General features: G+C 44.0%; 3 protein-coding genes across 5 annotated transcripts; 1 reads left to right on the top strand and 2 right to left on the bottom strand.

Moving 5' to 3' along the window:
* Window positions 1–20,307: 20,307 nt before the first annotated feature.
* LOC125524007 (putative cellulose synthase A catalytic subunit 11 [UDP-forming]) lies at window positions 20,308–23,779 on the bottom strand. 2 transcript variants are annotated; one of them, XM_087537980.1, is made up of 6 exons: window positions 22,932–23,777; window positions 22,718–22,855; window positions 22,497–22,625; window positions 22,179–22,406; window positions 21,636–22,082; window positions 20,310–21,553 (listed from the first exon to the last, which is right to left on the bottom strand). In XM_087537980.1, the coding sequence occupies exons 1-6, from the start codon at window positions 23,622–23,624 to the stop codon at window positions 20,591–20,593; spliced, it is 2,598 nt and encodes an 865-aa protein (XP_087394106.1). In that variant the 5' UTR covers window positions 23,625–23,777; the 3' UTR covers window positions 20,310–20,590. The 2 variants fall into 2 exon arrangements, with proteins under 2 accessions (XP_048545044.1, XP_087394106.1); XM_048689087.2 differs by having other exon boundaries at window positions 20,308–21,553; window positions 21,636–22,406; window positions 22,932–23,779.
* A 1,332-nt stretch (window positions 23,780–25,111) lies between these two features.
* Window positions 25,112–30,190, bottom strand: LOC125524008 (transcription factor HY5-like). Of its 2 annotated transcripts, XM_048689088.2 has the most exons (4): window positions 30,115–30,190; window positions 29,750–29,942; window positions 25,805–25,961; window positions 25,112–25,498 (listed from the first exon to the last, which is right to left on the bottom strand). In XM_048689088.2, exons 1-4 carry the CDS (start codon window positions 30,188–30,190, stop codon window positions 25,430–25,432), a joined length of 495 nt encoding a protein of 164 aa, XP_048545045.1. In that variant the 3' UTR covers window positions 25,112–25,429. The 2 variants fall into 2 exon arrangements, with proteins under 2 accessions (XP_048545045.1, XP_087394107.1); XM_087537981.1 differs by lacking the exon at window positions 30,115–30,190 and having other exon boundaries at window positions 29,750–29,958.
* Window positions 30,191–34,066: 3,876 nt separating this feature from the next.
* LOC147960432 (protein FAR1-RELATED SEQUENCE 5-like) lies at window positions 34,067–35,784 on the top strand. The gene is made up of 4 exons (XM_087533349.1): window positions 34,067–34,210; window positions 34,285–34,350; window positions 34,654–34,826; window positions 34,881–35,784. Exons 1-4 carry the CDS (start codon window positions 34,067–34,069, stop codon window positions 35,782–35,784), a joined length of 1,287 nt encoding a protein of 428 aa, XP_087389475.1.
* The last annotated feature ends 36,305 nt before the right edge of the window (window positions 35,785–72,089 follow it).

The following is a 72,089-nucleotide window of genomic DNA, read 5'->3' as shown; positions in this document are numbered from 1 at the left end:
TAAACGTTTTGATAGTGTGATCAAAGCATTTGGTTTTATACAGACTTTTGGAGAAGCCTGTATTTACAAGAAAGTGAGTGGGAGCTCTGTAGCATTTATGATATTATATGTGGATGACATATTACTAATTGGAAATGATGTAGAATTTCTGGATAGCATAAAGGGATACTTGAATAAGAGTTTTTCAATGAAAGACCTCGGTGAAGCTGCTTACATATTAGGCATTAAGATCTATAGAGATAGATCAAGACGCTTAATTGGACTTTCACAAACCACGTACCTTGACAAAGTTTTGAAAAAGTTCAAAATGGATCAAGCAAAGAAAGGATTCTTGCCTGTGTTACAAGGTGTGAAGTTGAGTAAGACTCAATGCCCGACCACTGCAGAAGATAGAGAGAATATGAAAGATGTTCCCTATGCATCAGCCATAGGATCTATCATGTATGCAATGCTGTGCACCAGACCTGATGTGTGCCTTGCTATAAGTCTAGCAGGGAGGTACCAAAGTAATCCAGGAGTGGATCACTGGACAGCGGTCAAGAACATCCTGAAATACCTGAAAAGGACTAAGGATATGTTTCTCATATATGGAGGTGAAAAAGAACTCATCGTAAAAGGTTACGTTGATGCAAGCTTTGACACTGATCCGGACGATTCTAAATCGCAAACCGGATACGTGTTTACATTAAACGGTGGAGCTGTCAGTTGGTGCAGTTCTAAACAAAGCGTTGTAGCGGGATCTACATGTGAAGCGGAGTACATAGCTGCTTCAGAAGCAGCAAATGAAGGAGTCTGGATGAAGGAGTTCATATCCGATCTAGGTGTCATACCTAGTGCATCGGGTCCAATGAAAATCTTTTGTGACAATACTAGTGCAATTACCTTGGCAAAGGAATCCAGATTTCACAAGAGAACCAAGCACATCAAGAGACGCTTCAATTCCATCCGGGATCTAGTCCAGGTGGGAGACATAGAGATTTTCAAGATACATACGGATCTGAATATTGCAGACCCGTTGACTAAGCCTCTTCCACGAGCAAAACATGATCAGCACCAAGGCTCCATGGGTGTTAGAATCATTACTGTGTAATCTAGATTATTGACTCTAGTGCAAGTGGGAGACTGAAGGAAATATGCCCTAGAGGCAATAATAAAGTTATTATTTATTTCCTTATATCATGATAAATGTTTATTATTCATGCTAGAATTGTATTAACCGGAAACATAATACATGTGTGAATACATAGACAAACAAAGTGTCACTAGTATGCCTCTACTTGACTAGCTCGTTAATCAAAGATGGTTATGTTTCCAAACCATGAACAATGAGTTGTTATTTGATTAACGGGATCACATCATTAAGTGAATGATCTGATTGACATGACCCATTCCATTAGCTTAGCACCCGATCGTTTAGTATATTGCTATTGCTTTCTTCATGACTTATACATGTTCCCATGACTATGAGATTATGCAACTCCCGTTTGCCGGAGGAACACTTTGTGTGCTACCAAACGTCACAACGTAACTGGGTGATTATAAAGGAGCTCTACAGGTGTCTCCAAAGGTAAATGTTGGGTTGGCGTATTTCGAGATTAGGATTTGTCACTCCGATTGTCGGAGAGGTATCTCTGGGCCCTCTCGGTAATGCACATCACTTAAAGCCTTGCAAGCATTGCAACTAATGAGTTAGTTGCGGGATGATGTATTACAGAACGAGTAAAGAGACTTGCCGGTAACGAGATTGAACTAGGTATTGGAATACCGACGATCTAATCTAGGGCAAGTAACATACCGATGACAAAGGGAACAACGTATGTTGTTATGCAGTCTGACCGATAAAGATCTTCGTAGAATATGTAGGAGCCAATATGGGCATCCAGGTACCGCTATTGGTTATTGACCGGAGACGTGTCTCGGTCATGTCTACATTGTTCTCGAACCCGTAGGGTCCGCACGCTTAAGGTTACGATGACAGTTATATTATGAGTTTATGCATTTTGATGTACCGAAGGTTGTTCGGAGTCCTGGATGTGATCACGGACATGACGAGGAGTCTCGAAATGGTCGAGACATAAAGATTGATATATTGGAAGCCTATGTTTGGATATCGGAAGTGTTCCGGGTGAAATCGGGATTTTACCGGAGTACCGGGAGGTTACCGGAAACCCCCGGGGAGCTAGATGGGCCTTAATGGGCCTTGGTGGAAAAGAGAAGAGGCAGCCCATAGTGGGCCGCGCGCCCCTCCCCTCCCTTGGTCCGAATTGGACAAGGAGAGGGGGCCGGCCCCTCTCTCTCTTTTCCCCCCTCCGCGAGTCCTATTCCAACTAGGATTGGGGGGGATCCTACTCCCAGAGGGAGTAGGACTCTCCTGGCGCGCCCTATGTGGCCGGCCGGCCTCCCCCCCTTTGGTCCTTTATATACTGAGGTAGAGGCACCCTAGAGACACACAAGTTGATCCACGTGATCTATTCCTTAGCCGTGTGCGGCGCCCCCAGCCACCATAGTCCTCGATAATACTGTAGCAGTGCTTAGGCGAAGCCCTGCAGAAGTAGTACATCAAGATCGTCATCACGCCGTCGTGCTGACGGAACTCTTCCCCGACACTTTGCTGGATCGGAGTCCGGGGATCGTCATCGAGCTGAACATGTGCTAAAACTCGGAGGTGCCGTAGTTTCGGTGCTTGATCGGTCGGGCCGTGAAGACGTACGACTACATCAACCAAACGCTTCCGTTGTCGATCTACAAGGTATGTAGATCACACTCTCCCCTCTCGTTGCTATGCATCACCATGATCTTGCGTGTGCGTAGGAAATTTTTTGAAATTACTACGTTCCCCAACAGGTTGTGCATTATGCCATGTTTATGTGTTGGTTGTTTAGTATGTTGTTTGTTTCTTTCCGGTGTTGCTTCTTCGAGTTAGTTCCGATAACGTCGCGTTTGTGAGGATCTGTTCGACTACGTCCGTTTGTCTTCTTCGTGGACTCGTTCTTCTTCCTTGCGGGATTTTAGGCAAGATGACCATACCCTCGAAATCACTTCTATCTTTGCTTGCTAGTTGCTCGCTCTTTTAATATGCCTATGCTGCGATACCTACCACTTGCTTTATCATGCCTCCCATATTGCCATGTCAAACCTCTAACCCACCTTGTCCTAGCAAACCGTTTTTTGGCTGTGTTACCGCTTTGCTCAGCCCCTCTTATAGCGTTGTTAGTTGCAGGTGAAGATTGGAGCTTGTTCCATGTTTGGAACATGGATATTTGTTGGGATATCACAATATCTCTTATTTAATTAATGCACCTATATACTTGGTAAAGGGTGGAAGGCTCAGCCTTATGCCTGGTGTTTTGTTCCACTCTTGCCACCCTAGTTTCCGTCATACTGGTGTTATGTTCCTTGATTTTGCGTTCCTTACACAGTTGGGTTATAATGGGAACCCCTTGACAGTTCGCCTTGAATAAAACTCCTCCAGCAAGGCCCAACATTGGTTTTACCATTTGCCACCTAGCCTTTTCTTTCCCTTGGGTTCTGCAGACTCAAGGGTCATCTTTATTTAAACCCCCGGGGCCAGTGCTCCTCTGAGTGTTGGTCCAACCTGTCAGCTGCCAGTGGCCACCAGAGGCAACTCTGGGCTGGCCTACCGGAACCTTGGACAATCCGGTGTGCCCTGAGAACGAGATATGTGCAGCTCCTATCGGGATTTGTCGGCACATTCGGGTGGCTTTGCTGGTCTTGTTTTACCATTATCGAAATGTCTTGTAACCGGGATTCTAAGCCTGATCGGGTCTTCCTGGGAGAAGGAATATCCTTCGTTGACCGTGAGAGCTTGTGATGGGCTAAGTTGGGGCACCCCTGCAGGGATTTGAACTTTCGAAAGTCGTGCCCGCGGTTATGGGCAGATGGAAATTTGTTAATGTCCGGTTGTAGAAAACCTGAAGCTTAACCTAAATTAAAATGCATCAACCGTGTATGTAGCCGTGATGGTCTCTTCTCGGCGGAGTCCGGGAAGTGAACACGGTGTTGGAATTATGCTTGAACGTAGGTTGTTCTAGGATCACTTCTTGATCATAGTTTATCGACCGTGCCTTGCCTTCTCTTCTCGCTCTCATTTGCGTATGTTAGCCACCATATATGCTAGTGCTTGTTGCAGCTCCACCTCATACCTTTTACCCTTCCTATAAGCTTAAATAGTCTTGATCGCGAGGGTGTGAGATTGCTGAGTCCCCGTGACTCACAGTTTCCTTCCAAAACCAGTTTGCAGGTGCCGATGAAACCGTGCAGGTGACGCAACTAAGCTCAAGGAGGAGCTCGATGAAGATCGTGTTCATTATGTTGTTTCCGTTTCCAGTTGATCAGTAGTGAGCCCAGTTGGGACGGTCGGGGATCTGTGTAGCATTTGGGGTAGTCTTCTCTTATTTTGGTTCCGTAGTCGGACCTTGATTGTATCTGGATGATGTAATGCTTTATTCATGTATTGTGTGAAGTGGCGATTGTAAGCCAACTATGTACCTCTTATTCCCTTATTCATTACATGGATTGTTGTGAAGATTACCTCACTTGCGACATTGCTTTCAATGCGGTTATGCCTCTAAGTCGTGCTTCGACACGTGGGAGATATAGCCGCATCGAGGGCGTTACACACTGAGTTTGTGTAATCAGTCTCACCGAGATTACGTTATGCTCTAACCCTAACCATATCGGTCCTACCGAGTTGCATGTCGGTCCCACCGAAAATCCTAATGGTCACTAGATTTGCTGAATCGGCCCGACCGAGTTTATCAATTCGATCCCACCGAGATTGGCAAGTTGTGTGTAACGGTTAGATTTTGTGTGGAGGCTATATATACCCCTCCACCTCCTCTTCATTCGTGGAGAGAGCCATCAGAACGAACCTACACTTCCAACTTACCTTTTCTGAGAGAGAACCACCTACACTTGTGTTGAGGCCAAGATATTTCATTCTTACCATATGAATATTGATCTCTAGCCTTCCCAAGTTGCTTTCCACTCAAATCTTCTTTCCACCAAATCCATATCCTGTGAGAGAGAGTTGAGTGTTGGGGAGACTATCATTTGAAGCACAAGAGCAAGGAGTTCATCATCAACACACCATTTGTTACTTCTTGGAGAGTGGTGTCTCCTAGATTAGCTAGGTGTCACTTGGGAGCCTCCGACAAGATTGCGGAGTTGAACCAAGGAGTTTGTAAGGGCATGGAGATCACCTACTTCGTGAAGATCTACCCTAGTGAGGCAAGTCCTTCGTGGGCGACAGCCATGGTGGGATAGACAAGGTTGCTTCTTTGTGGACCCTTTGTGGGTGGAGCCCTCCGTGGACTCGCGCAGCCGTTACCCTTCGTGGGTTAAAGTCTCCATCAACATGGATGTACGATAGCACCACCTATCGGAACCACGACAAAAACATCGGTGTCTCCTATTGCGTTTGAATCTTCCAAACCCTTCCCTTTACATTCTTGCAAGTTGCATGCTTTACTTTCCGCTGCTCATATACTCTTTGCATGCTTGCTTGAATTGTGTTAAGATTGCTTGACTTGTCCAAAGTTGCTAAAATCTGCCAAGAACTAAAATTGGGAAAAGGATAAGTTTTATTTGGTCAAGTAGTCTAATCACCCCCCTCTAGACATACTTTCGATCCTATAGAGAGGGAAAGAGGGGCCGCGCGCCCCTCCCCTAGTCCTATTCGGACTCCCCTTGGGGGGGCCCCACCTCCTGGCTGCTACCCTCTCTCTTCCCTAAGGCCCATTACTTCCCTGGGGGGTTTCGGTAACCCCTCCGGCACTCCGGTTTTATCCGAAACCATCCGGAACACTTCCCGTGTCCGAATAACATGGTTCAATATATCAATCTTTATGTCTCGACCATTTCGAGACTCCTCGTCATGTCTGTGATCTCATCCGAGACTCCAAACAACCTTCAGTACATCAAATCACATAACTCATAATACAAATCGTCATCGAACGTTAAGCGTGCGGACCCTACGGGTTCGAGAACTATGTAGACATGACCGAGACACATCTCCGGTCAATAACCAATAGCGGAACCTGGATTCTCATATCGGTTCCTACATATTCTACGAAGATCTTTGTCGGTCAAACCGCATAATAACATACGTTGTTCCCTTTGTCATCGGTATGTTACTTGCCCGAGATTCGGTTGTCGGTATCATCATACTAGTTCAATCTCGTCACCGGCAAGTCTCTTTACTCGTTCCGTAATGCATCATCCCGCAACTAACTCATTAGTCACATTGCTTGCAAGGCTTATGGTGATGTGCATTACCGAGAGGGCCCAGAGATACCTCTCCGATAATCGGAGTGACAAATCATAATCTCGATCCATGCCAACTCAACAAACACCATCGGAGACACCTGTAGAGCATCTTTATAATCACCCAATTACGTTGTGACGTTTGATAGCACACTAAGTGTTCCTCTGGTATTCGGGAGTTGCATAATATCATAATCATAGGAACATGTATAAGTCATGAAGAAAGCAATAGCAATAAACTAAACGATCATAGTGCTAAGCTAACGGATGGGTCTAGTCCATCACATCATTCTCTAATGATGTGATCCTGTTCATCAAATGTGTAGGATCGAAAGTATGTCTAGAGGGGGGTGATTAGACTACTTGACCAAATAAAAACTTAACCTTTTCCCAATTTTAGTTCTTGGCAGATTTTAGCTAATTTAGGACAAGTCAAGCAATCATCACATAATTCAAGCAAGCATGCAAAGAGTATATAGGCAGCGGAAAGTAAAGCATGCAACTTGCAAGAATGTAAAGGGAAGGGTTTGGAGATTTCAAACGCAATTGGAGACACGGATGTTTTTCCCGTGGTTCGGATAGGTGGTGCTATCCTACATCCACGTTGATGGAGACTTCAACCCACGAAGGGTAACGGTTGCGCGAGTCCACACAGGGCTCCACCCAAGGGTAATGGTTGCGCGAGTCCACACAGGGCTCCACCCACGAAGGGTCCACAAAGAAGCAACCACCCACAAAGGGTCCACGAAGAAGCAACCTTGTCTATCCCACCATGGACATCGCCCACGAAGGACTTGCCTCACTAGCGGTAGATCTTCACGAAGTAGGCGATCTCCTTGCCCTTACAAACTCCTTGGTTTAACTCCACAATCTTGTTAGAGGCTCCCAAGTGACACCTAGCCAATCTAGGAGACACCACTCTCCAAGAAGTAACAAATGGTGTGTAGGTAATGAACTCCTTGCTCTTGTGCTTCAAATGATAGTCTCCTCAACACTCAACTCTCTCTCATAGGATTTGGATTTGGTGGAAAGAAGATTTGAGTGGAAAGCAACTTGGGAAGGCTAGAGATCAAGATTCATATGATAGGAATGGAATGTCTTGGTCTCAACACATGAGTAGGTGGTTCTCTCTCAGAAGATATGAGTTGGAATGGTGTGTGTGTTCTGATGGCTCTCTCATCGAATGAGAAGGAGGTGGAGGGGTATATATAGCCTCCACACAAAATCCAACCGTTACACAGTTTTCCAATCTCGATGGGACCGAATAAATAAACTCGGTCTGACCGAAGTAGTAAACCTAGTGACCGTTAGGAATTTCGGTGGGACTGACATGCAACTCGGTAGGACCGATTCGGTTAGGGTTTGGGCATAACGTAATCTCGGTGAGACCGATTACACAAACTCGGTGAGACCGAATTTGGTAATTAGCTAACCAGAGAGTTGGTCAGGCAAACTCGGTGGGACCGATTTGCTCTTTCGGTGAGACCGAGTGGAACTCGGTGAGACCGAAAAGTTACAAAGGGGAAACACTGAGTTTACATTGCAATCTCGGTGGGACCGATTCGCTCTTTCGGTGGGACCGAAAAGTTACGAAAGGGAAACAGATAGTTTGCAACCCCATCTCGGTGAGACCGAGATCCTTATCGGTAGGACCGAATTGCTAGGGTTTGGCAGTGGCTAATGACAAGTGAAACTCGGTGGCGCCGGATAGGAAGAATCGGTAGGACCGAGTTTGGCTTAGGGTTTAGGTCATATGTGGATATGGGAAAGTAGTTGAGGATTTTGGAGCATATCATTAAGCACATGAAGCAAGAGGCTCATTAAGCAACACCTCATCCCTCCTTGATAGTATTGGCTTTTCCTATGGACTCAATGTGATCTTGGATCACTAAAATATAAAATGAAGAGTCTTGAGCTTTTGAGCTTGAGCCAATCCTTTGTCCTTAGCATTTTGAGGGTTCCACTTTCACATCCATGCCATGCCAATCATTGAGCTTTCCTGAAATAATCATCTTGGAATAGCATTAGCTCAATGAGCTATATGTTGTTATGAATTACCAAAACCACCTAGGGATAGTTGCACTTTCAATCTCCCCCTTTTTGGTAATTGATGACAACATATAGATCAAAGCTTCGACAAATGATAATAAGCATGAAATATATCGTCGCTTTGAGAAGTATGTGATAAGTAAGAGCTCCCCCTAAATTTGTGCATATTTAAAATTTGCTTTGGACTGCAAATGCACAAAGAGTTAGAGTCATGGGTTACTCTTCCATGTCACATACATCTTGGTGGAGCGCTCAAAATGATAAGAATGAAATACATGCACTCATCACCAAGAATAATGAATGATCACATAAGATAAGATAATAGCATTAAGCAAGCATTAAGTGTAGCTTATGATCAAACACATGATCATCAATGTCTCACAAATAATGACGTAGTATCAAGCACTCAAAAGCAAACAAGTTCGAAAAACCACCAAATAAAGAAAGAGAGAAAAGCAACACTCTCTCTCTCTCTCGAAGCCTATGATCTATACATCTTCTCCCCCTTTGGCAACAAGTTACCAAAAAGTTCCTAGAAAATGCATAGCACTAGATCGACGCCCAGGCTTGATCTTCTGGTGGTGGTGGAGTCCGGATCACTCCAAGGACGAAGGCTTCTGTAGATGTTGAAGTAGTCGCTAGAGTTGGAGCTGAAGTAGATGCTGGAGCTGAGGCTGTAGCTGGTGCTGAAGTGGTGGCTCTTGAGTCAGCAACTGGCAGTGCAGACGACCTCGGACCTCGTGGCACTCTAGAAAAGGCATGAGTCGTGGTCCTGCCTCTCCTCTCATTCATGTCCTCCTGGAGCTGCTCCACTGCAGACTGAACTTCCGTTACCTTGACATCCAAGTCATAGAACTTCTGTTCCATGATCCTCTCTAGGCTCTGCTGATTCTTAGTGAGGGTGGCCAGACTTTGCTCAATCCTCAGCGTGGATGCAATCAAGTAACCAAGCTGCTCTTGTCTGGTCTTCAAGAAGTACTCAGATGCCTCCTCTTGAGTAGGCATCTTGGCAGCTTTCTCCTTCCTCGCCTTCTCCTTCTTTGCAAATGCTTGGGCAGATGATGGCTCGTTCTCAGTCATCACAACTTCATTGTCCTCGAAATCTGGACGGATGGGCAGGTGTTCCTTATCCAACAAATATACGCCCGTGCCCATCTTGGAGTTGATGAGCTCCTGAATCTGAGGGGCATATCCACAGCTCCTCTTTTGATCTGCTGCAGTCCTCTTTATTGTTTCCACTATGAGACTCATCACCTTAAACTTCTGAGGCACATCAAACACATGTAGCAAGTTGATAGCATGGCCTCTGATCATCTTGTGATCTCCAGACTTAGGCAATAAGGTGTGCCTTAGTATCCAATTGATCGTCGGAAGCCCTGACAGAAGGTAATGCACAGAGCCAAACTTGAAGGTGTCAAGAGCTTCATTGGGAATCTCCTTGTACATGTTGGACATGGAGTTATGGTCCATCTTCTTCTTGGCATAGATATCCAAGTCCTCATCTTGCTCCTCTGGGGCATTAATGATCTGTGCCCACTCAGCCACTGTAGATTGGTACCTTGTACCCTCAGACATCCATGTGATCCTCCCATCTGGATAAAAGTGAGCTGTGGAGTAGAACTGCATGATAAGCTCCTCGTTCCACTTTGTGAGCTTCTGCCCAACAAAGTCAGCTACTCCACAAGCTATGAAGCTGTCTTGCACTCCAGGATAGTGCTCCTCATTGTCCTTGATGTATGTCCAATCAACCCATCGCATATCACATACAATTGGCTTCTTGTCAAGTAGCACTGTCTCATAGAAATCATGCTGCTCCTTGGTATGAAACCTGTAGTCCACTGCAGTCCTTCTCCTAGAAGCATATGGGTCTGCTTCTCTCCACTTCCTGAGCCCTGAGTCTCTCCTGAGCTTCATATCCTCAGCCACAGGATGAGCATCGTTGTGGTCTGGGATCTTGGGCTTTAGCTTCCTTAGGACATTTTCTTCCTCATCCTCAGCAACAGTCTCATGCACTGGGGCCTTGTTCTTCTCAGCTGCAGGAATGCTCCGTGTGTTCCTCTTGGGCTTTGGCTTTGGAGCTGGCTTGGCCTTGGAAGCAGCTCCCCCTGATTTTATGGCATCTCCCATTAGCTTGGGTGCCTTGGGCGCTGGTGCAGCTGCCTCTTCTTCTTCTTCCTCTTCCATGATGGAAGATTTGCCAAGCACTCTAGCCACAGTCTTCTTCACCCTTTCCTTTCTCTTCTTGCCTTCTGCAGCAACTGGCTCTTGGGGAGTGGGCTTCTCAGTTGAGGCTCTTGCCTTTGACATGGGCTGCCTGCCTGCTGGCCTTTTGATTTTCAGCCCTGGCTTTGTGCCTTGAGCAGGCTCAACTCTCTTGGAAGTGGCCTCTTCCTCTGACACATAGTCCTCATCTTCAGAGTCTGAAGTTTTCTTCTTCCTTTGTCTCGTGGCAGCCTTTGAAAAATTGCTAGGAGTGCTCCTGCTGCCTTCATCAGATGAACTGGAGGGACTAGTGCCCTCACTCATCACCACTTGCTGCTCTGACAGATTCTGGCTATCACTCTGGTCTGACATGCTGCAAACTGACTGCTGACCCTATGAATAGATTATAGAGGAGATAGAGTGGATGAGCATCACAAAATGCAGAGATTTTTGCAAAAAGAATGATCCAAAAACTTAGTTTTAGTTTCCCACTGAAATCATCTCGGATCCGATTTTCAAACTCGGTGATACCGAAGCAGTTTTGGAACCTAAACTAGTGAACTCGGTAGGACCGAGTCACAGTTCGGTGGCACAGAGACTGCTAGGGTTTCACTGAGTTCAAAAATCGGTCACACCGATAAGTAATTCTCGGTCAGACCGAGTCTCACTTGTGCAATGGCATAAGCCAAATCGGTGGGACCGAGTTTTTCAACTCGGTGGGTCCGAGATGGTTTCGGCGGAAACCTAAACCTAGAATTTTCGAATCAAACCTAATCTATGAGCGTTTTGACTGGATAGAAGTTTATCAAACGTGGCTAGAAACAATATGATCACAATGTGCTAGGAATCAGATTGAGGAATAGCACAAAGATCAAGTCCATACCCTAGTTCGGCGGGGACTTGCTACGGCGGCAACGGCGGGGCAGAATTCCCGTTGACGGCGATGGAGACCAGCGACTGGAGGCTGCTGGCGGCGAGAAGATGATCCGGAGACCTCAAGGGCAGAGCAGGCTATCGCGCGGGCGAAGGGGTTCAGAGAAATTTCCAAATTTTGCCCGTGACTATATATAGCCCGACCCTGTCGGTGTGACCGAGTGGAACAACTCGGTGGCACCGAGATTCATAACTGTGTGCAGTTACTGAAACTCGGTGTGACCGAAAGGTTCAAATCGGTTGCACCGAGATCGAAAACCTAGATCAACTTAATGATCTCGGTAGGACCGAAAGTGGAGTATCGGTCAGACCGAGAATCATAAAGAGGTTTTGGAAGTTTAAGTCTTTGACGAATCGGGGACTCCGAGCGCTCCTCACACAGAGTGGTTCGAATCTGACTTGATCAAATTTTGTGATGCAGCATGAATAGAGTTTGAGACGAGAAAAGCATAGATAGCTAGAGGAGGTTCTTAGGCATTCTTGTCCATCCACTTGGCAAAAGATAAAACCAAACAATCAAAACAACAAGTGGATGTCCTCGAATGAGTAAATTATGCAACCAGCATGCTCACACAATAAGATGGCAAATGAAATATGTGGCAAGGCATGCACAACCAATTCTAGCATCTATCAAGCAATTTGCGATGACTAGGTCATCTATATATGAGTATATTGACTTAGGAGTCAAGTGAGAACACTTGATCATAGGTCGTACTCATCGTTTAAGCTCAAGTGGGGTTACCACTTTTACATAAAGCATTGATTTGTTCACATCTTCAGAGTTGCTTTAGCTCAAGTCTTAGAGTAAAGCTCCCCCTAGATGTGATATCCCCCCTAAGAGGGATGAACTAACCTTGGGTTTTGTCGATGATGACTTCATGTAGATATTGAAGATGTGGATGCTCAATGTTGATGTAGATCTCTTGGAGCTATCCATATGAGTGAATTGCACTTTCAATACCTACATGGGTTAGTCCCACAAGGAACAAACAAAGATATCCATAGACATAGAGTGATGCACACGAAATATGATGTCCATGAAAACTTTTAGGTTACCTTGTCCCTTGTCTTACCAACAAGAGGGTTTGTGACTCCTTGAACTAGTGCAAGATGTGGAAGTTGATTGCACTTGTTCTTGCCAAAATGATAAGAGTGAAGTATGTTGGCGGAGTCACCCTCAAGAACTTTCTAGTTCTTCTTCTTTTGGATCCACATCATCTTGATGGGAATCCTTGGAGTTGTAGTCGTACTTGATGAAGTGGAACTTGAAGTAGTCTTGGGAATCCACTTGACTAAGGTCTTAGGAGCTTCTTCAAATGCATCAATTTCCTCTTGAAGCTTGTCCTTGCCTTTTTGCTCGTAGTCTTGTGGTGGAAGATCATCTTGAGCTTGTGTCCCCTTGAAAGAAGTATACTTCTCTTGTTGAGGGACAAACTTTGTCTTGGGGTATTGATCTTCTTCCCATTCAACTCCATTGGCATTGAACTTTTGTTCAAAACCAACACCTTGATTCTTCCGGTGCATTCCTTGCTTGCGCACAATTTCCTCAAATTGCTTACTCCCGGCAAGGCTTTTGTACACTCCTTTCTCTATAATTCCCTTCAATAAGCTATTTTCTTGCTCAAGTGTAACTTGGCTAAGAGAATCATTAGTGGAATCAAGAGAACTACTAGAAGCAACAATATTGGATTTAGCATGATCATTGTTACTACTAGAGGAAGAATCTTTCTTGTTACTAGACTTGACTTGAGGCATGTAAGTGGATAAGAGTAAACGCTTGGCAATGTAAGAAGAACTTTTCTTGCGGAGATCATCATTGATTGCCTTTAAGAACTCATGCTCTTGCTCAAGATTGAGCTTTTCAAAGCGTAGTTTCTCATGAGCTCTTAAAAGTTCTCGATGATCTTCGAAGATAGTGTCATGAGCTAACTTAAGAGTTTTTAGTTCTTTAGTTAGAGCCTCAATCTTCTCCTTATCATTGTCATTCGTTTTATCTTGATTAGCATGATTAATTTGTCTTTCATCATAGTATTCATCGCTAGAGTTGTCACCAAGCAAATCATCACCTAACAAGTCATCTTCATCACTATTGAAATCAACATACTCGGGGTGTGTTACCTTAGGACCTTTGGCCATGAAGCATCTTCCAATTCCTTCATTTGGTGAGTCAAATATGTCGTAGGAGTTGGTTGACACAAGTGCTAGACCGGCAACACCTTCATCTTGAGTATCTTCGGAGTCGGAGTGATAACTTCTCTCGGAGTGGCTGTCGGAGTCGGAGCCGGATACCCATTCACCAACATGAGCTTGATGTCTTCGTCTTGTGTAGCTCTTTGATGATTTTTCCTTCCTTTCCGAATCCTTGCTTCTCCGTGAGTATCTTCGTTCATAACGATCATCTCTACTCCTTCTCTCTCTTCTTGCTTCTTCTTTTTGGAGAATCTTCTCTTCTCTTGTAGGGAGCCGTACACTCATTGGAATAGTGTCCGGGTCTTCCACAATTGTAACAGTTTCGCTCTCGACTAGAAGATCTTTTGTCATTGTAGGACCTTGACTTGGAGCTTCTATCTTTGCTTCTACTCTTGTAGAACTTGTTGAAGTTCTTCACCATTAAGCTCAATTCTTCATTGAAGTCTTGTTTCTCACTTGATGATGTAGGGGCTTCACATGAGGCTTTATAGGCACCACTTGATTTGTTGTGAAGTTCCTCTTTATCCTTAAGTGACATCTCATGAGCAACAATTCTTCCAATCACCTCCGTTGGCTTGAGATCTTTGTAATTTGGCATCATTTGGATCAATGTGCACACGGTATCATATTTTCCATCCAAGGCTCTTAGGATCTTCTTGATGATGAATCTATCGGTCATCTCTTCACTTCCTAAGCCGGCAATCTCATTTGTGATGAGAGCAAGCCTAGAGTACATTTCAGCGACACCTTCACCATCCTTCATCTTGAACTTGTCAAGTTGGCTTTGAAGCACATCCAACTTGGATTCCTTGACGGAGTCGGTACCTTCGTGCATATCAATCAAAGTGTCCCAAATTTCCTTTGCATTCTCAAGGCGGCTGATTTTGTTGAATTCTTCGGGGCACAATCCGTTGAAGAGAATATCACAAGCTTGAGCATTGTATTGCAACATCTTCAACTCATCCGCGGTAGCTTCACGGTTTGGTTCTCTCCCGTCAAAGAAGTCACCTTGCAAACCAACACACACAATAGCCCAAACGGCGGGGTTATGTCCAAGAATATGCATTTTCATTTTATGCTTCCAACTAGCAAAATTAGTACCATCAAAGTAAGGACCTCTACGGTGATAATTTCCCTCGCTAGACGCCATACTCTCCTAGGTTGTGAAACCAAGGCTATGACCACCAAAAGCTATGGAGATCAAGCAAATGGAGACCAAAGCTCTGATACCACTTGTAGGATCGAAAGTATGTCTAGGGGGGGTGATTAGACTACTTGACCAAATAAAAACTTAACCTTTTCCCAATTTTAGTTCTTGGCAGATTTTAGCTAATTTAGGACAAGTCAAGCAATCATCACATAATTCAAGCAAGCATGCAAAGAGTATATAGGCAGCGGAAAGTAAAGCATGCAACTTGCAAGAATGTAAAGGGAAGGGTTTGGAGATTTCAAACGCAATTGGAGACACGGATGTTTTTCCCGTGGTTCGGATAGGTGGTGCTATCCTACATCCACGTTGATGGAGACTTCAACCCACGAAGGGTAACGGTTGCGCGAGTCCACACAGGGCTCCACCCAAGGGTAACGGTTGCGCAAGTCCACACAGGGCTCCACCCACGAAGGGTCCACAAAGAAGCAACCACCCACAAAGGGTCCACGAAGAAGCAACCTTGTCTATCCCACCATGGCCATCGCCCATGAAGGACTTGCCTCACTAGCGGTAGATCTTCACGAAGTAGGCGATCTCCTTGCCCTTACAAACTCCTTGGTTCAACTCCACAATCTTGTTAGAGGCTCCCAAGTGACACCTAGCCAATCTAGGAGACACCACTCTCCAAGAAGTAACAAATGGTGTGTAGGTAATGAACTCCTTGCTCTTGTGCTTCAAATGATAGTCTCCTCAACACTCAACTCTCTCTCATAGGATTTGGATTTGGTGGAAAGAAGATTTGAGTGGAAAGCAACTTGGGAAGGCTAGAGATCAAGATTCATATGATAGGAATGGAATGTCTTGGTCTCAACACATGAGTAGGTGGTTCTCTCTCAGAACATATGAGTTGGAATGGTGTGTGTGTTCTGATGGCTCTCTCATCGAATGAGAAGGAGGTGGAGGGGTATATATAGCCTCCACACAAAATCCAACCGTTACACAGTTTTCCAATCTCGATGGGACCAAATAAATAAACTCGGTCTGACCGAAGTAGTAAACCTAGTGACCGTTAGGAATTTCGGTGGGACTGACATGCAACTCAGTAGGACCGATTCGGTTAGGGTTTGGGCATAACGTAATCTCGGTGAGACCGATTACACAAACTCGGTGAGACCGAATTTGGTAATTAGCTAACCAGAGAGTTGGTCAGGCAAACTCGGTGGGACCGATTTGCTCTTTCGGTGAGACCGAGTGGAACTCGGTGAGACCGAAAAGTTACAAAGGGGAAACACTGAGTTTACATTGCAATCTCGGTGGGACCGATTCGCTCTTTCGGTGGGACCGAAAAGTTACGAAAGGGAAACAGATAGTTTGCAACCCCATCTCGGTGAGACCGAGATCCTTATCGGTAGGACCGAATTGCTAGGGTTTGGCAGTGGCTAATGACAAGTGAAACTCGGTGGCGCCGGATAGGAAGAATCGGTAGGACCGAGTTTGGCTTAGGGTTTAGGTCATATGTGGATATGGGAAAGTAGTTGAGGATTTTGGAGCATATCATTAAGCACATAAAGCAAGAGGCTCATTAAGCAACACCTCATCCCTCCTTGATAGTATTGGCTTTTCCTATGGACTCAATGTGATCTTGGATCACTAAAATATAAAATGAAGAGTCTTGAGCTTTTGAGCTTGAGCCAATCCTTTGTCCTTAGCATTTTGAGGGTTCCACTTTCACATCCATGCCATGCCAATCATTGAGCTTTCCTGAAATAATCATCTTGGAATAGCATTAGCTCAATGAGCTATATGTTGTTATGAATTACCAAAACCACCTAGGGATAGTTGCACTTTCAAAATGACAACAAATGTCCATGGCTAGGAAACTTAACCATCTTTGATTAACGAGCTAGTCAAGTAGAGGCATACTAGGGACACTCTATTTGTCTATGTATTCACACATGTACTAAGTTTCTGGTTAATACAATTCTAGCATGAATAATAAACATTTATCATGATATAAAATATAAATAACAACTTTATTATTGCCTCTAGGGTATATTTCCTTCAAATATAATAGCATGGAACAATAACAAATTATAGATACGTTGGAGACGTATCATCGACTGATAAAGATCTTCGTAGAATATGTAGGAACCAATATGGGCATCCAGGTCCCGCTATTGGTCATTGACCGGAGAAGCATCTCGGTCATGTCTACAACATTCTCGGACCCATAGGGTTCGCACGCTTAACGTTCATTGATGATATAGTATTATATGAGTTATGTATGTTGGTGACCGAATGTTGTTCGGAGTCCCGGATGAGATCACAGACATGACGAGGAGCTCCGAAATGGTTTGGAGGTAAAGATTGATATATAGGATAATGTCCGGATGGGTTCCGGAATTCACTCGAAGGGTTTCGGATGTTTCTAGAAATGTTCTGGTGCAAGGACACTTTGGTTGGGCCAAGGGGTAAGGCCCACGGGGCTTTAGGTCGCTGCAAAAGGAAGTTTTGGGGAGGTTAGGGAGCAGACAGCAGGGACCCTGGTGTCTGGCCCTGGGCCAAACGCCGAGAATGATCAATAAATGAATATCCGGTGTGGTTGAATTGACAACTCAACTGCTAATACTTGCGAATATCTAGCCCCATCTTGTTAAATGATGCAACTCTTCACAAATCAATAAGAAAAAGGGAGTTCCTTATATGATTATTTTTTAAACCCTTTGAGGAAACAACAATTTTTAGGGAACACACAATAGGGAGCTCCTTCGGCGCTTCAGGCCCCAGGGAAGCTCCATGAGGCCCACACGCCAACGCTGGTGGGCCAGTCCATGTAGATTTCACAGTTTATTTCCCCTGGTTCGCTAGATCATATTTTGAAAAAGAAGAAGAAAAAACCTGATAAAATTTGGAGAAAAAAATCATGAAATTTTAAAAGCCCATAGATTTTGAAAAAATTGTGAATTTTCAAAAAAGTTCATCAAATTTAATAGAAAATTCATGGATTTTGAAAAGGTTCATCAAATTTGGAAAAACAATGGGTGAACTAAAAAAATCATCATTTTGAAAAAAAAAGAAATAGCATAGAATTTGGAAAAAAGTTCATCGATTTTGGAAAAGTTCATTAATTGTTTTTAAAAGCACATGAGAATTAAAAAAATCATCAAACTTAATTGTGCACTTTGGAAAAAAATAAAAGAAAATATTTGAAAGAAAATAAACATAAAAAAGAAAGAAATAAAAACAAAAACCTGTCCATAAAAATTGACAATGAAGAAAGAATAAAAACTCAATTGGAGAAAGTATAAAAGGTGAAAAGGAAATTTTCATTACAATGTGTCATTTGCTTGGTTGGTTAGTTCGAGTTAAACATAAGGAGGAGGTCGTCGGTTCGAATTTCAACCGCAGACCCTTTTTTGCGTATTAAACCACAAAAAAAGTGGAATTATCTGGTTCAGCGCGTACCCAGAAAACAACCCTCTCTTCATGTACAATTTTTATTTGGGATCAACTGGATCTCAGCCGACTGAGATATAACGAAGTCAGTCAAGTGACAAAACTTATAAAAAAGAAGAAACAAAAAATTTACACGGATATTCGTGGAAGATCTTATGAATATAGCATCGTCTAAAAATTCATTAAGTTCGTCGACTGAGATTTGGCAATCTTATTTTTATTTCTGAGCTGCCTCAAAAGATGGGCTGCTGCATGGGCGATGGTGCTGACGGCCCATAGTACGTCTGCGTGTTCACCCACATCAGCGACAAAATGGAGACGAAGAGCACCGACCAGAGCACGGCGATGGTCGGCGCCCGTTCCCGCCGCGATAGGAGCCCCCTAAGGAATCCCTGCAGATGCGCCACCACCCACACGGCGAACACCAGCTTCCAGCCCAGCGGGGCCCACGACTCATGCCCGTGGTCCATCCCGTACGACACTGCCACCACTACGCCGGTGAGGTTGCCCAGCAGCACGCTAATCGGTGGCACTAGTAGGTTCGTCCACACCACCGACCAAATGTAATAATTCTCCATGAAATTTCAGCTCATCTGGAGTTGTGCAGAATAGGTATCTCTTATGTAGATTTTTCAGGTCCAGAATTCTAGCTGCCGGCAATCTCACTCTTCATGTAAATCTTGCAAATTAAGAGAGAAAATGCATTAGAATTGCACCACAAGGTACTATATTGATAAAAATGTTATAAATAATAATAGGAAAACATGATGCAAAATGAACGTATCAGACGACGATCTTCTCCAAGGCTTAGTGGGTGCTATCCTACGATGGGACAATGGTGAGATAATTGTTGTAGGCAACAGGAAGAATGATCAATTGGTGCTTGGACGCTCTTACGACAGAGGTGACTCTTTGCTTCGAACTCTTATTTGTTCCAACCGCCAAAGGAAGGGGGAGATGGTATAAGTTGCAACACTAATTTTCGATAATTTCTATCATATGGCATGTGAAATTACTCAAACTCATTTTAAGCATTGGCCCAAAGAATCTATGTTGTTTCCCATGAGTTGGCTAGGGCTCGTTTTGCTTGTCGTTTCCTATGAGGTGGCTAGGATGGCTAGGGGTTCGTTTTGCTTGTTGTTTCCTTTGAGTTGGCTAGGTGTCCATTTTGGTCTGAGCAGATCTAAGATGTACCCACATATCTAGCCCCATCTTGTTAAATGATATAACTCTTCACAAATCAATAAGAAAAAGGGAGTTCTTTATATAAAAAACTTTAAAAAAATCCTTTGAGAGAACAACATTTTTTAGGGAACAGAAAATAGTGAGCTCCTATTCCGCGCTTCAGGTGCTAGGAAAGCTCCCTAGGGCCCACACGCCAACGCTGGTGGGCCGGTCCATGTAGATTTCACATTTTATTTCCCTTGGTTCACTAGATCACATTTTCAAAAAGAAGAAGAAAAAAGGGATAATATTTGAAAAAACGGTAAAATCATGAATTTTAGAAAGTTCATGGATTTTGAAAAAAAATATGAATTTAGAAAAAAGTACATCAAATTTAAAGAAAACTCGTGGTTTTTGAAAAAGTTCATCAAATTTTAAATAAAGATTGCGAATTAAAAAATTTCATCATTTAAAAAAATACCATTGAATCTGGAAAAAAGTTCATCCATTTTGAAAATGTTCATCAATTTTTTTTAAAATGGCATGAGAATTGAAAAAAAATCATCAACTTTAAAAAAATCATCGAACTTAATTGTACATTTTTGAAAACATTAAAATAAAAATTGAAATAAAATAAAAAGAAGAAATCAAAAAATAAATAAAACCGGTCCAGAAAAACCGAAAATGAAAAATGAAAAAACAACTCAACTGAAGAAAGTATAAAAGGAAATATTTCATTACAATGTGTCATTTGCTTGGTTGGTTAGTTCGAGTTAAACATAAGGAGGAGGTCGTCGGTTCGAATTTCAGCGGCAGACCCCTTTTTGCGTATTAAACCAGAAAAAAAGTGGAATGGTCTGGTTCAGCGCACAATGGAAAGGGCGTGCGCCGGTTTGCCAAATGGTCTATAATCTGGGCGTGGAGCGCTAGATAGGAAACACCCATAAAACAACCCTTTCTACATGTACAATTTTTATTTGGGTGCAACTGGATCTCAGTTGACTGGGACGTAACAAAATTCGTCAAGTGACAAAACTTATAAAAAAGAAATAAATAATTACACAAACATTTGTGTAAGATCTCATGAATATAACATCAGTTAAGAATTCATTAAGTCCGTCGACTGAGATTCAGCAATCCCGTTTTTATTTCTGATCTCCCTCAAAAGATGGGCTGGTGCGTGGCCGATGGTGCCGACGGCCCATAGTACGTCTGCGTGTTCACCCACATCAGCGACAGAATGGAGACGAAGAGCACCGACCAGAGCACGGCGATGGTCGGCGCCCGTTCCCGCCGCGAGAGGAGCCCCCTGAGGAACCCCTGCAGATGCGCCACCACCCACGCGGCGAACACCAGCTTCCAGCCTAGCGGGCCCCAGGACTCGTGCCCGTGGTCCATCCCGTACGACACTGCCACCACCACGCCGGCGAGGTTGCCCAGCAGCACGCTGATCGGCGGCACCAGCAGGTTCGTCCACAGCACCGACCGCATCGAGTCCGGCATCATCTCCTCCTCGTCATCGTCCTCGGACGGCTGACCGGACACCGCCGGCGCCGCCGCCGTGTCCGTCGAGAAGCCGACGTCGATGCCAGTGCACGCCCTGAGGATGCCCTGGAAGACAGCGGCGAGGCCCGCCGATGTGCCGATCACCACCCAGAGCTTCTCGGCTCGCCACCACGCCCGCAGCGACACGCCGCTCCACTTCAGCTCGAGTGCCACGGACGCGATCACCGAGGACAGCAGCAGGACGAGCAGGAACCCGTCGTAGTCGTCCACGTCGTCGGGGAATATGAACTTGCCGGTGAGGAGGCAGACGGCCGAGAGCGCGCAGTAGACGGTGAGCGGGATGGAGGTGAGCGGGTAGGCGACGCAGTTCACGTAGGCCAGCCGCTGCAGGGGCCTCATGCTGCCGCCGCCGGCCCAGACGGGGCAGTGCCGGCTCAGCAGGATCCCCATGGCCGCCGACGCCCGCCGCGACGCGCCGGCGAGCATGTCCGAGGGGCTGGCCCCCGCGTAGCTCCTGAACGCGGGTCGCGCCGGCACGCAGTACGCCGACGCCCACCCGCGCGCGTGCATCCTGAATCCCGTCGCCAGGCCGGCGCCGGCGCCGTAAATCCATCCGACCTGCACGAGGACATCAACGTCAGATCTCAGATCTCGACGGCACGCGTGTCTGCACGCCAAAGAAACTAGCCATTGTCACTACCTCTTTGCCCCATCTCGTCCGCTCCTCGTACGCGCAGCTGACGACGTGGATGGCCTCCTTGAGGAGAGGAGTGGGTGCAACTGCCATGGCCGCCGCCGCCGGCCCTTTCTCTTTGAACGCCGAGGCGATGAACAATGTGGAATGGCCGAAGTGGCGCTGCAGCGCGGCGTGGTACGAGAGCAGCCTCCGCCTCCTCGCGCCCACTGTTTCCTCATCGTCGTCTGCAGAGTCCAGCAAGGGCACGACGGACCTGTTCCTCCTCAGCCTCAGCTTTCGCCTCTCGCTGCCCCCGAAACAGCACCACCTCCGACGGCCGGTCTCCAGGTCGTCGGCGTCGTCGGCCTCAGCCGCCGCCGGCTCGAACCCGTACAGCGCCTTCCGGTTGAAGCAGCACCCGGAGCCGACGTAGACCGGGCCCTGAATGCCGTCCAAGCATTTCATGTCGATCTGACGAACCGAATGAACGTTAGCGTGATCGGTCGAGCAGATGAACCGAATCGGCGGCACAGATGGCGGGCAAGTGAAGTGAACTCGATCCTTTACATCGAAGAAGACGGAGTCGCGCTCGCGGCTCCCCCACCGACCTCCCTGGTCGTCGGCCGCCGAGACGGCGGGCCGCAGAGGGAACTGGACGAAGCACGTCCTGTTGCCAGCCTCCGGGTCCATGAGGAAGCACATGGCCTCCCTCAGGGCTCCGCTGTTGTTGACGTAGTGGTCGTAGTCCAGGTTGAGCACGTAGGCGCCATTTGTCAGCACGGCAGACACCCGGAGCTGTCACTCAGAAAAACCAGGTCAGAGAAGAGAGAAGCACTGCAACTCACGGAACAAATCGTTAGAAAATTGAAGTACGGCCGCACGGACCAATGCGTTCATGGCGCCGGCTTTCTTGTGGTGCTGGAAGCCCGGCTTCTTCTCCCGCGACACGTAGAAGAGCCGGGGGAGCTCCACCCCCTCGGCGTCGCGATCATCGGCGGAGTGCCCCAGGAGGACCTGTCGGACGATCAGCTCAAAACGTAAGTTCTAAAGAATGAGCCAAAAACGTCGTTGGATTATTCGAGACACGGCGGTGCAGCAAGTAGGACCTGTATCATGGCGGGGTGGTCTCTCGAGTTGTTCCCGGGCCACGGCGTGCCGTCGGACATGAGCCATCCTTCCTCCGGCACCTTGCTCGTCTTGGCAGCGAGGTAGTTCATCCTCACCTTGAACTCCTCGTACTCCCTCTGCATGCACGCGCGCCACCTTGAACTTCAGATCACACCTCCGATCGATCAATCTGTTACACGATTATATATATACCTTCATGGCGCGGCGCTCCTTGACGAAGGACGGCGCGACCTTGTCCCGGAGGTAGTCGACGTTCCGCGCGAAGTAGGGCTCGGGCGCCCGCGGCTCCACCCCGTGGCGGCGGCAGAAGGGGACCCACCTCCGCGCGAGCCGCGCCGTCTCGAAGAGCGCCTCGAAGAGCAGCATGTCGGCGCCGTCGTCTGACACGTAGCACGCGAGCCTGCCGGCGGGGTAGTCGGCCGCGAGCACGGACAGCACCGTGTTGGCCGTGGCCAGGGGCGGCTCCCTGCTCGCGTCCGCCGCGCTCACGAACACGTCCACGCCCGCCATCCGCCTCCCGCCGCCAGAGCAGTCGTCCTTGTCGAGCCTGTGGAGGTGCGTGGCGCGGGTGGCCGGGGAGAGCTTGGGCAGCTGCGCGGCCAGCCACGAGAGCGCGAGCCAGGCCTCGCAGGCGACGGCCGTGAGCCACAGCCCGTAGGCGTCGGGCACCGGGTGGGTGACGCGGTACCGGAGGAAGAGCGCCAGGAGGGCGGCGCGGAGCGCGACGGCCGCGCGGTACAGGCTGAGCTGCGCGGACGGGACGGGCGCCTTGCTGCTGAGCGGCTCCGGCGGCGGCCGGCCGTCGCCGCCGCCGCGGGCTGCGCTCGCGCGGAGGCCACGCTCCGGGGTGTTCGGAGGCGCCTCGTGGAGGCTCCACTCGTCCATCTCAGAGGGAGCCGGGTGACCTCGGACGTGCGGGAAACCGTCGTCTCACGCTGACAAACATAATAGCCTTGGATGCTACGACCAAGAGAGCTATTTATACGTAGTATACTACTATGAAAGATCGAGTGGATTCCTTTTGTCCCCGTCGACGAGTCCAGTCGTGCGCATTCCGTCCCACCTCCCACGTATGTGGGTGCGAGGAGATGCCGTGCGTAATTCACACGGTGATCGCGAGGCGGTCTGGGCGAAAGAAACAACGGCATGGTGCGGGGCGGATCGACGCTTGTGGCAACAACGGACAAGTGGCTGTCTAGGAAGGATGAGCTTATCCTGAGCTGAGGGATCAGGAGAAGCAGTCAAGCGCCCGCCGCCTGCTTGTTGCACTAAACTACTGTATTAACTGAACACTAAGCTAACACGTGGATCGAGTGACAATGAAGTAAGATATACACATAGATCCATAATTCCACAGATTATAGTGCAGACGTACACAGCTTCAAGAGCACAATTGCCTCGCTCTTGAAGGGAACGTCGCCTCCCCGCAAATGAAATAATAACCAATCTTCCCGCACAAAAAGAATAATCCATATTAATGAGACACCTAAGCATCGTATATGTGCTTTCATTCCTTTTCCAAAAAAAAAAAATGTGGTTTCATCTATGGTGAACCAGGGATACCACCACTGATCCCCCCCCTCCCCCGCGCCCCCCTAACATCCCACGTGAACCATCGGCGCTGCCATAGACAACGTCATCATGACGAGATGGATCGAGGAAAGCTATTCCCTTTATGTACATCGCCGCTATGATCAAGACGTGTGCCACCGGAGACAAATCTATTTTACACTATGCCACCATCGCCGAGCGTTGAAACTATATCTATATTTGGTAAACCGAAGCCTCCCTCCGTCTCAAAATAAGTGTCTTAACTTTGTACTAAGGTTGAGACACTTATTTTGAGACAGAGGGAGTATTTGATTATTTAATTGGTTGAACATCAATTTTTCCAAGACCATATTTAATTACATAATTTAAACACTAAATTTGCACCATTTTTTCTGGTTTTGTGCAAGTTGAATTGATGCCACATTCATTTTTCTTCTTCTTAATATTGAATTATTTAAGTTCTATTTGTGCAGGTTTTAGACTTGTATCCAGACGCACATGTCAAGCACCAAAGTTGCACCTTTCCATTTTGCCATTTTTGTTTGGCCAGCAGATCAGGATCATACGCCTTCTTTTTAAAATTGCTACCTACTCATTTCAGTTTTAAATTTAGCAATTCTCAGTCAACCAAACCGTACGGCCACAGACCATGTTTTGTTATTGGTTTTTGTGCCCGTGTCAACGATTCATAGCTACTACGTACGTGTGCTCTGATAGTACAAGAAACTTAAATCAGTTGCATTTGCACCTTGAACAATTCGCATCCCTACTAGTGGGAGCATGGTACACAGTTTACATACATGTGTGCATACATCAGTACATACAATACTCAACCTTCATCAATACATACAAGTCTGACGTGTGTACATGCGGCAGGGACCGGTCCTTCACAGTACATTATATGGTGCCGGCCGGCTCCCCTCGCTCATTTAAGACTAAGCAATTTCAGTCTAAAATGCATAGTATATTGCATAGGCGTAGTATATCTTTTAGGCGCTTTAATTATGTCCATCTAATTAAACAACACACTAAGCTAATCACAGGAACTGTCACCATTTCAGCAACTTCCTTATTACATTTCACAATTAAGTACGTACGTAGCACTCAGACGTCACACGGGCACGGCGGTACTATTGGCTCTAGCTATCCCCGCCGGCACCGCCACTGCCACCCGGTCCTCTCCTGTTACCGGTGGTGTTTTTCAGTATCTGCAAACGGGAGATTGGTCAGACTATGAAGGCATCTCCCGCTTAACAAGCTATATATAGCTCTACACGATCATGTTATTAACTAGTAACTGATATAGTTAATGAGAGGTGGCGTAATATCGACTAATCTCAAGTACGTATGCCTCGAACATACTCCTCCTGTTTCTAATACGGACTACATACAGATGTATATAGATTTAATTTAAAGTGTAGATTCATTCATTTTGCTACGTATGTAGTTCTATTGAAATTTCTAAAAGGTTTATATTTAGGAACGGAGGGAGTATATGATTCTCGGTTACATACCTGTCTAAGCATTTGGTTCTCGTTCTGCAGCGTGGAGAGCCTCTCCTCGAGCTCTGAGTTTCTTGTCTCCAAGTCCTTCACCTTCGCCTCCAGCTCGCCCATGTACGCCTTCTTCCTCTCCCGTGCCTGTTGCGCCGACACCCGGTTCCTCAACAATCTAGATTGATTAGATTGTAGCGAGACCACATAGTTGTTAAGGGTAAATAAGAGTTAGCACACCTTTATTTCTTACGGTTAAGCTAGATAATAAAATACTCTTGCTCAGTCTATATGGATACTCCATGCTAAGATGTGATGAACGTTCGGTAGCTATTGCGACAGAGAACACATTTTCTAACAAACAAACAAACAAACAAGAGCAATGGTTGTCTGTTTTGTTTATCAAAAGCTCTAGTACTTCCTTTTTGCAGGTTATATATCTTTTGAGCTACGCGCTGAATGTATCTTGGGGAGATCTTCTTGCACATTGAAAATTATGTGGAAGACACCATAATTACTTCAAGCATAAGAGGAATACAATAGGAAAATCTTGGCTCGAGGGCTTTGCAGAAGATAGCGTCAGCAACATGTGCAATTGCATACGGTGTCCCAGCTGATGCTAGATATGGGTGCTTTGGGGAAGAAGGAACCATCAAGAATGTGAGGAATTTTGCAAAGTTGTGATTGAGGTCTTTGGAGATGAGTGTTTGAGAGCACCCAATGCAGATGGCATTGTAAGGCTCGTGGAGATTGGTACATCAACATGGTTCCCGGGGATGTTTGGGTGCGTCGATTGCATGCACTGGAGATGAAAGAATTGTATGGTAGCATGGCATTGGCATGATCCAACGATCATACTTGAACTGTTGCATCACATGATTTATGAATTTGGCTTTGCTATTTAGGATTCTTGGCTCTCACAATGAACTCAGTGCCCCGCAAAGATCTCTTCCATTTGCATGGCTTTCTACTAGAAATGCTCTACCTTGCAATTGTGTAGTCAATGGTTAATTACCAGTATGATATGGGCTACTAACTTATAGATGTCATCTATCCTTCATCGTCTACATTTGTGGACACAATTGCATACCCTCAAGGAAACACGAGAGTTCACTTTTCCAAGGCTCAAAAACCTTTGAGTAAGGAGGTTGTGAGAGCCTTTAGGGTGATTTTTCATGGATGTGATATTTTGGGACCAATAGACAATGTGATCATGCATTACACGATAATAGAGAATGAGATGGTCCAAGAGAACTTTGAGTATGATTACATGGGAACACATGGGAACATATGTGATCATGCATTACACTATAATAGAGACATATATGTGATCATGCATTACACGATAATAGAGACATATATTTTCATGGATGTGATCGTTTTAGGCTACCTCAAGAAAATCCGACAAAGCTAGGTTGCATGGCCAAACTAAAGTCAATAAGTATGTCAACTACAAGGATTGTCACATGCAAGACAAGCCATTAACACAATTTCTGAGATCTGTCTGTGCCTTCTAGATCTTATTTGTGGGGAACTTTGGATGTCTTCTACTAATTTAATTGCATGCGTAGACTTTGCCTAGTACTGGTACATTAGTGCACCAATAACATCTGATCGAGTCACTGCTTGATGGCACCAGGTTGACTAATATTATGAGGATCCACTGGATGGACTACATGAATTGGTTTGTGTTGGTTAATATTCAATCTATCTAACTAGACAGAGCAATGTTACAAGCTATTATGATTTACCATTCACCAACTTCTTTTGTAATGTTACATTCTCACAGCCTAGTGGAAATCTCGAAGAGCTTTAGAGCATGTCCTCAGAATGCCCCGTTCCTCGCCTCTTTTCCATGGCCAACACCACCATTTTCCCCATGATCCTCAAGTGTATCTCGATCAAAGAGAAAAAATAGAGATGTATGTATCACCGGAAGGTAACTGCGATCCCGATTAGTACCTTGCAGGTCCTTCCATGAGTGTGAAAACTGATCAATGTCCATTATGCTGGGACAACCAACTCCCTAGATCTTGAGATGATAGACCCATCATGTCATTGTCATCCACTTACATATGCACCAATAGGATAGGCAATCGAGCTTGAATGAGATCCATTTTTGTAGTAAAATGACATACGGCAAGTCATGGTTATCGAAAGAACTAACTAATTGGCAAATGAGATGGTCAATGTGATAATATGATAATCATCCTTTTGGAACCTCCTATAGTGGACAGGAAACCTTTGGTGACAAGGATATCGGGGAGATCCAAACCATGACATCCAGCTAGAACATCTTTGACTTAATCATATTGGTGTGCAAGCCCATTGGCCTATCTGTAGCAATCTTGAAGTTCATGGCTTCCGACTTTGGCTCATCAGGGTGGCACAATGCTTGTGCCATTTACATATAAAGAATTTGGTGGACATGGCAAGGAAATATGGGCCTAAGAATCCCCCTCCCAGCGGGCAGCTAGAGAATTCTTTGCAGGGTTGCTCTACTTGGATTAAACTTAGGTCCTGTTTGGTTCATAAGTCCTAGGACTTTTTTTAGTCCCAACTTATAAGTCCCAAGTCGCTAAAAAGTCCCTACATGTTTGGTTCCTGGGACTTATAAGTCTCTATAAGACCATATTACAACTATAAGTCCCTATAAGTCCCTCCTTGAGAGTCTTATTTCATAAGTCTCAAATGCCCACTTTAAGTCCCTATAAGTCCCTCCTGTTTGGTTTAGATGGGACTTATAGGGACTTATTTAAGTCCCTAGACCAATAAGTCCCTGTAAACAAACACCCTCTTACTTCCTACTAAAATGTGAGCTAAAAAGTTTGAAGTTACTATCAACATGTTGACTTAAACTTCTAACCTTCAAATTCTAGTTGTACTCTTATCAGTAATTTGAATTATTTAGTTCTCTTTTAATTGGTATTTCCGATGATACGTCCATTGTATAGAGTGGGTATTTTTATGTCACTGCTAAAAACCGTTTGATTTGAAAATTTCATGCAAGTGCAAGAGAATAAGAATGTATTGATTGGACAGTTGAGAGTAGATTAACGAGAAGTACTCCCTATGTCTCTCAAAGAAGGCTTAAAACTTTTGTCTCAACTCAAATGCTGCAAAGATTGACCAAGTTTATAGGAGAAAATAGCAACAATATGATTCTAAATCAACTGACTTGTAGTCACCCCTTCTTAAACGTGAGGTGTGTAATGGTGTACACGCGTACCATCTATTCATGTTCAATAAAACAATGAATAATCTCAAATTCTAAGCAAGGTTGCCAAGATGGTGATCAGATCTGAGGTAAGCTTTCACTCGATAACCCTGGGCTGCAAAGTGCAGGATGTAGCTAGAAAGATGTACTTAATTCTATTGAAGGCGTAGCTACTTTTGAAAATGTATGGTGATTTCTAGAACTTAGATTTTGTAGAGTCTAGTGTGATGGAAAAATCGTTCATCATCTATGCAAACTATTATAGACATGAAAATTAAATAAAACTAATGGTTTATCTACAAGTAATTGTCTAAAATAAATCACCGCATATATGTCTTCGGACAAAGGTTGATCATAATCAATCCATATTATGATCAACTTTTCTCCCATTTCGGGCGTGCAAAAAAAATAAATCAACTTTTCCCCCAGGTCATATGGATCAGCTAATCTCAGGATTGCGTCCAGCATCCGTAAGCCTTGACCAACTTGTTACAAACGGCCGAAATGTTAAGAAACTACATGAAGAACTTCAGAACTTAACCTTTTTAATTAAATTATCGTCAATTCAGTTACTACGTTACACCGTGAAAGGCCGAGCCAGCTGCCCTGCACCGGCCGTCTATTGCTCGGCTACACTAGTGTACAGTATCGTTTTGAAAGGAAACACTAGCGTACGAATACGATCAATACTAGGGCGAGCTACGAACACGACACTGTAATCGTGGCACGTAGGAGTACCATATATATACCTTTTGAGTCGCCGGTGCTCCTTGTCGGCCGGGCTACGGCCGCGGCGGCGGGAAATGGCCTGCGCAGCGGCCGCCGACTGCGCGAGCTCCGACGAAGCCCCGGCCGCCGCCTGCCCCCTTCCCGAGGTCGACGGGCCTCCCTGGTACAGCCCGAACTCCGGCACCCTCCCTATGTCGTCGTCGCTGTCCATCCCTGCAAGCGCGCGCAAGTTCAGCTGGTCTCCGAAGTTCTCCAAACCGATTAGCATCTACAGCTAACTAGTCTCTCGCATGATATGTCTTCGCGGATCATGCATGCATGTACGAAATCTGTAGCCAGGGGTTTAATCGCGTGGATGCGTGCATGAGAGTGTGCAGGTACGTGCCTTCCTTGGAGCTGCTGGACGACCTGTCGCTGCTGGAAGGCGGCGAGCTCGTCGTTGTGGCCGTCTGATCTTGCATTTCTTCCCTCTCCTGCGCTCGTCCCGGGGAGGATCTTATCAGTGGTTGTGTGCACGTTTCTCTGTCTCCCCTCTGATTTGAGCTCTGATTGGCTGTTCCTTTGTTAGCTTGCTTGGAAGTACTTCTAGGCATGGCCAACCTGTTTGTTCCCGACGCCACTATGTGTTGTTGCAGGTTAACCCCTATCATTTTCCGTATTTATTGCCCATGCCCTTCTTGTGTTGCATATAAGCCATCTGCCTTCATGTTATATTGTACCCCTCCGTCCCAAAATAAGTGTCTTAACTTTAGTACAACTTTCAAATTAAATGTCTTAATTTTAGTACAACTTCCAAAATAAGTGTCTTAACTTTAATAAAATTGTACTAAAGTTAAGACACTTATTTTGGGGCGGAAGAAGTATTTGCTTAGGCTACTTTGGTGTTGTAGTGGATCATGGCAATTTGAATTTGAAGAGCCAAGCCAACATTTGTCTATACCCCCTCCCCCCCCCCCCCCCCCCCACCACACACACACATTTGTGTTCTTTTACAACATATCACGAAAAAAGTGCACCAAAGCACAATTCAAGAACCGCAAAACCGAATCAACTAGCGGAAGAGCTATCATCCGAAAAAAAAGAGTGGGCACCCGCCAAGCTAGTTGTTTTCTTTTCCAGAAAAGGAGATTGTGTTCCCAATTTTGTTTCAACATGAAATTGGTACTCCCTCCGGCCGAGTCCATAGGGTGTGTCTGTGTTTCCAGGTCATCGATTTGACTAACCAAATATGTGTTATATATCACCAAAATCATATCATTTGATTCATATACGGATGAAGTATCTAGGCATATACTTTTCATCACATGTAATACATATTTTGGTTTAGTCAAATTCCTAACCTAAAAGCAAACTCGCGCCCTATATAATTGACCGAAGGAAGTAATAAAATGTTAATGCATAACCCACCTTTCTCTATCAGTTTGAGCTTTGGGTGAACTAGCTGGTGCATGCAGTTCTACATGGTGTCAGATCCAAGAGGTCTGGAGTTCAAGACACGACTGACACAATTTAAAAATAAAAATGGCAACCCACTTTCGGTCCACGTTTAGATGCACTTCTACACAAACAACTAATTGGTTATAACAACAATGGGTAATCTTTTCGTTTAAGACAAATGATTTCAAAGAAAATGGCCCTTGATTAAGCCTAGAGTTTCTTTGATACAGTGAGTAGTGCATGCTTGCTTGCTTGTTTAAATGAAAGACATAAAAGGCAAGGAGTAAGAAACTACTATAACTGAAAGTAGTGTCATGTGTGTTGAATAAAAAAAATGAGAATTGTACTACATAGCAACATGTATGCTCTAGCCAAATTAAGCATAATTTCCACCGAATTATGAAAGTAGAAACAAACATGAGGTTTCGAAAAATATTATGAATCATCTAAAATCACAAGAGAAGAGGAATTCCTGGATAAATAACTTGAACCCCTAGAGTAAATTGGCTCACGTGAATACCCCTTCGCCTCCTGACACGAGTGCAAAAATGATTAGGGTTTCTTAACCTCCACTGGCGTCGACGCTAGTCTGCCTCGTCTCAGGTGGCCTTAGGTCATGGAGACGTGGTGGACCCTGATCATTGCCGGCAGGAGGGTTCCTGCTACGTGTTTATGTGTTTTTAAAGTCGATTATGGTTTGTGTCCTGCTCAGAAAGGTGTGGTGACAACGGCCCTTCAAGATGGAATAAGATCCTCCCCACCTAGTCACGGTCCCAGTGGTGCATCTAGCGTTGTCAGAGAGCGTGCGCAGGTGTGTCTCTAGTGGATCTTGTACGATTCAGTCGGTATTGGTCGTCGATGGATCTTCGTGGATCTAGTCTTCGTTGTGTGTTTACAAGTTGGATCGTTCCGATCTAAGCTTATCTTCATCGGTGGGGGTTGTTGTTCTGGCGGACTGGTCCTCTAGGGTATTAACATTATGACTTGGCATCTGTCTACTACAACAAGTTTTGCCCGGCTCCGGTGAAAGAGGGGCGATGATGGCGGCACGCCTTCGGTTCGCTTTAGTGCTTGTAGTCGTCGCTAGGTGGTCTACGGACCTGAATATTATTTTTGGCGTTCTTTGTACTGTCATGACATATTATGAATAATTTGAAAAATTTTGCCACGAGAAACAAAGGTTTGAAGGCAGCCGTATATTTCAAAAGGTTCCACAACCAAATTTGAAAGACCTGCCAGGGCGCCGTTCAACATTTCACAAGACAAGCTAGACCTTTACGCAAAAGCAGAGCACTTTTTCCCTGTCGACGTCCAGCTCGCCGTTTTGAGGCCGAGAGGGACTCCCGTCCAGGCGTGTCGGGACTCGGGCTTCACCCGCGGCCGTCCACCCCGCCCACTCCCGGCCCGATCGCACGGCCGCGCGTCCTCCACGTCTCGGCGCCCCGCGCCAGGCGCTGGCCGCAGGTATCCACCGGTGGCGAGGCCCGCCGCGTGGCCGCGCTCCCGGCCTCGCACCCCCGGCTCGCCTCGCCGACGCTGGGACCCGGGGCTCCAGCGGCACGGGTGGGCGTCAGATCGCGGAGCAGCGGGGTAGGCGAGCGTAGCGGCGTAGGCGACTGTGCGCGTGTCTCGTCCGGTTTTTATTGCGGGCCTTTCCGGGGAGCGGCGGCGTGGCTCGCCGTCCGCCTCGTGAGGCGGAAGGGAGGGAGGCGACGGTGGATGGTGCATGGTGAATGAATCGTGGATCTCAACTCTCGCGCGTTGTCGGTGGTTGCGAGATAGAGAGTGATGCGTAGTACAGTAAGAACTCTACGAGATTCATCGTATTTCGGCTATAATCGGCCGCACAGTCCCGTTCAATTTCCCCGGTGCGTACAGCAAGAACTCCACGAGATTCATTGTATCGACCCGGTCATCACGATAATTTTAGCCAAAAACACTATAGCCCGCTTCAAATCGAGCACGCAAACCTTTATGGCAATTTTAGCCAAAACATCGCACTAGCAAAATCGTCATTCCTCACTCGATTGATACAATTTTTGCGGTTTGCTTCAAAATCAAGTGCATGAGCCTTCATACTTGGAGCCCTGCTTCGGTGCTCCCCCCTAACCTAATTTCGGAGGAGTATTTTTATCCTCACGAGTTTGTTTTTTTCCTGGCTCGCCGTAGCCCAGATCCAAGCCTTGTCTAACCCTGTATAACCCAGACCGTATACGTACAGTACCTTAATTCGAAAAAAAACATCACACGACCCCACGTCCACGTAAGACCTGCCGAATCCAATCATTCATGCAGCTCCATCAATCTCGCGAGCATTGACGCAGGTTCATAAGTCACGTAGTAGATCTCCAGCAGCGGCTACCTCGTCGCCGGCGATCTCGTCGGACAGCGGGCGCGACAACGTCGTGAATCTCCAACAAGCGCGCACAGGTACCGCATCTCGCGTCCCCCCTATAGTCTCACTCGCGGCAATATCGAACGAACTGCCGTCGCCAGTGGTAGTGGTTAACCTAGCGGGGCGGGTAACCTAGCTACCCGGCAGCGCATGCGATCGTGGATCTTTGTTCCGGTAGTGCAGCCCCTCGTGATCTGGGTTCACGTGGCGTCGGTTGCCGTCGGCTGTGCGCACCACCGGTATCGTTATTTGATGTGGTGGCTAACCTAGGTATCCGGCGGCAGAGGTAATCACAGATCAAGCTAGGTTTTGAGATCGTGCAGTTCCTCGCGATTGAAAGTGATCACGACGGGTGCCGTGGCCATCTTCCTTACTAAGTTTGGTAGATCTGAACGGCCTCGGTTGCGGTTGTTTACATAACATCCGCGATCGTGTGCTATGTCTTGTATATTTCATCATTGATAATGTTTGCACATGTGATGATACATATTATTGGTTGTAGGAAATGGCGGACGAGGAGTTAACTGATATCATGGTAGACATGGAGTTTGGAGAACTGATGAAAGACTGGATAGAAGATTGGTCAGATGATGAAAATCCAGATCTTGAAGATCGGTCGGAGAATGGGAACCAATGGGACGATCTTAATGTGAGTGGCATTGTCATGTTGTAATTTTTTGATGGCATCCGACAACATTAAATCTTCGTGTTGAAAATTTATAGATTGATGAGCTTGATGATGATCAGGATAACAACTCGGAGCTCTCGAATGAAGATTACATTAGTCAGGTACGTAAGTGAAAAAATTTGTTGGCATGCAAATTGAATTTGTTCTGGAATATTATATGATAAGTAATTGTATATTTGTGTTGTATTTTTCAGTTCATTTCCGAATGTCATAATGCGTACGACTATTATGGTGAATCCGACGCGGAGACAGGCCTTAACGACGAATCATTAGATGCACCTGATTCTGGGGAGTCCTAGTCGTCGGTCATCATGAGTGAGATATGTGTGTAATCAATGTTCTATGGAAGTAAGTAATGTTAAACCATAGAAAACTATTTTCATGGCTGTGGTTTGATTGTGTAGGTGACACAAGATGATGGGGCAAAGAATGTCCAAAATACTGCCAGTGCAGATGATAAGAGGGATATGTTTATGCAGATAATAGAAATGACCTTTACATCTCACGATGCTGCGTATGATTTCTACAACAGCTATGCTAGAGATAATGGTTTCAGCATTAGAAAGAATAAGGTCAGGTATAGCAAAACGGAGTCACGTCATATGCGTTATAGGCGGTTTGTTTGTTCCAGAAAAAGGAAACGTGACCGCAAGTTGCTAACTGAGGAAGGACACAGCCGTAGGCTCAGAGCCGAGACACACTGCTTTTGCGAAGCGCACCTGACCGTCAAGCTTGACCAAATGCGTGGGGTTTGGTATGTTGAAAGTTTTGAGGACAGGCATAGCCATATGTTGGCAGGACCGGACGAGGTACCTTTTCTTTGGTCCCACAGAAAAATCAAAGAGTACCAGAAGCATGAGATAATGTCCATGGGAGCTGCAGGGATTAGAATTCACGACATGATGGATTGCTTCATCAGCAAACATGTATGGTACGGCGGTGTTGGTTTTACCAGGCGTGAAATATACAACCTTTGCGTCAAGGAGAAGAGGAAGCTGCTTTCAAAAGGTGATGTTGCCACAGCCATAGGCATCATGGCCAGTAGGAAACAGAGGGATCCTAACTTCTTTTTCGAGTACAAACTAGATAAGGAAGGACATTTGAATAGGATGTTCTGGTGCGACTCCCAGTCTCGTCATGACTATGAGGACTTCGGCGACGTGCTTGTATTTGACAGCACGTACAAGATGAACCGCTATGGTATGCCATTCATACCTTTTGTTTGTCTTAACAATCACCGAAAGACCACTGTTTTTGGTTGTGCCATATTTTCGGACGAGACCGAGGAGACATACGTGTGGCTTCTGCAGACTTTTTTGAGGTCCATGTGTCAAAAGATGCCTAAGAGTGTTATCACAGACGCCGACGCTGCGATGATCAAGGCAATTCGTGAAGTCTTGCCAGACGTGTGGCACCGTATATGTACGTGGCACATAGAGAAAAATATGAAGATTCACCCCAGTCACAAGTCCTTGAAGGAGTTCCGAACTCTTCTGTACTACAGCACGTTCACGGCCACGTTTGAGGAGAGATGACATGCATTTTCCAAAAGATGGCAGTCAGAAAAAACTGTAACATGGTTGAGACAGATGTATAAGAAGAGGAGACTGTGGGTCGCGGCTTATCTGACAGAGGGGTTTTGGCTTGGCATGAAAAGCAACCAGCGGAGTGAAAGCCTGAACTCATTCCTTCACCTCCACCTAGACGGTGAAATGACCCTGGTGGATATGATTTTGCACTATGAGTACGCCGTTGTGCGTATCCGTGAAAACGAGGCGCGATATGACTGCACGGCCTCACAGAGTTTACCGGTGCCAGTTACTAGCTCGAGGGAACTTGAGATAGCTGCTTCTCACGTCTTCACTCCAGCAAACTTATATATGTTGCAACATGATCTTGGAAAAATTGGTGGCATGGAGATTGTAGAAATTAAGCTAGGAGACGGATCACAGCAATACATCGTGGCCTGGAAGAATAACCGGAAGCGCCGTTTTGGGTGGAGTATACACCAGAAAATTCCACAGAAACTATAAGGTGCAGTTGCAGAAGAATGATTCGAAAGGGTCTACCTTGCAAGCACATATTCCATGTACTGAAGCACTTGAACATATCTGAAATACCAAAGTGTTTAGTTCTTGTTCGATTCACAAAAGAAGCAAGGTTGGGACTGCCCGCAAGGCACACACGCCATCTGTTGGGATTTGGTTGGACTGGGGCCGGGGAAAGAATGAAATATAGCCAGGTCAGTGTGCTAGCGTCAGAAGCTATGCATGCGGCATGCAAACACCCTGCTTTGTGGGATCAGTTACAGGAGAGTTTGAAGGCTATGATAGCTAAGAGTCATGAGTATGATCTGCTACAGAAAAATTTGATCAAGCAAACAAATGACATCAATAAGTGTGCAGTTGAATATGTGGACGATGGTGAAGGCAACATGATTGCGGTTAAAGATCCTATGAAAGTGTCAAGTAAAGGTGCAACAAAGGTAGATGAGAGTCGCCCTGTCTCGAAAAATAGTAGACCACTCTCTTTTTGATGAGTTGAAAACCCGGTGCGGCGCTTGCAAATTGCTAGGACACACTAGACGTAGCAAGAAATGCAAACTAAATCAGAAGTAAGTGTTTGTATGCATTGCGGAATATTAAAAAATTTATCATTCATTAACTTACCTTGTCTTTTATGATGTGCAGAAAAGTGGAGAAGGAAGAAGAGTAGAACAATTGCTTCAATTATTTACTGTGTTAATTGGGCGGCTCATGCTAAGGTAGCTGTAGGGGATTCTATTTCTTTGGTTTGGAGGCTTTAGCCCCCTGATTGTATCCTTAGTGTATTAGCAGACGAGATCCCAGACTTTGTTTAAATAAAGTAAGATGTTTCCCTCAAAACAAAAATCAAAAAAAAATTCTTTACTGTGTTATGACCGGGGCGGGAGGTAGAAAGAATATTGTACATTTCCCCTCCCCATGTCCTAAATACCATTAAATAAGTAACTGTACCACTCTCCTCCCTGTCACGCACTCATCCACCTCCCACGGGCGCCGGTTCGAACTCCCCTCTTATCCCCACCTACAGTAGATCTAGAAAACCCTCGCCGGCGACCGCTGCAGCCGCCTCCATGGAGAGAAGCCTCAGCTGGCAGAGAGCGATGGTGGAGCTCGCCGGCGATGACGAGGGGTGGCGCACGCAGTTGACTGAGGTGTGCGGCTGGTTCCCCAACACGGAGATGTTGGTCAACCACGCGCGTGGCCTCGTCAAAGTTCTCACCGATGCCGAGAAGAAGCGCGCCTTCCCCTACGGCCGTGGCGTCCCGACGGCTTTCCTCCTCGTGTGGGCAATGCGAGAGGCCACGCTCAGTGACTCCCTTGTTCAGCGCGCAAGGTGGTGGATGTACCGCTCCACCACCATGACGCTGCGGCCAGATCCAGCATGCGTCGCGTCGAGGGCGGAGCGCGTCGATGTCGAGCTCGCTCTCCCTGCGCCCATCAGCCCGGACTACCAGGTCCGCCACGTGTCGAAGCCAGTCCTGCCGTTGGGCTCTGACGTCGTGGAGGACAACGTGGAGGAGGTACTAGTCATCCCTGATTACCATGAGGAGGGCAAGGAGGACGCTGTGCAGATGGTAGCGCCGGTCGCCGTCGAGGGTGGCAAGACAATGCCCATCGACGTCGAGCTCCTACCCCTCCTCCCTGACATAGTGAAGGTGGAAGAAGAGGAGGTGGCTTAGGATCAGGTGGCGCAACTGTCGAACAGGACGGCGGTCAAGAAGAAGGCTTCTCCGTGTGTGGTGCACCGCTCACCCCGCCTCAAATTTCTAAAGAAGTGAAGATGGGCACAGTTGCTGAAAGTGGAGGAAGCTGCTGGTTATCTTAAGTTAGTTATGTTGTTATATGTTTCAGCATATAAGTTAACATTATTTTGGGTTTGCTGTTGGTTAGGTATGCTTTTATATGTAAGCATATAAGTTATGCAATCGGTACAGTTTGGTCGGATTCTTTATGGCTGAAGAACTGAATATCTACTGCTCACCCTAAGTGTCAAGTTCAGTTAAATTACAGAATTTTAAATATGTATTGTTGCTTTGCTTCAGTGTTGCATCTAAGGTGTAGGTGTTGCTACAGGTTGCTCCTATGTTTCAACAACACAATGAACTGGGCTGCTGCATAAATCAGTAGTATTGCTAGGGGATGTGCCCATGTGCATCACTTACCAAATATAGAACATGCCAAAAGTGCATTGTCTGCCAAATATAGAACATGCCAAAAGTGCATTGTCTACCAATCATGATGGCCCCGTGTTATTTATGCTGCAAACACTTTGCCCATAAACTGAATAGCAAATAATTCACCAGCATTTCATCATGTCAATTACAATGATGTTAATAACTTTATGAACAATCTACTTGCTAACTATGACATCAATCATAATGGCAAGCATGCCAAGATACAGAAGACCTCCAAATCCTAAAATGCTATCCCTATGGAGCAATATTTCCTTGTGCATCTTAACCATTGTCCTCTTTTCTTTCTCATTCCTTTTAATTTCAGCTTCATATTCTATAATCTTAGTCTCCAGTTTCTTGTTCTTCATGGCAAGATACTTAATGACTGACTTTGCTTTGCTATCCCACTCCCCATCAACCCATTCAACATACTCAGAAGTGATATCATCCTAAATAAATCATGAGCAATTCAAGTCATTTTATAACTGAACTTGTCACTGCAACCGTTAAACACTGAACTTTTTTGCAGCTTGACCGCAATAGCAGTACTAGTTTGAAGATCATGCTCAGTAGACTAACCTCAAACACACATCCCCCGAGTGCGCTGCCAAAATTGTCTGCATCTATGCAGACACGGCCACCAGGAGTTTCCTGATGACCACATAGATGGAGCTTGTCATGGCCACAGGTGATGAATTGTGGGCGATAATGCTAGGATGTAAAGAACAACGGTAAAGATCTTACCTTTTTGCCACCAAAGTGTAGCACTGAAGAAACCCTGGCCATGGGTTCTCCCGGCCCGCTGCCGCCCACGAAACCCCCGTCCCCTGTTCCACTCGATCCGCCGCCGCTGCCTCCTGTGCCACTGAATCCACCCCACCTGCTTGCAGGACCTAGGGTTATACCTAACTTGCGGTCGCCACCACTCTTCTCGCCGCAGCCGCCGCCGATCGACGCCCAGCTCGCTGTCATGCTTTCGCCGTCGAGATTTGGAGGCACAAATGGAGAGAGAGGGCTATGGATTTGGAAAGGGAAACAAGAAAAAGGGGAAAGATAGATGTGAACCTGGCAAAATGGGCTGGTGTAGCGCTGCCGGCACGATAGCCCGCCTGTGGGGCCCCTCACGTGGTTAGATGGGCCGTGCCTGGCATCATGGTGAGTACAGAAAAAGTTAATTATACATATAATAAAAAAACTACGGGTTTGTAAAACAAAATAGAAAAACATGATGCCTGATAACACGCGATAGAGCCGACGAGCTGACATGATTAATTTTGATCAGTGTAATATTACATTTTGGCTCGATATATTTACTTATCTACCATGACTACTTTTCATAATCATGTGATGAGGGGGATGATAACCCACAAGTATAGGGGATCGCAATAGCTTTCGAGGGTAGAGTATTCAACCCAAATTTATTGATTCGACACAAGGGGAGCCAAAGAATATTCTCAAGTATTAGCAGCTGAGTTGTCAATTCAACCACACCTGGAAACTTAGTATCTGCAGCAAAGTGTTTAGTAGCACAGTAATATGATAGTGGTGGTAGCGGCAACAAAAGTAAAGACAGCAAAAGTAATTTTTTTGGTATTTTGTAGTGATTGTAACAGTACCAGCGGGAAAGTAAATAAGCGAGAACCGGTATATGGAAAACTCGTAGGCACCGGATCAGTGATGGATAATTATGCCGGATGCGGTTCATCATGTAACAGTCATAACATAGGGTGACACAGAACTAGCTCCAATTCATTAATGTAATGTAGGCATGTATTCCGTATATAGTCATACGTGCTTATGGAAAAGAACTTGCATGACATCTTTTGTCCTACCCTCCCGTGGCAGCGGGGTCCTATGGAAACTAAGGGATATTAAGGCCTCCTTTTAATAGAGAACCGGAACAAAGCATTAGCACATAGTGAATACATGAACTCCTCAAACTATGGTCATCACCGGGAGTGGTCCCGATTATTGTCACTTCGGGGTTGCCGGATCATAGCACATAGTAGGTGACTATAGACTTGCAAGATAAGATCAAGAACTCACATATATTCATGAAAACATAATAGGTTCAGATCTGAAATCATGGCACTCGGGCCCTAGTGACAAGCATTAAGCATAGCAAAGTCATAGCAACATCAATCTCAGAACATATTGGATACTAGGGATCAAACCCTAACAAAACTAACTCGATTACATGATAAATTTCATCCAACCCATCACCGTCCAGCAAGCCTACGATGGAATTACTCATGCACGGCGGTGAGCATCATGAAATTGGTGATGGAGGATGGTTGATGATGACGACGGCGACGAATCCCCCTCTCCGGAGCCCCAAACGGACTCCAGATCAGCCCTCCCGAGAGGTTTCAGGGCTTGGCGGCGGCCCCGTATCGTAAAACGCGATGATTTCTTCTCTCTGATTTTTTTCTCTCCGAAAGCAAATATATAGAGTTAAAGTTGGCGTCGGAGGGCATCCAAGGGGCCCACGAGGTAGGGGGGCGCGCCCCCACCCTCGTGAGAAGGGTGTGGGCCCCCTGGTCTTCATCTTTGGCGAGGATTTTTTTTCTAAGATGTTCCGTGGAGTTTCAGGTCATTCCGAGAATATTTGTTTTCTGCACATAAAACAACACCATGGCAATTCTTCTGAAAACAGCGTCAGTCCGGGTTAGTTCCATTCAAATCATACAAGTTAGAGTCCAAAACAAGGGCAAAAGTGTTTGGAAAAGTCGATACGACGGAGACGTATCAACTCCCCCAAGCTTAAACCCTTGCTTGTCCTCAAGCAATTCAGTTGACAAACTAAAAGAAAGAAAGAAAAACTTTTACAAACTCTGTTTGCTCTTGTTGTTGTAACTGTGTCAAGCCAGTATTCAAGTTTTCAGCATAGATCATAACTAACCACATTTGCAATAATTCTCAGGTCTCACAATTACTCATATCAATAGCATAATCAACTAGCAAGCCATAATAATAAATCTCGGATGACAACACTTTCTCAAACACAATCATAATATGATATAACAAGATGGTATCTCGCTAGCCCTTTCCAAGACCGCAAAACATAAATGCAGAGCACCTTTAAAGATCAAGGACTGACTAGACATTGTAATTCATGGTAAAAGAGATCCAATCATAGTCATACCCAACATAGATTAATAGTGATGAATGCAAATGACAGGTGTGCTCTCCAGCTAGTGCTTTTTAATAAGAGGGTGATGACTCAACATAAAAGTAAATGGATAGGCCCTTCGCAGATGGAAGCAGGGATTTGTAGAGGTGCCAGAGCTCAGTTTTGAAATAGAGATAAATTGTATTTTGAGCGGTATACTTTCATTGTCAATGTAACAACTAAGAGATGACGATATCTTCCATGCTACACACATTATAGGCGGTTCCCAAACAGAATGGTAAAGTTTATACTCCCCCTCCACCAACAAGCATCAATCCTTGGCTTGCTCGAAACAACCAGTGCCTCCAACATACATCCGGTCCCAAGGGGAGTTTTGTTTGCAATTAATTTTGATTTGGTTTGCATAAAGCATGGGACTGGGAATCCCGGTGACCAGCCATTTCCTCGTGAGTGAGGAGCGGAGTCCACTCCTCTTGAGAATAACCCGCCTAACACGGAAGATAAGGACAGCCTTGGTTGATACATGAGCTATTCGAGCATACAAAACAGAATGATTATTTGAAGGTTTAGAGTTTGGCACATACAAATTTACTTGAAACGGCAGGTAGATACCGCATATAGGAAGGTATAGTGGACTCATCTGGAATAACTTTGGGTTTTAAGGGATTGGATGCACAAGCAGTATTCCCGCTTAGTACAAGTGAAGGCTAGCAAAAGACTGGGAAGCGACCAACTAGAGAGCGACAACAGCCATGTACATGCATTAAAATTAATAAACATTGGATGCAAGCATGAGTAGGATATAATCCACCATGAACATAAATATCGTGAAGGCTATGTTGATTTGTTTCAACTACATGCGTGAACATGTGCCAAGTCAAGTCACTTAAATCATTCAAAGGAGGATACCACCCCATCATACCATATCATAATCATCTCAATAGCATGTTGGCACACAAGTTAAATCATTATAACTCATAGCTAATCAAGCATGGCACAAGGAACTATGATCTCTAATTGTCATTGCAAACATGTTTATTCATAATAAGCTGAATCAAGAACGAGGGACTCATCATATTTACAAAAACAAAAGAGGTCGAGTTCATACCAGCTTTTCTCATCCCAGTCAGTCCATCATATATCATCATAATTGCCTTTCACTTGCACGACCGAACAATGTGAATAATAATAAGGGTGCACGTGCATTGGACTAAGCTGAAATCTGCGAGCATTCAATAAACAGGAGAAGACAAGGCAATATGGGCTCTTGGTTAAATCAACAATGATGCATATAAGAGCCACTTCAACAATTTAATTATGGTCTTCTCCTACTGACCCCCAAATAAAAGAAAAGGAATAAAACTATTAACACGTGAAAGCTCCCAACAAGCAAAAGAAGAATGGGAAATATTTTTGGGTTTTCTTTTTAATTATTACTACTACAACAGAAAAATAAACTACTACTAATTTTTTGTTGTTTTTCTTAAGGTTTAACAAACACACAAGAAGAAAGCAGGAAAAAGAAAATAAACTAGCATGGATATTACAGTGAAAAAGTATGAGCACCGACATTTAGCAATGAGTGTGTGTGAAGATAAATGTAATGTCGGTGAGAAATACGTACTCCCCGAAGCTTAGGCTTTTGGCCTAAGTTGGTCTATGGCCACGGCTGGCCTGGCGGATATCCATAATAATACTTGTTGGGGTCGTACTGTGATGAGGAAGAATAGTTGGGATCATACTGTGATGAAGAAGAAGACTCTGACTGCCACTGGCTGACAGTCATCTCTGAATCCCAAGAATAAACAGATTGTCGTGGAGGCTCATCTTGTGGTTCCTGTTCCGGGGCTGGTGCAGGATTCTTGTAAGCTTGGACGGCAGCCCACGTAACGAGGTAGGGTCCTACAAAATTAAATAAAGAAGGAGCAGGCAGGATAATAGTCTCAGGATGATGTTTGTTAAAAAACAATTGATACTTAAGCTCTCCTGCCCTATTCTTAACAATAAAATCATGTGCCACCATACTTTTATGATCTAGATAAACACGGGGCAGCACCTTTTCTTCCTTCTCAGCATGCCTAATAGGTATGTTAAAATGTGCAACTAGGTGTGTGGCATAGACGCCTCCAAAGATGGGACCCTTAGTACGGTTCATACTTAACCGTCTAGCAATAATACCGCCCATATTAAAAGTGTTATCACTATATAAACCGTGGTGCAGAATAATTATATTAGGGATGCTATGGTTTCCACAGTTTCCGCATCCAATTAAACAACGACTAGCAAATAATGCAAAGTAACGTAAAACAGGAAAATGTATGCTAGTGATTCGTGCATCGGAAACCTTCCTAGTTTCTCCTACAGTGATAGTATCAATAAACCCAGCCACCTCATCATGATGTGGTTCTTCTGTCTTGCCCTCAAAAGGGACTAAACAAATCTGATAGAAATCATAAAGTGACATCTCTTTATGCTCATCATATAAATGAAACTCCACCGTAGGTGGTGAGTTCCTAGAATGAAAATGAAAGTTTTGCACAAAAGTATTTGTGAGTAAGAGATACTGATCGCATTGGTCATGGAGGAAGGCGGTGAGGCCTGCATTATGAGCCAATTCATGAAAATCTTCATAGATATCGGCTGCTCTCAAGAAATCTTTAGAAGGCCATTCACACGCCCGAATCTCCGCGGTGCGTGGCAAATTATACTTAGGCTTCAGTGCCTTTTCCTTCGAGCTTTGGCTCGATGAGCCCCTCAAAAATCTCCTCATTATTTTTCAAGGAACAATCTCCCCAACCAGTTTTGCGAGAGGTGCTTTGAGCAAGGAGATCGAAAATCACAGCAAAAGTGGCTGGAACTCGTGCTTGAGTTGGTTTTCGGGTTTGTGTGAGACAGAGGAAGAAGATGGGTGCTGGGATAAGTGGAGGAGGGCCACCATGGGCCCACGAGGCAGGGGGAGCCCACCACCCTCGTGGCCAGGTGGCAGCTCCTCCCGCGGTAATTTTTGCACAGTAAATCCTCAAATATTCCCGAAAAAATCATATTAAATTGGCATGTCATTCCGAGGACTTTTATTTTCGGGATATTTTTACATTGCACGGATAAGTCAGGAAACAGACAGAAAAATACTATTTTTTTACTTTGTTTAATATAAATAACAGAAAGTAAAAGTGGGGTACAGAAGGTTGTGCTTCTAGTTTCATCCATCTCATGCTCATCAAAAAGAATCCACTAACAAGGTTGATCAAGTCTTGTTAACAAACTCATTCCGATAATCATGAAATCGGAAAAATTTCGAATAACACTAAGTTACCTCAACGGGGATATGCACATTCCCAATAATAAGTATATCATACTTGTTTTTGACAGTAGGAAGAGGGAATTCAAAACCTCCAAATATAATCGATGGAATTTTTCCAATGGAGTTGATACTATGAACTTGAGGTTGTTTCCTCGGAAAGTGTACCGTATGCTCATTACCATTAACATGAAAAGTGACATTGCCTTTGTTGCAATCAATAACAGCCCCTGCAGTATTAAGAAAAGGTCTTCCAAGAATAATAGACATACTATCATCCTCGGGAATATCAAGAATAACAAAGTCCGTTAGAATAGTAATGTTTGCAACCACAACAGGCACATCCTCACAAATACCGACAGGTATAGCAGTTGATTTATCAACCATTTGCAAAGATATTTCAGTAGGTGTCAGCTTATTCAAGTCAAGTCTATGATATAAAGAGAGAGGCATAACACTAACACCGGCTCCAAGATCACATAAAGCAGTTTTAATATAATTTCTTTTAATGGAGCAAGGTATAGTAGGTACTCCGGGGTCTCCAAGTTTCTTTGGTATTCCACCCTTGAAAGTATAATTAGCAAGCATGGTGGAAATATCAGCTTCCGGTATCTTTCTTTTATTAGTAATGATATCCTTCATATATTTAGCATAAGGATTTGTTTGAAGCACATCAGTTAATCGCATACACAAAAAGATAGGCCTAATCATTTCAGCAAAGCGCTCAAAATCCTCATCATCCTTTTTCTTGGATGGTTTCGGAGGAAAAGGCATGGGTTTCTGAACCCAAGGTTCCCTTTCTTTACCATGTTTCCTAGCAACAAAGTCTCTTTTATCATAACGTTGATTGTTTGATTGTGGGTTATCAAGATCAACAGCAGGTTCAACTTCTACATCATTTTCATTACTAGGTTGAGCATCATCATGAACATCATCATTAATATTTTCATTAGGTTCATGTTCATTACCAGATTGTGTTTCAGCATCAGACATAGAAATATCATTTGGATTATCAGGTGGTTCGGCAATAGGTTCACTAGAAGTTTGCACAGTTCTATCATTTTTCTTCTTCTTCTTTTTAGAAGAACTAGGAACATCAATATTATTTCTCTGAGAATCTTGCTCGATTCTCTTAGGGTGGCCTTCAGGATACAAAGGTTCCTGAGTCATTCTACCAGTTCTAGTAGCCACTCTAACAGCATAATCATTTTTCTTACTATTCATTTCATCAAGCACTTCTTTTTGAGCCTTAAGTACCTGTTCTACTTGAGTGGTAACCATAGAAGCATGTTTGCTAACAAGTTTAAGTTCACCTTTAATATTAGCCATATAATCACCCAAGCGTCTAATCATATAAGCATTTTCTTTTAATTGTCTACCAACATAAGCATTGAAGTCGTCTTTCTTAAAGATAAAGTTATCAAACTCATCCAAGCACTGACTAGCAATTTTAGTAGGAGGAACTTCAGCTTTATCATATCTATAGAGAGAATTTACCTTTACTACCTGTGTCGGGATATCGGGATCAGGAGGTTCTTCAATAAATAAAGAATTAAGATCATATGTTTCTTCAATAGGCGGTGAATTAAGACCATGTATTTCTTCAATAGGAGGTAAATTCTTAACGTCTTCGGCTTTAATACCTTTCTCTTTCATAGATTTCTTTGCCTCTTGCATATCTTCGGGACTGAAGAATGGAACACCTCTCTTCTTCGGAGTTGATTTAGGAATAGGCTCAGTAATTGGAGCAGGAGGTGGCTCAGGAGGTGCCCAATTATTTTCATTTGTCAACATATTATTCAATAGGATTTCAGCTTCATCCGGTGTTCTTTCCCTAAAAAGAGAAGCAGCACAACTATCCAGGTAATCTCTGGAAGCATCAGTTAGTCCACTATAAAAGATATCAAGTATTTCAGGTTTCTTAAGAGGATGATCAGGCAAAGCATTAAGTAACTTGAGAAGCCTCCCCCAAGCTTGTGGGAGACTCTCTTCTTTAATTTGCACGAAGTTGTATATTTCTCTCAAAGCAGCTTGTTTCTTATGAGCAAGGAAATATTTAGCAGAGAAGTAATAAATCATATCCTTGGGACTACGCACACAACCAGGATCAAGAGAATTAAACCATATCTTAGCATCACCCTTTAATGAGAACGGAAATATTTTGAGTATATAGAAGTAACACGATCTCTCATCATTAGTAAACAGGGCAGCTATATCATTTAACTTAGTAAGATGTGCCACAACAGTTTTAGATTCATAGCCATAAAACGAATCAGGTTCAACCAAAGTAATTATATCAGGATCAACAGAGAATTCATAATCCTTATCAGGAACACATATAGGTGAAGTAGCAAAAGCAGGGTCGGGTTTCATTTTATCTCTAAGTGATTCTTTGTTCCATTTAACTAATAACCTCTTAGGCTCATATCTGTCTCTGCAAGCTAAAATAGCGGCAGAAGATTCCATATCAAAAAGATAACCCTCAGGAGTAATAGGCATATTTTCATCATCACTATCATCATCGTATTCAGATTCAATAATTTCTTTTTCTCTAGCCCTAGCAATTTGTTCATCAAGAAATTCACCAAGGGGCACAGTAGTATTAGACATAGAAGTAGTTTCATCATAAGTATCATGCATAGCAGAGGTGGCATCATCAATAACATGCGACATATTAGAATGAATAGCAGAAACAGGTGTAGGTGTCGAAACTTACTCATAACAGAAGGTGAATCAAGTGCAGAGCTAGATGGCAGTTCCTTACCTCCCCTCGTAGTTGACGGATAGATCTTGGTTTTTGGATCTCTCAAGTTCTTCATAGTGTCCAGCAGATATAAATCCCAAGTGACTCAAAGAATAGAGTATGCTCCCCGGCAACGGCACCAGAAATTAGTATTGATAACCCACAAGTATAGGGGATCGCAACAGCTTTCAAGGGCAGAGTATTCAACCCAAATTTATTGACTCGACACAAGGGGAGCCAAAGAATATTCTCAAGTATTAGCAGCTGAGTTGTCAATTCAACCACACCTGGAAACTTAATATTTGCAGCAAAGTGTTTAGTAGCACAGTAATATGATAGTGGTGGTAGCGGCAACAAAAGTAAAGACAGCAAAAGTAATGTTTTTGGTATTTTGTAGTGATTGTAACAGTACCAGCGGGAAAGTAAATAAGCAAGAACCAGTATATGGAAAACTCGTAGGCACCGGATCAGTGATGGATAATTATGCCGGATGCGGTTCATCATGTAACAGTCATAACATAGGGTGACACAGAACTAGCTCCAATTCATTAATGTAATGTAGGCATGTATTCCGTATATAGTCATACCTGCTTATGGAAAAGAACTTGCATAACATCTTTTGTCCTACCCTCCCGTGGCAGCGGGGTCCTATTGGAAACTAAGGGATATTAAGGCCTCCTTTTAATAGAGAACCGGAACAAAGCATTAGCACATAGTAAATACATGAACTCCTCAAACTATGGTCATCACCGGGAGTGGTCCCGATTATTGTCACTTCGGGGTTGCCGGATCATAACACATAGTAGGTGACTATAGACTTGCAAGATAGGATCAAGAACTCACATATATTCATGAAAACATAATAGGTTCAGATCTGAAATCATGGCACTCGGGCCCTAGTGACAAGCATTAAGCATAGCAAAGTCATAGCAACATCAATCTTAGAACATAGTGGATACTAGGGATCAAACCCTAACAAAACTAACTCGACTACATGATAAATCTCATCCAACCCATCACCGTCCAGCAAGCCTACGATGGAATTACTCACGCACGGCAGTGAGCATCATGAAATTGGTGATGGAGGATGGTTGATGATGACGACGGCGACGAATCCCCCTCTCCGGAGCCCCGAACGGACTCCAGATCAGCCCTCCCGAGAGGTTTTAGGGCTTGGCGGCGGCTCCGTATCGTAAAACGCGATGATTTCTTCTCTCTGATTTTTTCTTTCCGAAAGCAAATATATAGAGTTGGAGTTGGCGTCGGAGGGTATCCAGGGGGCCCACAAGGTAGGGGGGCACGCCCTAGGGGGGGGCGCCCCCACCCTCGTGAGAAGGGTGTGGGCCCCCTGGTCTTCATCTTTGGCGAGGATTTTTTTTATTGTTTCTAAGATGTTCCGTGGAGTTTCAGGTCATTCCGAGAATATTTGTTTTCTGCACATAAAACAACACCATGGCAATTCTGCTGAAAACAGCGTCAGTTCGGATTAGTTCCATTCAAATCATACAAGTTAGAGTCCAAAACAAGGGCAAAAGTGTTTGGAAAAGTAGATACGACGGAGACGTATCAGGGGAATTACCAGGAGATTATGCAAGATGATGACATGCAGATAGCTAAGGCAGAAGGCTAAGCTTGGTAGAGTTTTTAAAATTGTGAAAATTTTAATATGAAACTTACGAGAGCAGTTGAAGAGAAAAATAGACTATTATAAAAAATTGGAGAACGAGAAAAATATTAAGCCAGAACACTTGATAAGTGAAGCCGTGAAAAATACAATTATAAAAAAATTGGAGAACGAGAATAATATTAAGCAAGAACAATTGATAAGTGAAGCCAAAACTTTATTGGTACGACCAAATTGTCTTCTCCGAGCGAATTGTATGACCGAATTGTCTGATACGAGCGAATTGTCTGACAGACACATACACATGTATGTGTCACAATATTCGAGATGCCCTGTTTATTACATAAAAATGATAGAACCCCTAAGATAATAATGTCGTCGAAACCTTCGACCGGAGTAAATCCAAACCACTAAAACTTCAATCTTGCATGCCGCATGAATTCTTCAGGCGCGCCTTTTCCTTGCGATTTCGCGAATTTTGTTCTTCACACACTCCATCGTGTTCGAAGGTGACATAATCAACTCTGCGACGAAACGTCTTCTCCTTGCGTCAACGGTGGCCTGCAAAAAATGACGTAAATGTTACATGAACCGAAGTTGCTACATGACCATAGTAGCGGATGTACAAACGTAAATAACAACATACCTGTGAAAAATCGCGTGTCATTCGGTCCCCATCCCAATGTTCTAGACATTCTGTGACAAAAAGGCCACAAGAGTTCCTGGTACATATGCAAACATTAGCGGTGGGCAATAAAACATGTGTGTTGTTGTTTGAATGTGCATGATGTCCTATTAACTCACCCATCCTCTTGCTGGGGCATGTCATACTCCTTGATAGGCCACTTATGTCCTGATATTTCCCTGGTGTAATACGATTTGCTTGGTGCATATCGTGTGCTATAGCCATTCGCTATAAAGAGGATAGTGTTAAAGAATAATCATAAACAACATGTAAGACCAGTGGTACAAATGTTGGTTATATTACCAGTGCTTTCATAGTCTTTTCTGTTAGGTCCAGAGGATAGAGCGAATCGAGAACTTGGAATTCTTGCTTGATCAAGTGCATGACCACGGTCATCCAGTGGGCATTGTCGATATTCAACGCGATATACGTCTACAGTGCAAAAAAACCATTGTGGATCAAACGAAATACTTGATGAAATGTCATGTAGTGAAGAATTACAAAAATAACGTACCTTATCACGCATAGTATACTCTTTCGTGACTCTATTAACTGCTCCAGCTTTGGACAGAGCACTATCCATGTTGCAACTCGATGACAATGGATCGTCTCGTGCGATAGCACGATTTACAAGGAATTTGGACCTCCACGCTGGACAGAGGTAACGATCATGACCAACACGCAGCTCCAAATGTCCCATATAAGCATCAATTACCTTCATAGAATATCAGGGCATTACATGTTGAAAGTTGAGACATAGATTATTGAGAATTTTAATAACAGGACATGCAAATAGTACTTACATCGTCTGACAGCCATCTGTGAGTTAGTACCGGTTGAATCCTTTCGGAAGTCAGAGATATGCCACGCCCTTCACTGTAGTAAACTTTCTTCCCCTTATTCTTCTCGGTGCTAGCAGCTAACTCGACAAATGAAACAACTGCATCAATTATTTCCGGCGTCAACTCATCTGCCACAACCTCCGGCTCATGATTTTCACAAAACAGAGCTGCATGAAATAATATGAACGTCAACAATGGTGATCATATGCATTTGTAGCATATAACAAAATAAGAAAGTTACTTACGATACCTCTAGTAGCAGTCGAAGTACCGGAGGGTTTCTGACCACGGTTGGGACGCCTGCTGGGCTTGTCAAGTGCGTAGGGGGATTCAAATTTCTTAGGAACGGTCCTCTTGCGCTTACCGGACATAACTTCCTCATCCTTATCGATTGTTGCACCCTTTTTTCCATTCGCCTTAGCCATGAACTTGCTGACAAAAGATGGACAAATGTCTATGTCCAATGAAGGTGCTTGAGTAGAAGTACCAACGACCCAAGGATTTTTGGGTGTAGTGCCACATTCATCATTACGCCTAATAGGTGAAGCTTCCTTGTGTCCATTCATCTTTGGTGGGGTTTTCTGTTTGGCAAACAAAATCGTGTGAACATTTCAGCACGTAAATAAATTAAAGGAGAAAATTATAGACAGGAATATATATACATAGTGCCTCAGGTACGGTTTTATGGTTGGGAACCACTTCATCAGGCTGCGTTATGTCAATGACATGCTCTCCGCGTGAGTCTATGTCATCCTTGTACACGAATTCCTTCTTTTCATATGGACCATTCTCGAACGAATCCAGTTCTTCATCCACATCATTGTCCGCGGATGGCACAGCAGCAGCCGGATTGTACATGACACCTGATTTGTTCAACTTCTCCAACAACCTCTGCAATAGAAATATAAATTTAGTAATGCTAGCATGGTTTAAAACAGCAAACATACTATAAACTATAAAGTTTGGGTGTGACACCTCAGCAACTTGATCAGGGATTTGCCTCATCTGGGTGTGTATGAAGTCCATGCACCGCTTCATTAGAAGCTCCATCAAATCTTCCGACATTGGGGCTGTCGTCGACTTCTTTGCGTTTCTATTTGCAGTCTTGGTTTTTGGCTTCATGGTAGGCACATTATTTGGGATGTTGGGATCCTGAGCCCTATACTCCTGGGTGATATTATTTTCGATCTGCATGCGATATTGAAGTACATGTGATGAATAAAAAATAAATATTATTAAGTTACAAAACATTTAAGAAAGACGGAACACATTGACTTACCCTGACATTACCACGGCCGCGCCCATTGTCATAGTCGAACCGATCTCTCCTAGTGGCTGCACCTTCGGGCCAGTTCCTCATAAGAGGTTGTATGGACAAGTTGGGATTATAGGCGCATTCGCCTTCGACCGGTTGCACCTTCTCCTAGTAAAAGTACTAAAAAAATATAAGGATTTAGAGTTAGTACAATACATCACATAAAATTGCAATGATATGATAATTGACATTATGCAACAGGTCTCATGTGTGTACCTGCAAGAGAGCCAAATTGCCTTTCGGCCATTGGCGGGGGTGTTTGCCTTTCTTCACTATGCGAAGGCAATCAAGGAGAACACCCATGGTGAAGGCATTCCAGTTAATCTTTGAAATACGTTTCACATCATCGACCAAAGCGTAGTACTGCTTTGGCACAATCTTGCTCGACATGGGAGCAATAATTGTTCCTAACAGGACAAGCACTACTTTCCGAAGGAAATCGTCGTCGCTGGCTTTACTTTTAATTATGTCCTCAATGAGATTATCTATCACTATGTTTTCTGATGTCTTACTGAGAAATTGTGGCGGCACCCGCTCCTTGATGTTCTCGCCTTCTTCAGTCAGAATGTCTGAAGCGGACACTCCTTGGTTCTCGAGGTTAAAGATGCACTCGACGTCGACCGCACCGAGAGTCACCTCCCCAACCTGCTCTTGTATAATGAATCTGGCCGTGCTAGCCTAAAAATTCTCAATCATATACCTAATCAGTAGGGTATGCATCTTAATAGATGGTATCTGCAGCATGCTGCGCAATGTTGTATCAGCCACTCTAGCGCGTTGTCCGCTCGATAGAGCTGCACCAAGCTTGCACTATTTCTCAACGACGCATACTATTTCTCCATTCAGCTCGTCCATCCTGTTGAAATAAAATATATAACTTCGTGAGATTAGCGAACACTAAAGCAAAAATAATAATAGACATGCAAAAATACAAAACTTTCTGGCAGTAGCTAACACTAATGCAAAAATAACACTAATGCAAATACAAAACTAGCACCATGTATACTGCAACATGCAGGCAAGTGTGTGCTGACATGAGGCAATAAAAAAATAACTACAATTGGTAATTGAATTTCCTTGCATCTGATCAAGTTCTTATTAACAGGGTGACAAATTGATCAGCTGTAAATAACTAGAGTCTATAGCAATGGTACCTATTTGAGGTTCATCAACATCTAATGCTAATAACTCTTTAATGTTCTACGTGCACAACAATATAATTGGATCATGTGACAAAAATAAAATTGGATCATGTGACAAAAAATCTATTGCATCATGCTTCTCGAGAAACAACATCTTATTCTACCATGCTATGAAATAATCAAAGATTGTTTTCATCTACGCCATCTGGTCAGAACGCATCTAGTCGAGTTGATACTAGTTGAAAATATGTGCTAAACCTAAGTCCATCAAAGCAACGAGACGGAGGAAGTAGCTTGCTATGAAGGCGCGAGGTAAGGAGGACAATTTACTTGATCGGTCGACGAAGATGAAAGAAGTCGGCGATGCGTTGTTGACGTAGTTCGTCGAGGTCGGCCTGCACGTGCGGACGACCTTGATCTTCTCGGGGTTTTTGTGGCGTGTGGGATGCGGCGGACGGAGCTGTCGACGACTCGCCGGCAGGAGGCGATCTAGTCGACGACATGTGCGAGGAGGAGGAGATTATATATGAGGTCGACTCCTAGGTTATTGTAACTTCCCTGTGGCCAATCTCGCAATCTATATTTTCCTCCGTTGAAGCGAGGCTGAACGTGCTCCTTAATCGTAGGGATTAGGAACATATGGATTAGCACGATCCCATAATTGTGTAACAGAACGGCAACTACTCCCGTGATCGACGTGCGTGTGATCGACATGCATGGAAAGCACAGCGTTCTGGGCCCCAACAATATGGATCTGACAGTTATTTGTAGTCTGGGCCGGCCCACCTACCTGCATTGTTTCTTCCCTCAAAATAAATATCATTGGTTCTTCCCTAAAAAAACTCGTTGTGACACCTATTAGTTATTGTATACTTGTATATGTTCAACAATATTTATAATATGTCTATCATTTCTACAATATTATACATTCAAATGTATTGTTCCTCTTTCCCTTTTAATTTGGTTTTCCTGTTATTTTATGTTTTCTCCTTCTTATTCCTATTTTTTTGTTCATGTTACATAATTCCATATCAGTTCTTCTCATTGTTTTCAATTTCATTTCTAATATGTACGATTAAATGTTGTCCTATTTATGACTTCCTAATTGGTGGGACCGGTAAGGAAAACCACTGTCAGACCTGCCCTCCGGCAGACCCGAATGGTCCTGCTTGTACATGGTGCATGTGGAAATATGCATGAGATGACCCCAACTTTTGGGACCATGTGGGGTTGGCCAATGTGGTCCCCCAGACAAGGTGTGCATGAATTCGGACACAAAGCGCACATTGTGTCACGTGGGGGCAGTGTTGTAGGGTTCTGTCGCCGGAGAAACCCTAGAAAATGCATCGAGTGTCGAAAATGAATGATACTTGTCATGCATGCATGCCATGGTCATCCTAGGGTATGCATAAAGTTTGGGATCATTTGGTGGGACCGTCAAGAAAAACCACTGTCAGACCTACCCTCCGGCAGATCCGAATGGTCCTGCTTGTACATGGTGCATGTGGAAACATGCATGAGATGACCCCAACTTTTGGGACCATGTGGGCTTGGACAATGTGGCCCCCCAGGCAATGTGTGCACGAATTCGGACACAAAACGCACGTTGCGTCACGTGGGGCAGTGTTGTAGGGTTCTGTCGCCGGAGAAACCCTAGAAAATGCATCGAGTGTCGGAAGTGAACGATACTTGTCATGCATGCATGCCATAGTCATCCTAGGGTATGCATAAAGTTTGGGATCATTTGGTGGGACCGTCAAGGAAAACCACTTTCAGACCTGCCCTCCGGCAGACCCGAATGGTCCTGCTTGTACATGGTGCATGTGGAAGCATGCATGAGATGACCCCAACTTTTGGGACCATGTGGGCTTGGCCAATGTGGTCCCCCAGGCAAGGTGTGCACGAATTCGGACACAAAACGCACGTTGCGTCACGTGGGGGCAGTGTTGTAGGGTTTTGTCGCCGGAAAACGCCTAGAAAATGCATCGAGTGACGGAAATGAACGATACTCGCCATGCATGCTTGCCATGGTCATCCTAGGGTGTGCATACAGTTTGGTCTCAATTGGTGAGACCGAGAAGATAAACCTGTTTTTAGTACATGGTGCATGTGGAGGCATGCATGCAATTGTCCCAACTAGATTTGATTTAATAATATTTCAAATATGAAACAGAAAAGAAAATTTATAATTAGGAAAGAGAACCATGAAAAGTGAAATAAAAGACAATATTATATCATACATTATTTAAATTTATAACTGTTAGAACAAAGAAAAGAGGAGAATATAGAAAACAGAAGAAAAATTTGAATGAATAAGTGCAATAAAAGACAACATATTATCTTACATTTTAAAAATAATTCAAGTATAAAAAAGATAAGATCTATTAGAATGAAAAAGTGAAATAAAATATAACTTACTATCTTACATTTTCAAAATATTTCAAATATAAAGAAGAGAACAAATATTAGAATGAAGAAGTGAAATAAAACAGAACATTTTATCTTACAAACTAAAAATATTTCAATAATAATAAAGATAAGAAATACTAGAATGAATAATTGAAATAAAACACACCATTTTAGTTTATATTTCGTAAATATTATCAATATACAAAAGAGAACGAACAAATGTAATAAAACACAATAGAATTTGGCATGTTTTTTAAATTTTAGTAAACACTGTTAGAAAATAATATAGAAAAAATAGATTTGATTTTAAATATTAGAAATATAAACAAGAAAATAAATTTTGGAGTTAAGAAGTGAAAAACAAAGAAAATATCAAACAGAGCAGCGTGCGGGTAAGGCTGCCCTGGGCCAGCCCGCCCGAATTGGGCCCAAGGCGGAGCCACGCAGGGCACATCGCAATGTAGAGCCGTTGGGTGGTGGGAGTTTAGTCCCACCTCGCCAAGCGAGAGAGCGCCGCAGTTGCGACTCCCCTCCCAAGATCCTATCAATTGCAGGCAGTACATTGCCTAACTCTTGTCCCCTCGGCCCCGTGGGACCTACTAGCAGTAGAGATATTCTGCACCACGAGCCTGCATCCTGGCCCATGCACGGTAGGGTTCCTAGTCGTATGCAGACCGTGGATTATGAATTCTCCTGCTCTGGTAGGTGGGAACTTTTTTGGCATATTGCCATGTGTATTGATCTTCAAATCACACACTAAATTATACACATGCTCACTTGCATTCAATACACATTTTTTTGCATATATGACAAGTTAATGTTTTGACTTCAAGTGATCTAATAAATTTTACACATGCTCACTTACATGTAATACACATGGATATTAATTGAATTTCAACAAAAATGAGGCCGTGGTGTGTGAATTCTCCTCCCACATGCATGCCATGGTCATGGTACGGTGTGCAAAAAGTTTGGGATCATTTGATGGGACCGTCAAGGAAAACCTCTTTCAAACTTGCCCTCCGGCAGACCCAAATGGTCCGGCTTGTACATGGTTCATATGGAGGCATGCATGAGATGACCCCAACTTTTTGGGAGGACGTCGGCATGGCCAATGTGGCCCCCAGGCAAGGTGTGCACGAATTCGGAGACAATACGCATGTTGCGTCACGTCGGGGCACTGTTCTAGGGTTTTATCACCGCAAAACACCTACAAAATGCATAGAGTGTTGGAAATGAACGCTAGTTGCCAGTCATGCTTGCTATGGTCATCGTAGGGTGTGCATAAAAGTTTGGTATCAATTGGTGAGATCGAGAAGAAGAACCTGCTTGTAGTACATGGTGCAAGTGGAGGCATACATGCGATTGTCCCAACTATATTTGATTTAATAATATTTCAAGTATGAAACAGAATAGAAAATTTATAATTAGAAAAGACAACCATGAAAAGTGAAATATGAGACAACATTATATCATATATTATTTAAATTTATAACTGCCAGAACAAAGAAAAGAGGAGAATATAGAAAACAGAATAATTTTTTTAATGAATAAGTGCAATAAAAGACAACATATTATCTTAAATTTTGGAAATATTTCAAATATAAAGAAGAGAACAAATATTATAATGAAGAAGTGAAATAAAAGATAACATATTATCTTACATTTTGGAAATATTTCAAATATAAAGAAGAGAACAAATATTAGAATGAAGAAGTGAAATAAAACAGAACATTTTATCTTACAAACTAAAAATATTTCAAAAATAATAAAGATAAGAAATATTAGAATGCATAATTGAAATAAAACACACCATTTTATTTTATATTTCGTAAATATTATCAATATATAAAAGAGAACGAACAAATGAAATAAAACACAACACAATTTGGCATATTTTTTTAATTTTAGTAAACACTGTTAGAAATAGGGAAAATATCTGGTGCACCGGTGCTTGTGGTGCTACCGATGCACCGAACTCAAGTCGCACATTTTAAATATTTGAATTTTTTTGAAAAAATGTAGCACATTGACACAACATTAATGAATATTGTAACAAAATTTCAAGACGAAATTCGAAACACAGCTCCTAAAACAAAAATGACAAATTCAACACTAAATAGTACGTAAGATAAGTTGGGCTTTAGATTTGGCCCATTATCACACTGATGTCAATTTTGTTAGTTTTGTATCTCAAAAAATATTTCAAATTTAGATACAAAATTTTATGACGACATACATTGATGTTATGTCAATGTGCTCGGTTTTTTCAGAATTTTTAAAGTGTTGTACAGCATCCGGTGCACCAGTAGCACCACAAGTGTTGGTGCATCGGATACGTTCCCGTTAGAAATAATATAGAAAAAAAGAGATTTGATTTTAAATATTAGAAATATAAACAAGAAAAGAAACAAAGAAAATATCAAACATATCAGCGCGCGGGTAAGGCTGCCCTGGGCCAGCCCGCCCGAATTGGGCCCAAGGCAGAGCCGCGCAGGGCACATCGCAGCGCACAACCGTTGGGTGGTGGGAGTTTAGTCCCACCTCGCCAAGCGAGAGGGCGCCGCACCAGTTTATATACCCGGCTGCGACTCCCCACCCAAGCTCCTATCAATTGCAGGCAGTACATTGCCTAATTCTCGTCCCCTCTGCCCCGTGGGGCCTACTAGCAGCAGAGTTATTCTACACCACGGGCCTGCATCCTGGCCCATGCACGACAGGGTTCCTAGTCGTATGCAGGCCGTGGAGTATGAATTCTCCTGCTCTGGTAGGTGGGCACTTTGTTTTGGCATATTGCCATGTGTATTCTTCAAATCACACACTAAATTATACACATGCTCACTTGCATTCAATACACATTTTTTTGCATATATGACAAGTTAATGTTTTGACCTTCAAGTCATCTAATAAATTTTACACATGCTCACTTACATGTAATACACATGGATATTAATTGGATTTCAACAAAAATGAGGCCGTGGTGTATGAATTCTCCTCCCACAAGCATGCCATGGTCATGGTACGGTGTGCAAAAAGTTTGGGATCATTTGGTGGGTCCGGGAAGGAAAACCTCTTTCAAACTTGCGCTCCGGCAGACCCGAATGGTCTGGCTTGTACATGGTGCATGTGGGGGCATGCATGAGATGACCCCAACTTTTGGGAGCATGTGAGCATAGCCAATGTGGCTCCCAGGCAAGGTGTGCATGAATTCGAACACAAAACGCACGTTGCGTCACGCCGCAGCAGTGTTTTAGGATTTTTTTTGACCACCTCCAAATCACCTCAACTTTGGCACACATGATATCTTGCACAAACAAAGGTGGGTTTCCAAGGTTTTATATTTTTCTGAATTTTTAATTAATTTATAATGCCCTCTAGACTGACTGCTCAAAACATCGGTCTATACCTCAGGGGGGCATTGTAAAATATTCTTTTTCCAAATTTTCTTTCATAGGCATGATTGGCACATCTGGGTCACCATGTTCAAGAAAGTTTGGGTGACTTGGAGGTGGTGGGAAAAATCACATTTGTTCAAAAACTGGCTTAAGTTAGACCAAATGGCCCCTTCGGAATGCGGTCATCTTTTCGACCACCTCCAAATCACCTCAACTTTGGCACACATGAACTCTTCCACAAACAAAGGTGGGTTTCCAAGGTTTTATATTTTTCGAATTTTTTATTAATTTATAATGCCCTCTAGACTGACTGGTCAAAACATCTGTCTATACCTCAGGGAGGCATTGTAAAATATTCTTTTTCCAAATTTTCTTTCATAGGCATGATTGGCACATGTGGGTCACCATGTTCAAGAAAGTTTGTGTGATTTGGAGGTGGTGGAAAAATTCACATTTGTTCAAAAACTGGCTAAGTTAGACCAAATGCCCCCCGGATTGCGGTCATTTTTTCGACCACCTCCAAATCACCTCAACTTTGGCACACATGATCTCTTGCACAAACAAATGTGGGTTTCCAAGGTTTTATATTTTTTGAATTTTTTATTAATTTATAATGCCCTCTAGGCTGACTGGTCAAAACATGAGTCTATACCTCAGGGGGGCATTGTAAAATATTCTTTTTCCAAATTTTCTTTCATAGGCATGATTGGCACATGTGGGTCACCATGTTCAAGAAAGTTTGTATGATTTGGCGGTGGTGGGAAAAATCACAGTTGTTCAAAAACTGGCTTAAGTTAGACCAAATGGCCCCTCCGGAATGCGGTCATTTTTTCGACCACCTCCTAATGACCTAAACTTTGGCACACATGATCTCTTGCACAAACATAGCTAGGTTTCCAAGGTTTTATATTTTTGAATTTTTTATTAATTTATAATGCCCTCTAGACTGACTAGTCAAAACATCGGTCTATACCTCAGGGGGGGTATTGTAAAATATTCTTTTTCCAAATTTTCTTTCATAGGCATGATTGGCACATGTGGTTCACCATTTTCAAGAAAGTTTGTGTGATTTGGAGGTGGTGGGAAAAATCACATTTGTTCAAAAACTAGCTTAAGTTAGACCAAATGGCCCCTCCGGAATGCGGTCATTTTTTCGACCACCTCCTAATCACCTCGACATTTACACACATGATCTCTTGCACAAACATAGATAGGTTTCCAAGGTTTCATATTTTTTTGAATTTTTAATTAATTTATAATGCCCTCTAGACTAACTTGTCAAAACATCGGTCTATACCTTAGGGGGGCATTGTAAAATATTCTTTTTCCAAATTTTCTTTCATAGGCATGATTGGAACATGTGGGTCACCATGTTCAACATAGTTTGTGTGATTTGGAGGTGGTGGGAAAAATCATATTTGTTCAAAAACTGGCTGAAGTTAGACCAAATGGCCCCTCCAGAATGCGGTCATTTTTTGACCACCTCCTAATCACCTCAACTTTGGCACACATGATCTCTTGCACAAACAAAGGTGGGTTTCCAAGGTGTTATGTTTTTTGAATTTTTTATTAATTTATTATGCCCTCTAAACTGACTGGTCAAAACATCGGTCTATACCTCAGGGGGGCATTGTAAAATATTCTTTTTCCAAATTTTCTTTCATAGGCATGATTGGCACATGTGGGTCACCATGTTCAAGAAAGTTTGTATGATTTGGAGGTGGTGGGAAAAATCAAATTTGTTCAAAAACTGGCTTAAGTTAGACCAAATGGCCTCTCCGGAATGCGGTCATTTTTTGACCACCTCCTAATCACCTCAACTTTGGCACACATGATCTCTTCCACAAACAAAGGTGGGTTTCCAAGGTTTTATATTTTTTTAATTTTTTATTAATTTATAATGCCCTCTAGACTGACTGGTCAAAACATCGATCTATACCTCAGGGGGGCATTGTAAAATATTCTTTCTATTTTTTTGAATTTTTTTAATTTATAATGCCCTCTTATATTGGTTTATTTTTTAATGCTCTCTTATATTTGTTTATTTTTTAACGCCCTCTTATTTTTTTTATTTTTTTATTTATAAAGCTAGGTTTCCAAGATGGCTAGGATGGCCCATGCTTTTCCTTTTGTTTATTTTTTTCCTTTTCCTTCACTTTACATAAAGAGCACTCAAAAAATAACATAAAAATTACATGACCCCTAAAAAATAACATACCAAAAATTCAAAAGGTATTTTTATCAAACACATCTTTTTGAATATTTATATTTTCTTTTCTTATAAATAAGTGACATTTTCAAAATTCTAATAAGTAGGGTAATATAACTTTATTACAAAATAAAGTAGATCTTATTTCAAATTCCTTTTTTTGCACACATTATTTTTAACTAGTATTACATTACTCTTCTAAATTTACATTTAATTCCTACACAGTTTGATGATGGAATATTTGCTCTCTAATTGCAACATAGGTTCAAATGATGGAACATTTGATCTTTTTGCTTATTCAAATTATGCGTTGATGGAATGTGTGAGGATGAACAATTATCACTAACTTTACTAAACCCCATGTACTATAATTCATGACAGCCATTTTGGAACATTGCCACATTCAATATTTGGTATAATTGGCACATGGGCACAACATGTTCCACTTGCCCACAACATAGACAAGTGTTGCAGCATGTCTGAAGCAACACTGAAGCGCCATTTGTGATCATTGCACCATCGAAACAACAACTAAACATGAAGGAAGCATTCACCACCGATAAAGTTAAGGCCACACATATATAGATAGCATTCTAGGTTACCACCACAGGTAGCAGGCAGTTCACAACAGATCCAGTTCAGACACACAATACATTACATTACATTACATTAATATAGCTAGTTTCCAAGTAGTTCAGACCCATATGCAGCTTTCCAAAAGTAAAACATCATCAAATATACTAATGATGAGTACGGCTTCTAGCTTCTGATGATCAGCATGATGTAGGACTAGAGGTTAGGGTTTCTCAGGACCTTCAGGAGGGCAGAATGCCGAGCCCTGATCTTGTACTGATGACTGGAGATCGATGTAGCCCGGCAATGTTCCATCAAATGCTCCAATAACCCAGACCTGGGCTTGGGCTTGCTGCGGTAGGGGCATCAGTACTTTTCAGTCCTCCAGTTGTGGTACATACCAGGTCCTTGGGCCCTGATCTTCAACACCTCCTTCTCTTCAAAGGACTCGACGTTCCCCTCGACCACATCATCTCCAGATTCATACTGCACACATTAATGACTGACATTAATACATTATGCATTCAAAAACTATAAACATGTAATACTAACTCAATGCACAAATAACATTTCAACTAGGCCTTACCTCGTACGGCTCATCTTCATCAGAGTCATCTGGGTAGAACCCAGTCTTGTCCCACTTCCTCTTGTTGCCCACAAGATCCTCCTCCTGCTGCTATATTGTCAAACAAGCACATCAATTACAATGAATTGAATTACAGTTCATAGAATGTCATTACAAACAAAATTGTGAATGTGAACCACATTGGTATGTTGCAAGTGACCAAATGCTTTCCTTATAAATACAGAATCTAAGCAATCAATCAATAGACAAATGATTTCCTTCATAAATGCTAATGAAAATGCAAGTCGGATTCTTGACATTCCCTGGATTAACCCAACACTTTTCTTTGAGGGAATTCCCCCGCCCCCACACTACTTAATGGAAACATATAGTATATTTTGTTGCTAGGATCCTGCCTTGGAATGTTTACATCACACTTTACATATAGTATATACTAATTACAGAAGCCAACTACAAATTTTAATATGCACAAATTACTGTTTTTGGGATAATGCAACAAAGCTCCTACACATATTAACATAATGCAGTAGTTAATTAGGTACAACTTCAACTATAAATGCATACATCTCCAACAAAAATCTAAAATTTCATTACTTACCTAAACAACAACAAATTATACTATAGATGAATCTTGTATCATCTAAATCAATTCATTGGCACATCAAAATTAATGCATTCCAAATCAAATATGTTTCCATCCAGTATCATTGAACCACAGATCAAATCAAATAATCATAAATGTCAGTAGCATAGAAATACAGATCTAATAATCATATGACATCTATCTTGAAGGAAATATGCCCTAGAGGCAATAATAAAGTTATTATTTATTTCCTTGTATCATGATAAATGTTTATTGTATTAACCGGAAACATAATACATGTGTGAATACATAGACAAACAGAGTGTCACTAGTATGCCTCTACTTGACTAGCTCGTTGATCAAAGATGGTTATGTTTCCTAACCATAGACATGAGTTGTTATTTGGTTAACGGGATCACATCATTAGGAGAATGATGTGATTGACTTGTTGTAACGCCCCGAGACCGATGTGCCAGGTGTCGTCCAGTTATTCGCTGTTGTTGCCTTGTCATTACTTCCCTGTCATGCATTGCATATCATGTCATCATGTGCATTTCATTTGCATACATGTTCGTCTCATGCATCCGAGCATTTCCCCGTTGTCCGTTTTGCATTCCGGCGCTCCTATCTCCTCCGGTGGTCCTTTCTACTTTCTTTTCGCGTGTGGGCATTAAACATTTCCGGATTGGACCGAGACTTGCCAAGCAGCCTTGGTTTACTACCGGTAGACCGCCTGTCTAGTTTCGTATCATTTGGACTTCGTTTGATACTCCAACGGTTAACCGAGGGACCGAAAAGGCCTCGTGTGTGTTGCAGCCCAACACCCTTCCAATTTGGCCCAAAACCCACCAAAACCTCCTCCATCATCTCAGTCGTTCGATCGCGATCGCATGGCCGAAAACCGCACCTCATTTGGACTCTCTAGCTCCCTCTATGCCTATATATAGCCCCTCCTTCGAAATCTCGGGTCCATTTCGCCCCTAACCCTAAAAATCCGCTCGCGCCGCCGCCGGACACGTCCATCCGCGCACCGGACGCGTCCGCCCGCTGCGCCCAGCCAGCCACACGCCGCCATGTGGCATCCCGGCGCCCGCCGCCGCCGTGGCCCGCGGAAGCCCGGAGCCAGCCCTCCCGCCGTCCGACCGGGCCCCGAGGCCATCGCCTCTCCTCCGTCGTGCATCGCCTCTCCTCCCGCGCCGGCGACGAGCCCAGCCGCCACCGCGCCGACCTACGCCTCCAGCGCCGCCCCGTCACCTTGAACTCCGGCGCCGCCACCGACCGTCGCATCGCCGCCGCTCGTGGTCACCTCGCCGCCCCGACGCCACCACGCCCCCGCGCCGCCACGTCTCGCCGTCCCCGAACCCCGGCGAACTCCCCCGGCCACCACGACGTCCGGCGGCCGTCGCCATGAACTCCAGCGAGCCTCGGAGTGCGCGCTGCTACAGTACTCCGGCCAGATCCGCCGCCGCTTTGAAAACCATGCAAACCCTAGATCTGTAACATTGCATCCGTAGCTGCGTTTTGTGCGTATAGCATATCAAAATGTTCGCCTCAGAGAGTAGATCATTTCATCTCATTGCATCATTTTCATTTGATCTCATCTTGATGCCCTAAATGCTCTTGGAAGAGTGCTATTTGAGTTAATTGTCAGATCTGCTGCACCAAATAGCTATTTGTTATTTTTGCCATGATTATTGTGTGCATGATATGCTCCTGAGCTCTACATGTGTTTTGTTATATGCTTTGCCATCTTTCCAGAGGTGCTATCCATGTATTTTTGTGATGTGTGTAGTGACTAGCACAAGCTTGCAAAGTGGTGCATTCGTTAATGCTGATTTCAGGGACTTAGTAATTCCACCAAGTCCTTAGACTGTTTTTATCAATATGCCATATGTTCGTCTACGTCTGTTTGTCTTCTTCATGGACTCGTTCTTCTTCCTTGCGGGATCTCAGGCAAGATGACCATACCCTCGAAATCACTTCTATCTTTGCTTGCTAGATGCTTGCTCTTTTGCTATGCCTATGCTGCGATACCTACCACTTGCTTATCATGCCTCCCATATTGTTAAGCCAAGCCTCTAACCCACCTTGTCCTAGCAAACCGTTGTTTGGCTATGTTACCGCTTTGCTCAGCCCATCTTATAGCGTTGTTAGTTGCAGGTGAAGATTGAAGTTTGTTCCTTGTTGGAACATGTTTACTTGTTGGGATATCACAATATTTCTTATTTAATTAATGCATCTATATACTTGGTAAAGGGTGGAAGGCTCGGCCTTATGCCTGGTGTTTTGTTCCACTCTTGCCGCCCTAGTTTCCGTCATATCGGTGTTATGTTTCCGGATTTTGTGTTCCTTACGCGGTTGGGTTATAATGGGAACCCCTTGACAGTTCGCTTTGAATAAAACTCCTCCAGCAAGGCCCAACCTTGGTTTTAGCATTCGCCACCTAGCCTTTTTCCCTTGGGAGTCGTGCATCCCGAGGGTCATCTTTATTTTTAAACCCCGGGGCCAGTGCTTGTCTAAGTGTTGGTCCAACCCAGAGCATCGTGCGGGGCCGTCCCTTGGCAACTTGGGTTACATTGGCTCCCGTACGCTTAGCTTATCCGGTGTGCCCTGAGAACAGGATATGTGTAGCTCCTATCGGGATTTGTCGGCACAGCGGGTGGTCTTGCTGGACTTGTTTTACCATTGTCGAGGATGTCTTGTAACCGGTATTCCGAGTCTGATCGGGTCTTCCCACTAGAAGGAATATCCTTCGTTGACCGTGAGAGCTTGTGATGGGCTAAGTTGGGACACCCCTGTAGGGATTTGAACTTTCGAAAGCCGTGCCCGCGGTTATGGGCAGATGGGAATTTGTTAACGTCCGGTTGTAGAAAACCTGAAGTTGACCTTAATTAAAATACATCAACCGCGTGTGTAACCGTGATGGTCTCTTTCCGGCGGAGTCTGGGAAGTGAACACGGTGTTGGAGTTATGCTTGACGTAGGTTGTTCTAGGATCACTTCTTGATCATACTTTTATCGACCGTGCCTTGCCTTCTCTTGTCGCTCTCATTTGCCTATGTTAGCCACCATAAATGCTAGTCACTTGCTGCAGCTCCACCTCATACCTTTACCTTACCCATAAGCTTAAATAGTCTTGATCGCGAGGGTGCGAGATTGTTGAGTCCCCGTGGCTCATAGATACTTCTAAAACCAGTTTGCAGGTGCCGTTGAGACCGTGCAGGAGACTCAACCAAGCTCAAGGAGGAGCTCGATGAAGATCTTGTCCTTTGTCTTGTTTCTTTTTCAGTTGATCATTAGTGGAGCCCAGTTGGGGTCGATCAAGGGACCTTGTCGCATTTGGGGTTGTTCTTTTATTTTGGTTCCGTAGTCGGACCTTGATTGTATTTGGATGTTGTAATGCTTTATTCATGTAATTGTGTGAAGTGGCGATTGTAAGCCAACTATGTATCTCTTTCCCTTATGTATTACATGGGTTGTGTGAAGATTACCTCACTTGCGACATTGCTTTCAATGCGGTTATGCCTCTAAGTCGTGCTTCGACACATGGGAGATATAGCCGCATCGAGGGCATCAGAAGTTGGTATCAGAGCCTTCCCCGACCTTAGGAGCCCCCACTGCTTGATCGTTTTTAGCAGCCGTTATTGAGTCGAGAAAAATGTTTTGAGTCATTTAGGAATTATATATCAGAGAGTTTAGGAATTCTTTTTACTCCTCAGTCCCTTCATCGCTCTGGTAAGGCATCCCGACGTAGAGTTTTGACTCTTCTCTTCTCAAATTTCACTAAAAAAAATTTAGGATCACGCGGGTATCTTGGAATCGTTCCAATCGATTTGTGATGAGAACATTGTTCTTGGTGCCTCCTGTCATTTAGGGGTTGTGGCAGTGTCCCGGGGAGTTGAGCTCCGAGGTGTTGTCGTCACAATTTTATCGTTGCAGTTCTGGAATACCTGAGTTTAGGTTCCCCGACATCGAAAATCTCTTTTATGCAGTTGTTGGTGAGATAACCTCGACACCACCTAGTACTGGGGCGGGAGTTCGGGAGTATTGCCATAACTCGTATAACGGATGCTTTTCGAAGGTTGAGGTAGACGATTTCCGAAGGTTTCTTGGTTATGTGTTGAAGGATGGATACACCTGGATGTAGGATTTGCTAGTTTTGGGTGAGATATTATGCTTCCCCTGTATCCCCAACACCTGATTGCATAACCGGAAAGTTTCGGGAGTTTATAAGTGGGAATTCAAGTAGCTCTTAGGAAATCTTTCCGACAAATGTATGATATGAAATTGGGGTTCGACGTCTAGTGGTCCGCCTATTCACGGTTGGTTTTACAGTGGTCTCGTTGTGTCTTAAAGAGTCCTTGGCTATGCCGACTCGGGGACGCTTCATATGTCATGTGCACTACCTTGTACATGATGGTGTTGTACGATCGAGCCCGTGTAGGCCCCACCACGAAAACTTCGGACGAAATCTCTATCATATGTTTATTCTGGCTTATTCTGCAAGCCAATCCTTTGTTTTTGTTTTGAGTTGTGGTATTCGAGTTGCTTCGAAGTCAAATGTTGATTCCATACCTTTCCTAAGCGGTGTTCTCATACTCCTATGTTAATACTAATCCTTCTTGATAATCGAGATTGTCATGTCAATCCTTTTTTCCAACCGATGCGCTTCTCTTCGAGATGATCCCATCTTTCTCCCCATCAGCAAGATCAATTATCATTTCTTCTCAACGTTGTTTGTTTCATTCCTCCCAAGCTACCTTTGTTTTCCCGCCCACCCACCCCTTTTTCTTCGAGGACTCGGAATTCTTAATCAAGTATCCTTTTATTCATATGAAGTCTCTCCATTATTTTCCATCAATGTTCTTATCCGGTGATTCTTAGGAAGATGCTAACGGAGCTTCTAGTTCATCATTCTTCGTTCTCTTTTATCCGATGAATTCAATTCAAGCTTTGCCAATTATATCCTTTCCTCGTTGCAAATACCTTCTCATGCCGGTGTACCTCATATTCAGTCATTTCTCGCTATTCAATTGTTTCGGAGTGCTCAAGATATCTCGAAGATTCGTGTTTCCACTCTGCTTTCATTCAAGCTATTTCGAGGTCCTATCGTATTCAAGCTTCTTAATTCAACTGGTGCTTTCTCTCTTTTAAATTGTTCAACGGTGTTTCTTTTGAGTAGGCCCTAACCCACAGGTCTTTTCCCAGGATCTTACCTGACTCTTCTTATTTTCCCGGCGTTACTCTCAAATTCTTTTCCAAGTTTGACGTAAGAATGAGTTATCATCAGTCAAATGCCTTTCTCCAAGATCGGTTAAATTATTTTCATCGTTGGCTCAACTTTTCCATTTTTCATCCCGGAGTATCTCAACAATTTGGTGGTGTTTCTCATCATCATTCTCAGATTTTGAAGACCGAAGAAGAGTTTCTTTTAAATATTGCCCCATTCTCTACCATCCTCTCATAATTGTTTGATTGTGAGAATTCTTTTTATCCATCCAGAGTAATTCAGGAGCCTTTTCAGTTTGTTCATCCGGATCCCATCATCTAAGATTTATTCATTCCAGCTTTCAGCCCTCATACTCTAAATCTTACCGGTGTCTAAATCAAGGATTCTCTAATCAGCTCGTAATCTTTTCGTCCTCATGGGTCTAAATTCTCTCAAGCATCTTTGTTTAAATTGCTAATTCTTCTCGGTGTGTCTTCATGTTTTAATCGTTCATTTCCAATTCTTACGGTGTTTTGATCAAGATTCTTCTTCCTTCGTTATCATATCAATTCTTTCGTTCTTTCAAATCCTACCGGTGGATCATTGAAGGCCTCTTCAAGTTTGCGTTATATCTCTCTTAATCCTTTCTACGAGAATAAGTAGTGTGCCAAATCCTTTATTTGTCATCAATTTAAATTGATGAAGGATACGCATAACGTAATTCTTATTATTGTTTCATCCAAGGGATTAATTCCTTATTCCGGAGGCTCACTAAATTCTCGGTTTCATTTGTTTCAGCTTTTCTTTTCCCGGAGTTTCAAGATCTCTCCTTTATATTGTCGCAAAGCTTCATTCAATCATTGCAAGGCTTCAACATTATTATTTTCATCTTTCTTTGCATTATCCTTTTGTTTACCGGATTTCTTCATGGAGGCGCTACATGATGGTTCATAAAGGATTTAATTCCTTCTCGAAGTGTTCATCAAGTTTCTTTTCAGAGGTGCTCAAGCATTCTTCATCTTGCAATCCGGAGTGCAATTTCTTTCTACCGTATCTTTGGAGGTGGTATTATGTCATTTTCGATAATTTGAGTTCATGTTTCATGATTCACATGTTATTAAGAATGATGTATTCTAAATCCATCAACCTATTCGTTGGAATTATCTTGGGTTATATTTCACCTAAAGCCTTCCCTAAGGATTGTTGCTATTTATGGTGCTTATAAATGATCCAAGTTCTTTTTTTATCCTCCCGGTGAAATAGTTTTATCGTCTCCTTGTTCTTATCAATCCAATTTTTTTCCCATGAGTGGCAGGTTGTCACCTCATAATTTGAGATGTTTTCCATAAGCCCACTTCAAGCCTATCTTTTCATTGTTGGGTTTCCAACAACTCCGTTCGACCCCTCTCCTAAGGATGCTTTCCAAGTTCATTTGTGGTAGGAGTTGTCATTTTCTTCTCCGTTCTTTTGTTTCGATGATCTACCTTTGATTCTTTCATCCGGAGGCATTGTGATGTTGCTCTTTTCAACCCATCATCTCGTTTCGTCAAAGATCATGTTCTTTTCATGCTTATCCTATTTAACCGGAGTGTTGTGTCCTTTTGCTCAAGCTCTTTCATTTTATCAAGTCTTTCATCTCTTTTCAACCGAAGTGTTGTCCAAATTTGTAATTCCTTGTTTCCTCTTCCCTACCGGAGTGCTTTCAACTTCATTTATCTCCATTGTATTCTTTTCTCGATATGGCTTAACCTTTTCAAGGTTTGTGGTTTCACTCGTTTGTCAAAGAAGCAACTTAGCTTTACCTCTCTTCTTTCTCTTTCGTTGTCCCTCCGGTGCCATTCTAGATCTCGGGACGAGATCCTCTTGTAGTGGTGGAGTGTTGTAACGCCCCGATACCGATGTGCCAGGTGTCGTCCAGTTATTCGCTGTTGTTGCCTTGTCATTGCTTCCGTGTCATGCATTGCATATCATGTCATCATGTGCATTTCATTTGCATACATGTTCGTCTCATGCATCCGAGCATTTTCCCCGTTGTCCGTTTTGCATTCCGGCGCTCCTATCTCCTCCGGTGGTCCTTTCTACCTTCTTTTCGCGTGTGGGCATTAAATGTTTTCGGATTGGACCGAGACTTGCCAAGCGGCCTTGGTTTACTACCGGTAGACCGCCTGTCTAGTTTCGTATCATTTGGACTTCGTTTGATACTCCAACGGTTAACCGAGGGACCGAAAAGGCCTCGTGTGTGTTGCAGCCCAACACCCTTCCAATTTGGCCCAAAACCCACCAAAACCTCCTCCATCATCTCGGTCATTCGATCACGATCGCGTGGCCGAAAACCGCATCTCATTTGGACTCTCCTAGCTCCCTCTATACCTATATATAGCCCCTCCTCCGAAATCTCGAGTCCATTTCGCCCCTAACCCTAAAAATCCGCTCGCGCCGCCGCCGGACACGTCCATCCGCGCACCGGACGCGTCCGCCCGCCGCGCCCAGCCAGCCCCACGCCGCCACGTGGCATCTCGGCGCCCGCCGCTGCCGCGGCCCGTGGAAGCCCGGAGTCGGCCCTCCCGCCGTCCGACCGGGCCCCGAGGCCATCGCCTCTCCTCCGTCGCGCATCGCCTCTCCTCCCGCGCCGGCGACGAGCCCGGCCGCCACCGCGCCGACCTACGCCTCCAGCGCCGCCCCGTCGCCTTGAACTCCGGCGCCGCCACCGACCGTCGCGCCGCCGCCGCTCGCGGTCACCTCGCCACCCCGACGCCACCACGCCCCCGCGCCGCCACGTCTCGCCGTCCCCGAACCCCGGCGAGCTCCCCCGGCCACCACGACGTCCGGCCGCCATCGCCATGAACTCCGGCAAGCCTCGGAGTGCGCGCTGCTACAGTACTCCGGCCAGATCCGCCGCCGCTTTGAAAACCGTGCAAACCCGAGATTTCCAGTTTCAAATGCCCATGTTCATCATGTTGTAACGTTGCATCCGTAGCTGCGTTTTGCGCGTATAGCATATCAAAATGTTCGCCTCGGAGAGTAGATCATTTCATCTCATTGCATCATTTTTCATTTGATCTCATCTTGATGCCCTAAATGCTATTGGAAGAGTGCTATTTGAGTTAATTGTCAGATCTGCTGCACCAAATAGCTATTTGTTATTTTTGCCATGATTATTGTGTGCATGATATGCTCCTGAGCTCTACATGTGTTTTGTTATATGCTTTGCCATCTTTCCAGAGGTGCTATCCAGGTATTTTTGTGATGTGTGTGGTGACTAGCACAAGGTTGCAAAGTGGTGCATTCGTTAATGCTGATTTCAGGGACTTAGTAATTCCACCAAGTCCTTAGACTTTTTTTATCAATATGCCATATGTTCATGTTGTTTCCTAGTGATCCGTGCCTCTTTTGATGATGATCAGTAAGGATGTTTTGTTAATCTTGTAGTGCTCTATCCATCCATGTCTTTGTGTGCAATTATGGAGCACCCTAGCTTGAGTCAATCGAGCTCTACTTTTGCTATTTCGTGAATCTGGGCAGATTGTCTACTTGTTAGCGATTTTGCCGAGGATGTTGTAGTTGATCCGTGCATGCTATGTTGTTGTTCTTGCCATGACTAGCTTGTATAATGTGTATTCTTGATGGGTGTATGCTTAGTTTGTCATGCCTTGCTCTGTAGTGAGTGCATCGAGCTCGTAAACATGCCTACTTGATATCTGATTTGCATGCTCCAGTTTTTCACTAAGTCTGTAATCTGATTATGTTTTTGCCATGTTCACATGCTTGCAATTGTATTCTCTGATCCCTTTTGGCTCAAGGTCACTAAGAGACTTTTGTTAAGCTCTTTGAGTAGCTCCGTGCCATGCCTTGCTTTTCCATGTTAAGTTCCTGTAG

This window comes from Triticum urartu, chromosome 7A (genome assembly GCF_056163025.1).
Source record: "Triticum urartu cultivar PI428250 chromosome 7A, HENAU_Tu73, whole genome shotgun sequence".
In the NCBI taxonomy this organism is placed as follows: Eukaryota; Viridiplantae; Streptophyta; class Magnoliopsida; order Poales; family Poaceae; genus Triticum; species Triticum urartu.
Note: the sequence above shows the minus strand (reverse complement) of the source record. Positions and strands in the feature narration are given on the sequence as shown.

Bases quoted from the DNA above. Each gene is read 5' to 3' on its own strand.
- LOC125524007 (XM_048689087.2), bottom strand. From the start codon at position 23,624: ATGGACGAGTGGAGCCTCCACGAGGCGCCTCCGAACACCCCGGAGCGT. The intron at 22,856-22,931 runs GTATATATATAA...GCGTGCATGCAG, and splicing joins AGGAGCGCCGCGCCATGAAG to AGGGAGTACGAGGAGTTCAA. The intron at 21,554-21,635 runs GTAGTGACAATG...GTCCTCGTGCAG, and splicing joins GGACGAGATGGGGCAAAGAG to GTCGGATGGATTTACGGCGC.
- LOC147960432 (XM_087533349.1), top strand. From the start codon at position 34,067: ATGGCGGACGAGGAGTTAACTGATATCATGGTAGACATGGAGTTTGGA. The intron at 34,211-34,284 runs GTGAGTGGCATT...GAAAATTTATAG, and splicing joins ACCAATGGGACGATCTTAAT to ATTGATGAGCTTGATGATGA. The intron at 34,351-34,653 runs GTACGTAAGTGA...TTGATTGTGTAG, and splicing joins ATGAAGATTACATTAGTCAG to GTGACACAAGATGATGGGGC.
- LOC125524008 (XM_048689088.2), bottom strand. From the start codon at position 30,190: ATGCAAGATCAGACGGCCACAACGACGAGCTCGCCGCCTTCCAGCAGC. The intron at 29,943-30,114 runs GCACGTACCTGC...GCGCGCTTGCAG, and splicing joins GTCCAGCAGCTCCAAGGAAG to GGATGGACAGCGACGACGAC. The intron at 25,499-25,804 runs GTATGTAACCGA...TCCCGTTTGCAG, and splicing joins AGAACCAAATGCTTAGACAG to ATACTGAAAAACACCACCGG.